The sequence below is a fragment of the Dendrobates tinctorius genome, unplaced genomic scaffold (assembly GCF_039654945.1).
Source record: "Dendrobates tinctorius isolate UK_male_01 unplaced genomic scaffold, ASM3965494v1 ptg000032l, whole genome shotgun sequence".
Classification (NCBI taxonomy): Eukaryota; Metazoa; Chordata; class Amphibia; order Anura; family Dendrobatidae; genus Dendrobates; species Dendrobates tinctorius.
The window spans coordinates 3,730,573-3,802,661 of NW_027361700.1; the positions used below are offsets into that span (position 1 = coordinate 3,730,573).

At 42.9% G+C, this 72,089-nt stretch overlaps 1 protein-coding gene across 1 annotated transcript; it reads right to left on the reverse strand.

The window, feature by feature from the left end:
• Nucleotides 1-9,706: 9,706 nt before the first annotated feature.
• On the reverse strand, nucleotides 9,707-42,689 carry NAGLU (N-acetyl-alpha-glucosaminidase). The gene is made up of 6 exons (XM_073572327.1): nucleotides 42,031-42,689; nucleotides 29,548-29,695; nucleotides 28,589-28,735; nucleotides 24,235-24,320; nucleotides 21,264-21,520; nucleotides 9,707-12,825 (listed from the first exon to the last, which is right to left on the reverse strand). The coding sequence occupies exons 1-6, from the start codon at nucleotides 42,438-42,440 to the stop codon at nucleotides 11,615-11,617; spliced, it is 2,259 nt and encodes a 752-aa protein (XP_073428428.1). The 5' UTR covers nucleotides 42,441-42,689; the 3' UTR covers nucleotides 9,707-11,614.
• Nucleotides 42,690-72,089: the final 29,400 nt, after the last annotated feature.

A 72,089-nucleotide genomic window follows, 5' to 3' on the forward strand; every position in this document is an offset into this window, starting at 1 on the left:
CTAAAATAATCCCAGAGCAGAAGAACAGCATGTAGCCTGACCTGACTGAGTATCCATCTAAATGAAGATCTGTATGTGCAGAAAAAATAAATTAATACATTAATAATTTCCATGATTATTGACATAGCTGTTTTTAAACCCTTCCTAACCATGACAATTTACTTATTTGTTCCTTCGTTATATCCTCCCACTTCCAAGAGCCATTTTTTTATGTTATTGCAGTTTGATTGCTTGTTTTTTGGGGGTCGAGTTGTAGTTTTGAATGACAACATCCATTTTCCCATATAATGTACTGAAAAATGTAAAACAAAAAAAATTACAAGTCCAGAGAACTGGTAAAAACAAATCCCAATAGAATTCTGCTAAGATTTGGAGTTTTGTTTTTAAAACATTCAGTGTGCAGTAAAAATGAGCTGGCAACATGATTTTTGGGGTCAAAAAGGCAATTCTGGCATTTCAGTTTTTCATTTTCATTGTTTAATGTACAGTTTAAATAATTTTATATTTTGATAGTCATGTCTGTAAAAATCTGATCTATGCCAAATATGTTTAGTTTTTTATTTATTTATTTTCATAGTGGGTAAAGGGGTGACACAAACATTTCTTTTTATTTCATTACTTTTTTTCTTATTTTTATTTTCTTCATTCTTCTAGTGGACTTGAACCAGCAACTACTTGTTGCAGTCTGTAAAACACTCTTAGGGCTCATAATCACATGCGAGAAACTCAGACGAGTCTCGCACGTCAATAACCGGCACTGTCGCCGGCACCGGCACTCAAATCTGAGCATTCAGCTGCATGTATTTCTATGCAGCTGAACGCTCCGATCCGAGTGTCGGCGGCAGTGCCTGGTATTGACGTGCGAGACTCGTCCGAGTTTCTCACATGTGAGTATGAGCCCTTACTGCTCTATACTCCCACACCCGACATAGGACGTAGCAGTAAGTACTATTTGGTAAGAGATTAAATAGTTGGGGTTAATTGTGAAATAAGAAGTAGAGCTGGGAATCTCTTATCTAGTTGTAAATTCATGCTAGCTAAATCCGGATAACGTTTCATGTAGAAATTTTTGACGACAGCATTTGTAGTATTGGATAGGACATGTGAAGTTGAGTACCCTTTTTTCAACAACCTGTCCAGCATGTATAAGGATAAGCATTAGAAACAAGGGCCAGCACGTGCCAGTGTCAACAAATATGGACAACTGGTAAATGGTTCAAGGTCTTGACAAGATCCGTGGTTATTCCCATTCTGAAGAAGGGAGATGCTACCGATTGTGGAAACTATTCGGCTATTGCACTCATACCTAATGCCAGCAAAATACAACTGAAGATCCTACAAAGACAGTTACAGTCTTACTTTGACAAAAAGCTGCCAGAGGAACAAGCAGGATTCAGAAAAGGCAGAAGAACAAGAGATATGATTAACATTAGACGGATAATAGAAAAGGCCAAAGAAAACAACAAGGAGATCTATTTTTGCTTCATCAATTACAACCAAACCCTTGAATGTTTTGGTCACCAGAAACTTTGGAATACCATTAAGGATATGGCGTGTGCCGAACCATCTGATCAGCCTCATTCAGAACCTTTATATCGATCAAGAAGCAACAGATTGCACGCAACAAAGCAAGGTTCAAAGTAGAGCGAGGCGTCAGACAAGACTGCACCCTGTCACCATGTCTCTACAATTTGTATTCAGAAGCTATTTTCAGGGAGGTTGGACAAGCATAGATTTAATGAAGGATTTATTAGGAAGTGTCAAGAAGGAAAGCTCAAACATTGGACTTTTACTCAGCACAAAAATAAAAAAAATAATGATTACTGCCAGGTACGACCAGGACAAATTTGAAATGGACGATGACGAGCTGAAAGTTGTAAAGGAATTCAACATACTCGGATAGATAACTCAAGATGCAGTGATGACTCCGGAATTCAGTATAATAGCTAAGGGCAAATCAACAATGAACTCATTGGACAAGGTCTTTAAATTGAGGAACATTTCACTGCTAATGAAGATGTGGTGTTTGCAGGTACGCAGGATGCAGTGACGAGTCGCGAGACAATTAGGTGCTTTCTATATTAACGTTTATAAAAATAGAGGGAATTTTCCTCAGTCCCGGCCTGATCACCAAAAGGAGTAACACGGGTTGCCCTCGCAGGGGTTCTATACAAGCACACATAAACGGGTAGAACACGACTACTTCCGGCAACAGCCGGTCACTATAGGGCCGCGGTATGGCCGACTACGAGTCCTTAATTAGAAAGTCAACTTAGCCGTCCAACAGATATATCGTGGCACTACTGCGTTGGTGCACAAAAGAAGGTTCCCACACCAGTATAGATAATGTAATATAATAAATTTTGGCACTCAACTTGTTGCAAAGTGAAGATTTTATTTGCAGTCTCAATAATTAGACGTTTCGGCTTCTGCAAACAAGCCTTCATCAGTTAGGCCTCTTTCACACTTCAGTTTTTTGCATCAGTTCTAATCCGCCAAAAAGTCAGACAAGCGGATCCGTTCTCAACTGATGTGAACGGATGGCACAGGATCCGTTTTCAGACGGATCCTGAAAATGAGGAAATTTAAAGGAACCGCTGGCCGGGAAGAGGAGAGAGAGAGAGAGAGAGAGAGAGTGAGAGAGAGATTTTTTTTTTTGTCCAGCACCCAGAAAGAATTTTGGGTTAAATGTGAGTCTGGAGGATCCGCCAGAGAAAAAAAACGTTGCAAGCTCCGTTTTGAAATCTTTGAGGATGGTGACGGACAGCAACTTTTGGTGGATCCTCAAAAAAAACGGATGCAACGGACAGCAATCCGTCACAATCCGCAATTAATGGAAGTCAATGGGGGAAAAAAACGGATCCTCAAAAGAAAATTGAGGATCCGTTTTTTTCAAAACCTGGCGGATTGTGACTGATTGTAAAAAACTGAAGTGTGAAAAAGGCCTTAGCTGCAAATCAGATACAAGTGTACAATACAAGTCAGAGGCCACATAGTGTATAGTCATTTAAGATAACATCCAGCGGATACCAAAACAAATTTACAATAGTGCAATAGTGATAGGTGGGACGGGTTGAGGTATAAGGGAATAAAGGGAAAATGGGAAAAAAAAGGGGAGGGGGGAGGAAACAATTAGGAGGAAGAAAGGAGGTATATAACCTACCCAGACTGCTCTCTTGGAAAGATTTGCAATGTATCTGTAGTGACAGAAAATATATATATATATATATGTATATATAATGATTGCGCCAAATTAATTAAAAGAGGTAAAGTGAATTAATCATTGATCTGTCACTACTCACTCAGTATCAGGACACCACTGTAATAATGGTGTAAATAGTCTGATCCGTGTTAGTGATTAATCTTGTATTTATCTTGAATAAAAAGAAAAAAAGGGGGGGTTTTAACTGTAATAAAAAGCTTCCATATAAATGCACCAAACTATTGTGATAAGTGCAAATGAAGTATTATAGATACCAACCGGTAAGAATTTGTAACTGGATTGACCGGTAATGATGTCGTAAGGAATCCTATATGAGGGGTCTATAAGTCATAAGGAGGATGAAGAAATTTCACTCAATGTACTGGAAAATTGAATAGTCAACATGCCCCCAATGAACCTACTCACTTAGTGTCAGGCTAGGAGTCGCCTGTGAGTTCATGCTCCATAGAATGACCTTTACCACGCTGTGTGATGTGGCTGTTAACAGGGATACATGGTACATGAGGGGTTAAGTACCGCTTCAAAGTACTCCTATGTATAGAGGTGTTAGGCTAAGATGGGCTTACCGTTGGTGGGTGGCGGCGTAGTATGCCTTGGAGAACGCGGTATCCACCGCTTGTGACCCGGGTGCCCATGGTTTGTAATGTGGACTTTAAATAGGCAGTGGGCGGGACTCCCCTGGACTGACTGGACCGCGTCACCGGAAGTGACGTTGCCGTCCATGTGAATGTGCAGGCAAGGTTAGAGGAATGTAGGGCGTGTTGTGGGAGGTGGCGCTGGAGTGCACGTCATCCCACTGTATGTAAACAAACGTCCGTGCTCTTTAGATTGTTGCACAGGGAGGAAGTTTGTAAGAGGTGGAAAGTGAGGGAATATGTATATGGTATTGCATTTGAGTGCATTTATGTCTGAAGAAAACGGGCAAGACGTATGATTATAGTGGAATAATTAATGTGAACAGTATGCAAATTGAGCAATCTATATTTCACTGTTTAGACCAATACTAGAGAAAAATTGTGTTGTAGTTTCCTGCGACAGAGTGAGATGGGATATCTCAATTAGTGTTCTAAATCAAGAGAGATACAATTGGATGCAAAATAGAAAATAGTATAGAAACTATAATATGTAAAAAATTAGTTTGAAGGAGGCAGGGAGGGGAAGTCCGAGGGAGGAACAAGGACAATCGGTGACAATTGCGTGTAGTTCAGAATTGACGACTCTGCAAGATTAAGACAATGCGTTAGAATCAGGCAATGATAAAATGACTTGGTGACAAAATACATTACCATATATATATTTGTTACGATCCCAAGACTATGTAACTATATAGTCACAGACCCATTATATGAAGGACAGTAAATCATAGTCTCTATTGAGGCCCTTTGGTGCTAAAGTTTGTAGTTCATGTCTTTCACCATGACCAGAGATGAACACACAGTCAGTTTTTTGGATACAAAGGTCATCAAGAGTGTGGAGGGACACTTGAGCACTGACTTATAAGTCAAAACCACAGACCGTAACAGTCTGTTACACTACAAGAGCTTACACCACCCCTCCACCAAAAGATCCATACCTGTGTCACAATTTAAGAGGGTCGAACGGATTGTCTCTGATCCGACAATCAGCAATATCAGATTGAACGAGATGCATAATAAGTTTTGCACAAGGGGCTACCCTCCAGACCTATTAGATCAAGCACGACAACCCTCGACCCGGAATCATAGTGGGGTCTCAGGACGTTTACCCTTTGTCCATACATATCATTCATATGCGCAGATCTTACATCGCTCCATACGTAGACATTGGGGCATTCTAAAGGAGGCTCATCCAGAGGTTACAGAATTCCAACAGAATTTTTTACCGTGTTACAAACGCCCCAAAAACATTAGGGACACCTTAACCAGAGCAGACATAGGCCCAGGAATGAGATCAACTACACAAAGATTCCTTTCCACACCCAAAACAGGTACTTACCCGTGCCTACATTGTAATCAGTGTAATAACGTACTAAAGGGAGATTATTTCCATCACCCCCACTCTGGGAAACGTTACCAAATCAAGGACTTCTCCACTTGCGATACATCACATGTGGTTTACCTGATTAAATGCCCTTGCGGTCTTTTATACATTGGTGAAACCACCCAGTCTATCAAGGACCGCATAAGCAAGCATAAATCCACAATCAGGTGTGGAAATACATTATTGCCTTTACCACATCATTTTATTACGGCTGGCCACACCATTCCTCAACTAAAATTTTGTGTTATTGAGCATGAGCCCTTCCCACAAAGAGGTGGCAACCGTATCCAACTCTTAAAGAGAAGAGAGGCCTTTTGGATACATGAACTACAAACTTTAGCACCAAAGGGCCTCAATAGAGACTATGATTTACTGTCCTTCATATAATGGGTCTGTGACTATATAGTCACATAGTCTTGGGATCGTAACAAATATATATATGGTAATGTGTTTTGTCACCAAGTCATGTTATCATTGCCTGATTCTAACGCATTGTCTTAATCTTGCAGAGTCGTCAATTCTGAACTACACGCAATTGTCACCGATTGTCCTTGTTCCTCCCTCGGACTTCCCCTCCCTGCCTCCTTCAAACTAATATTTTACATATTATAGTTTCTATACTATTTTCTATTTTGCATCCAATTGTATCTCTCTTGATTTAGAACACTAATTGAGATATCCCATCTCACTCTGTCGCAGGAAACTACAACACAATTTTTCTTTAGTATTGGTCTAAACAGTGAAATATAGATTGTTCAATTTGCATACTGTTCACATTAATTATTCCACTATAATCATACGTCTTGCCCGTTTTCTTCAGACATAAATGCACTCAAATGCAATACCATATACATATTCCCTCACTTTCCACCTCTTACAAACTTCCTCCCTGTGCAACAATCTAAAGAGCACGGACGTTTGTTTACATACAGTGGGATGACGTGCACTCCAGCGCCACCTCCCACAACACGCCCCTACATTCCTCTAACCTTGCCTGCACATGGACGGCAACGTCACTTCCGGTGACGCGGTCCAGTCAGTCCAGGGGAGTCCCGCCCACTGCCTATTTAAAGTCCACATTACAAACCATGGGCACCCGGGTCACAAGCGGTGGATACCGCGTTTTCCAAGGCATACTACGCCGCCACCCACCAACGGTAAGCCCATCTTAGCCTAACACCTCTATACATAGGAGTACTTTGAAGCGGTACTTAACCCCTCATGTACCATATATCTCTGTTAACAGCCACATCACACAGCGTGGTAAAGGTCATTCTATGGAGCATGAACTCACAGGCGACTCCTAGCCTGACACTAAGTGAGTAGGTTCATTGGGGGCATGTTGACTATTCAATTTTCCAGTACATTGAGTGAAATTTCTTCATCCTCCTTATGACTTACAGACCCCTCATATAGGATTCCTTACGGCATCATTACCGGTCAATCCAGTTACAAATTCTTACCGGTTGGTATCTATAATACTTCATTTGCACTTATCACAATAGTTTGGTGCATTTATATGGAAGCTTTTTATTACAGTTAAAACCCCCCCTTTTTTTCTTTTTATTATTCAAGATAAATGCAAGATTAATCACTAACACGGATCAGACTATTTACACCATTATTACAGTGGTGTCCTGATACTGAGTGAGTAGTGACAGATCAATGATTAATTCACTTTACCTCTTTTAATTAATTTGGCGCAATCATTATATATACATATATATATTTTTTTTTTTCTGTCACTACAGATACATTGCAAATCTTTCCAAGAGAGCAGTCTAGGTAGGTTATATACCTCCTTTCTTCCTCCTAATTGTTTCCTCCCCCTCCCCTTTTTTTTTCCCATTTTCCCTTTATTCCCTTATACCTCAACCCGTCCCACCTATCACTATTGCACTATTGTAAATTTGTTTTGGTATCCGCTGGATGTTATCTTAAATGACTATACATTATGTAGCCTCTGACTTGTATTGTACACTTGTATCTGATTTGCAGCTAACTGATGAAGGCTTGTTTGTAGAAGCCGAAACGTCTAATTATTGAGACTGCAAATAAAATCTTCACTTTGCAACAAGTTGAGTGCCAAAATTTATTACATTAACTTAGCCGTCCAGACGTCCCTCGCCGTTCGAGTTGGTGGTCTTTCGGCGTAGTAGTTGCTGGGCCCAGTTGCTGAAGCAGTGACGAAGTCTTCGCGCACTCCGGCGCGCTGATGACACTGGAGCCCCACAGGCTCCGGTGGAGTCCTTGGACGGTTGGGCCACAGACCCTAGCCTGGGGCAAGTGGCAGCGATGTGTGGTGGCGAATGACAGGCCACCTGCGCAGCTAATGGCTGCGACGGGGGTCCGCGGTCAGCAGAGGCCCGGCCTCTGCTGCGGACCGGAGCAGGACAGTGGTGGCCGCCGGCGGTGCTGTACTTGCCACGGCCACTGGTGAGAACAGGGTGGCTGCAGGTGGCGGGGAACAGGCCGCAGCCGCGGGCTGTGGCGACATGGCAGCTGCCGCGGGTGACCGCAGGTAGGCCGCAGCCACGGACTGAGGGGAGGCGGCAGCGACCGCGGGTTGAACTGGGGCTGCAGTGGCCGCGGGCTGGAGCGGGGCAGCAAGTCCCGGATAATCGCCTTGGTACCGTCCTTCTGGAGTCCTCGGTGAGCATTCTCCCTGGCACTGGTGAGTCGCTCTCGCTTTCAGCCGCTCCCACGGTCTCCTGCTGTCTCTGTGTCGGTCTGCTGGCTCATCGTCCTGGGAATTCCACGCCCCTTTTGTACTGGTCCCTCCCCCAGCCCATCTGTCTGTCACAATGGTCCGTCCCTGAATTCTGTCCCCCCGGGACAGTTTCCCCCGGAACCCAGATGACGGCTCCCTTGGTTCCGGCCCGGACACTCGACGGGGGCCGTTCCTCCCACACTGACACGGCTCATACATAGTTTGTTCTTTTCTGTGATAACATATGTGTGCAAAAACCTGGACAATAAAGAAACAAGACAACAGAAGAGACGACGAGTTTGAAATGTGATGCTGGAGAAGGAAGTTATCAATACCATGGATGGCAAGAAGAACAAACAAATCAATTTTGGACCAAATCAATTCAGACATGTCACTTGAAGCAAAGATCATCAAGCTACGACTTGCCTATTATGGACATATCATGTGAAGACAGCAATCACTTGAGAAGGACATCACGGTTGGAAGAATAAATGGAACAAGGTGAAGAAGACCAGCAACCCAATGGCTTAATACTATCAAGATAATCTCGCTAGCGAGATCGCTTAGTGTGACGGGGCCTTAAGCCTAGCTATAAGCTCCAGTGTACATAAGAGGTCCCAGCTCTCCTCATTTCATCATCTAGTCATCTTTACCTTTTCCCTCCCTAAACTAGATTTAGTCATATGATTAACAAAGGCCTTTAAGGAAACCTTTCCAGTTTTACAGGAATTTGTGAATTTCAGACAATGTGGGTAGTTTAATTGACCAGGCCAGGCTATGGTTTCCTTCAAAATCATCTAAGCAACAGTGGATGTAAGTTGTAACTCCATATTTAACAAGTCTGCTGAAGCGCCTTTTAGTCTAGGGCTACAAAGCAACTTTAGACAACAACCCAAAAACACTTGTGTGACTTGCATTGAAGCATATGACCACACTGGGCTGTGTGTGCATCAGAATGAAACATCGAATGTAATGATAAATTGATGGAGTCACATTGCAACTGTCGAAAATATAGTTGTGCATCAGCAAGTGGCAGACAAGTTGAACAAATGCTTTTGGTTGCTAGACCAGAGTCACTTTGTAACCCTCTTCCCTGGGGGTAAAATCACATTCAACTTGTGACTTGCAACAAAAAAATTTCATCAGAGTTCCTCTGCATGGTACATGGTGATCTTCATGTTGCTGCATGGAGTAGCCATGTAGTCCAAGCCTTATAAGAGACAATCTTTTTCAACCGCCAGGAATTAGGTTTAACTAGAACCTCTACACCCTCTGTATATGTGCTTGCTTCGTAAGGGGGTGGTATGCTTGTAACCATGAGATAATATGCTGAAAGGGCAAACCGCGTGCACTTTGTGACATGGTTGAATTTGAGGGGCCCATCAATAGGCTCAAAAGCACGTTGCATGTTTCTAAAGCTGGTCATGTATTGACTAAATATTTGGTGACTGACAGATTCTCCTTTAACCTTCATGAGCATGTATATTTTTTTTCCATGTACAGAAAAGAATAAACAATAGACTATCCCATTTGGAAATAAAATAGCAAACATCTTGAAATCCTTCTTTCCCACCTTATAACTGCTGTCAGATTACCCACACACATCGCAGCTGATTCAGCTAGAATTTCTGATTTGCGTCGGCATTCATCTAATGTCCATTCACTTTAAGAAGTATAGCTTCAAACTGTATGGAAGGAAAAGTACTTTATGGTTTTGTAAAGTAAAAGTGAACAAGTAAATACACAGACACCCATTATCAGAACAGATAGATTTTACTAAATTCAATGCCATGACAAGTTAGAGAATTCAGGTGAGATACACGTATCATGTGATTAGCTTAATCAGACTTTAAAAATTAAATTAATATCTTAAAAAACAGTATAATGTAAGAACACTATTATAGTTATAATAGTTGAAATTGAAACCGTAAAAAAAAACTTAAAACTACCAAAGTTGGACATTTAATATAGATATCAGTCAACAAAAAGGTCGAAATGGAAAAATCACACCATTTGGAAAATGTTCTGATTGCACGTGATTTGCATTATTAGGTTATGTTCCCATGTAGTGTAAACACAGCAGATTTTCCACTGTCGTATTACAGTATGAGCACTGTGAATAAGATTTAAAGGGAATATGCAGGATTTCAAACGGCAAACGCCCCAAAATAATAAAGTGGAATAATAAAGCATCCTTCTATTATACCCACATACGGTCCGATCTGATGGGCATCTCTGGTCTTCATCTAGTGCCTCCTTTCCTCTTATGATTGCCATTCTCCTTCCCGGCTTCATGTGGATGATGCATCTACTCTTATGTCATCCACATAGTGCCCCCCAATCATGTTGCTGTGCAGGCACACTTCTCTCTGCCGTGCCAAAGGAAAGTACTGTAGTGCGATTGACTGGGAAAGGCCAAAGAGCACCGATGACCGGCAAGTAAAGCAAGCGCATGTGCACTACAGTACTTTACTCTGACCTCAGTAGGGCTCAGTGATGTGCACCTGCCCAGGAGCGCGATAGGGGCCACTATGTGGATGAAGCAGGAGATGAGGACAGCGACTGCGTCGAGAGAGGAGGCGCCGGATAAAGACCGTGAGACAAAACCGCATGGCTGTAGATTATAAAGTTATTTTTGCGTTATGCAGACTGGATTGGGGACTTACATACAACATTCTTGAATACAATGTGAAAGGACATAAACATGGTGGCTGTAGTTTATATTGGTAAAATGGGAAAACCTGATGACAGGTTCCCTTTAAACAGTGTATGGTGAATATTTGGGTATTTAACTGTGGTAATATGTGGGAACTACTGATATATATTATATCAGTATTAGGTGGGTTCAGTATACTCCATTCAATATTTACATCCAGACACCACTAGAGCTAATGACAACTGATCAGTGGGGATGCCGGGTGTTGGGTACCCACTGATCTGTTATCGGATATAGATGACCTATCCTAAGGGTGTGACCAGAGAAACCCTTAAATTGTTCCTTAGTCTAGATAGAAACAGGTTTTCTGCAATCAATATGGACTTATATGTGTTAAAGGGAACATAGGAAATATTTTCCACTACAGCTACACCTCAGTTATAGTAAAATTATCAATTGATGAATCTTTTTAACTTACGAGCAAGTTGAGCCACAGTTGATATTAAAATAGTCTATTGAGGACATGACCTAGCCACATAACTTTTACCACAGTATTAGCTGTTGATGAGATAAATTTGACACTAGTGTCAAGGCTAAATAAAATTACGATATCTCTGGTCCCACCAGGGCATATACTACATAGAGCTACTAGCACTACCAGATTGCCATTGGTTGAGGGACATCGATTTAGTGTCAGTATTATAACAATAGGAATGTATGTGATTTTTTTATCAAACTAAAATCAGTGTTTTACCTGGATAGATTGGCAAAAAAAACTGTATAAGTAGAAATGCTGAAACTATAAATATTCATTTTTTTTATTAAACTGCATATTTTGAAGAGCAATGCTGATACCACAAAGGTAAATATGGGCTGAATACACATTTTATGATTGTAATCCATATTTACAACAGCAATAGAAAAAATTGATAACAGTTGAGATTGGAGTTCAAAATTTCCCTTAGAAGTTTATGTATTACGTCTTAGAATTATGGGACATTATGGTTTATTTTCCTTCATTTATTTTTCCTGCTTTTGGATAATACTTTATAAACAAGTTTTTCACAATATCTATGGTGTTCCCAGTGGGAGTTGGACTATATTGCTTCCCATTGTAGATGAATGCCTTCTCTACACTGAATACAGCCTGATTGAATTTTTCTTGGTGGAAGGGTTGACCTGTATTCAGGCTTTCAATCAGGCACCAAAGAAATAGTTTCCAGCGTTGAGAATAATAATCCTTCACTAGCCCACCAAATTGTTTGTTAGCATAGTCCAAAATGTTGCCAGTTGGACCCCAAAGAGTTATCTGGTTACGAGCATTCATGTCATAAAGCAAAGCCTCTTCTGGAGTTACTGCCATTTTACTGGCATCTTTCAACCATCTGCCAAGCAAAAACTGGGGTCGACTGGAAAGGAGATTATCAAGTTGAGGGAGAAGATCGTAAACTAACACACCACCTGCAGTCATAAGTTTTTCAAGATCTTCACTCTCATAAAATGTTTTGATGTCTATATAATATTGAGTCACCAACTGCTGCACAGCTTCTCTAGTTACATCCACGAGATCATAAAGAAATGTGCTACTCACTGACAGGGAGGGAGCAGCCAAATGCATAAATTTCCAAGCTTCAAAGAGGTAGCTTTGATTGTAGCAAACTTCTGTGTTCATTTTAAGAGATGGTCGTCGTACTAGGGGTGTGTGATTATGGTCTTTCCAATATTGGGTACAGTTGTAGACACTTCTAAGAAGAAGCTGCCATGCGGTGAGAGCATTGGGGTTCTTTTGCCCATAACGTCTGGTGGAATAACCTACGATCCACTCAGTAAGGTTAAGGGGCTTGGATCTCCAACCTATCTCATTCATCAGTTCATATATCATGTCATTCTGTTCAATCCCTTCTGGGGTCAGTCCTGTTCCAACCATGGTGGAGTCATTGAATGACATAGCCTCAAAGGGCCCAGAGTTGACAGTGTCAACATTTCCATATAAACCATGGTTGCCACCAAAATTATGCAACATGCACCAAATAAATGGTTGCCCAAAAAAAGACTTTGATGATTGATAAACAGGTGAAGTCTCTGCAAACAAGTCAAGGACAATTATTTTACCAATGGGTGCCCCATGAAGTAGTGCACGAATCTGTGCTGGCTTCCAGAACGAAGGATTGTTAACAAACAACCAGCCTTGCAATAACCAGATTGCTCCAGGATCCACTAAAGACAGATAAAAACAAAATGTTAGTTTAAGATGTAAAAAAAATGGCCACCATACACATTAGATAGCTGATGGACTAAATGATCGTTTGGCCAACAGAAATCCATTCCGACTCCCCCAGAAACATGAACAATTAGCTCAGCCAAATTTTTTATTAGTTTTCAAAGGGAAAGCAAAGAAAGCCTCTGACAGACAACTCTGACAGCAGCTTATCTCCTGAATTACAAAAGGGTCGGGAGAGTAAAAATCAAATTGCTTGACTCTTATCTTTTCTGACATCATGTGTTGGGTGAGAGTCGGGAGGTTACCATACTCATCAGACTGTTGGTGATCCCGCCAATAGCGGCGCTTTCGGCTTTAAGTGTAGTATGTATTGCATATGCTGATTGAGTAATGACAAAATAACTAATATGTAACATATGAGATATTATATAATCCTGCAATTAACAATGTGGTCAAACGCTTCTTGACCCTGGGCTTAAAGCAAGGCAGATTTCTCTTTACTGAACCAATGACAGCACCGAATAGTACACTTAATTTTGTCAAGAAAATTAACTTTGCCTAGAAAATTAACCTTTAGGGACAGAATCAAGCAGTTTTTACCAGAATTCTAGCATAAAACCACTTGAAATATTACAACATTTTTGTGCAAGTCCAGGTCGAAAGGGTCCATCCACTGGTTCCAAGCCAAGAAAGTGCTCCAGCTGTCATCACTAAAGCCTTCATCACTGTTCCTCATAGATGTTGATTGAATGCCTTTCAGTCTGGAGACATTGAAGTCAGTGCAGTGCCGGTAAAGTAAAGTAACATGCAGGAGGAAGCTTTGGGCAGAGTTAATTGACAACATCCATGGCACTTACTTTGCTTAGAACCACACACTAGTCAGTGGGCAAGTGATTGAGAAACTGTTTCTATATATCATTTTAAACAAATATTTTTGGAAGTAAAATAAAATCCATTCTTCATCCGAAGTTTTGCTAATGGGTCTTTTTGTTGTTGTGTTGTTTTAGAACTGGGAAGGACCAGTGAAGTGGTGATCTATCTATTGACTCTGGATTTTAAAGACATTGTGCTGGTCCTCAGGTGTGAGTGTGAACTATCAAGATCAAATGGTGAAAAAGTTCTCACATTGAGCATACCTGTATGAAATATGACTGTTTTCTGTCTGCTCAACTTCACGGGATTTGCAGCAGGGAGGACTTTAAAGGGAACCGGTTATATTAAAAAAATGGTATCTGATGGTAATGGTAAACCAGGGGAAGAGTCTTGAGGAGATCATTTGCATATTCCCAGTGCCTTCTGGGATAAGTGAAGAGTCTCCGCGAGCTCAACGATCACTGGGTTTTGGCGGTTGCAGCTGAAAAGAGGAAATCGGAAAACCAGGGGAAGAGTCTTGAGGAGATCATTTGCATATTCCCAGTGCCTTCTGGGATAAGTGAAGAGTCTCCGCGAGCTCAACGATCACTGGGTTTTGGCGGTTGCAGCTGAAAAGAGGAAATCGGAAAACCAGGGGAAGAGTCTTGAGGAGATCATTTGCATATTCCCAGTGCCTTCTGGGATAAGTGAAGAGTCTCCGCGAGCTCAACGATCACTGGGTTTTGGCGGTTGCAGCTGAAAAGAGGAAATCGGAAAACCAGGGGAAGAGTCTTGAGGAGATCATTTGCATATTCCCAGTGCCTTCTGGGATAAGTGAAGAGTCTCCGCGAGCTCAACGATCACTGGGTTTTGGCGGTTGCAGCTGAAAAGAGGAAATCGGAAAACCAGGGGAAGAGTCTTGAGGAGATCATTTGCATATTCCCAGTGCCTTCTGGGATAAGTGAAGAGTCTCCGCGAGCTCAACGATCACTGGGTTTTGGCGGTTGCAGCTGAAAAGAGGAAATCGGAAAACCAGGGGAAGAGTCTTGAGGAGATCATTTGCATATTCCCAGTGCCTTCTGGGATAAGTGAAGAGTCTCCGCGAGCTCAACGATCACTGGGTTTTGGCGGTTGCAGCTGAAAAGAGGAAATCGGAAAACCAGGGGAAGAGTCTTGAGGAGATCATTTGCATATTCCCAGTGCCTTCTGGGATAAGTGAAGAGTCTCCGCGAGCTCAACGATCACTGGGTTTTGGCGGTTGCAGCTGAAAAGAGGAAATCGGAAAACCAGGGGAAGAGTCTTGAGGAGATCATTTGCATATTCCCAGTGCCTTCTGGGATAAGTGAAGAGTCTCCGCGAGCTCAACGATCACTGGGTTTTGGCGGTTGCAGCTGAAAAGAGGAAATCGGAAAACCAGGGGAAGAGTCTTGAGGAGATCATTTGCATATTCCCAGTGCCTTCTGGGATAAGTGAAGAGTCTCCGCGAGCTCAACGATCACTGGGTTTTGGCGGTTGCAGCTGAAAAGAGGAAATCGGAAAACCAGGGGAAGAGTCTTGAGGAGATCATTTGCATATTCCCAGTGCCTTCTGGGATAAGTGAAGAGTCTCCGCGAGCTCAACGATCACTGGGTTTTGGCGGTTGCAGCTGAAAAGAGGAAATCGGAAAACCAGGGGAAGAGTCTTGAGGAGATCATTTGCATATTCCCAGTGCCTTCTGGGATAAGTGAAGAGTCTCCGCGAGCTCAACGATCACTGGGTTTTGGCGGTTGCAGCTGAAAAGAGGAAATCGGAAAACCAGGGGAAGAGTCTTGAGGAGATCATTTGCATATTCCCAGTGCCTTCTGGGATAAGTGAAGAGTCTCCGCGAGCTCAACGATCACTGGGTTTTGGCGGTTGCAGCTGAAAAGAGGAAATCGGAAAACCAGGGGAAGAGTCTTGAGGAGATCATTTGCATATTCCCAGTGCCTTCTGGGATAAGTGAAGAGTCTCCGCGAGCTCAACGATCACTGGGTTTTGGCGGTTGCAGCTGAAAAGAGGAAATCGGAAAACCAGGGGAAGAGTCTTGAGGAGATCATTTGCATATTCCCAGTGCCTTCTGGGATAAGTGAAGAGTCTCCGCGAGCTCAACGATCACTGGGTTTTGGCGGTTGCAGCTGAAAAGAGGAAATCGGAAAACCAGGGGAAGAGTCTTGAGGAGATCATTTGCATATTCCCAGTGCCTTCTGGGATAAGTGAAGAGTCTCCGCGAGCTCAACGATCACTGGGTTTTGGCGGTTGCAGCTGAAAAGAGGAAATCGGAAAACCAGGGGAAGAGTCTTGAGGAGATCATTTGCATATTCCCAGTGCCTTCTGGGATAAGTGAAGAGTCTCCGCGAGCTCAACGATCACTGGGTTTTGGCGGTTGCAGCTGAAAAGAGGAAATCGGAAAACCAGGGGAAGAGTCTTGAGGAGATCATTTGCATATTCCCAGTGCCTTCTGGGATAAGTGAAGAGTCTCCGCGAGCTCAACGATCACTGGGTTTTGGCGGTTGCAGCTGAAAAGAGGAAATCGGAAAACCAGGGGAAGAGTCTTGAGGAGATCATTTGCATATTCCCAGTGCCTTCTGGGATAAGTGAAGAGTCTCCGCGAGCTCAACGATCACTGGGTTTTGGCGGTTGCAGCTGAAAAGAGGAAATCGGAAAACCAGGGGAAGAGTCTTGAGGAGATCATTTGCATATTCCCAGTGCCTTCTGGGATAAGTGAAGAGTCTCCGCGAGCTCAACGATCACTGGGTTTTGGCGGTTGCAGCTGAAAAGAGGAAATCGGAAAAACCGCGCGCCTATCGGCGCGCGAAATTTGGCTCATCTTTCATCGTTTTTAAGAAATCTCAATATGGAAGAGGCCAGGAGCCATTTGGTGAGCTGCATTTCTTGCTACATGTTCACAGATTTACCAGTGGAAAAGCCAAACTTCACATGCCACAAATGCAAGCTTGTGTCCCTGTTGGAGGAAAAGTTGCAAAATCTCGAAGAGAGGTTAGCTACGTTGAAGATCATTAAGGAAGGTGAAGAGTTCTTGGACAGAGCAGAATTATCTCTTCATGTTACAGAAAGAGAAGAAATTCGAAGTGCACCTGAAGAAACAGAGGAATGGAGACATGTGACCCAGAGAAGCAGGAGGATCAGGAGGCAGTCAGCACCCATACTGCTCAGAAACCAGTACCAGGCTCTCACGCAGGAAAACGATGAAGAAATACATCAGGATAAGACTTTACCCACAAACAACAACCTTGTACGCCCTCAGAGTCCTCCTGGATGGAGAAAGAAAAATGTTGTGAAGAAGAAACGGAGAGTGGTGGTCATGGGGGATTCCCTGCTGAGAGGAACAGAGGCCGCTATCTGCAGACCGGATATAACTACAAGAGAAATGTGCTGTCTTCCAGGTGCAAAAATTAAAGATGTGTCTGACAGGATATCAGGACTCTTCAGACCTACAGATGACTACCCATTCCTGCTACTACATGTGGGGACAAATGACACCGCAAGAAACGACCTGGAAACCATCTGCAGAGACTTTGAAGACTTAGGCAAGAAAGTGAAAGAACTGGGAGCGCAGGTGGTCTTCTCTTCCATCCTCCCAGTGGATGGCCATGGAACAAGGAGGTGGAATAAGATTCTGCAGGTGAACAACTGGCTACGTCGATGGTGCCGTCAGCAACGATTTGGATTTCTGGATCACGGAGTGAACTACTTATACGATGGACTACTTGCTAGAGATGGGGTGCACCTTACGAAGACTGGAAAGCATGTATTTGGAAGTCGCCTTGCTACACTTGTAAGGAGAGCTTTAAACTAGAACAACATGGGAAGGGAAGCAAAAGACCAGAAAAAGCCATACACCTGACAAATGCTATTGAGAACTCTGCTATTAGAAGTGGAAAGGAAGAACAAAGACGAAAGAATCTAATTAATAAAAATATTGGAGAAAGAGAAACCAATCACAAACTAAAATGTTTCTATACTAATGCACAAAGCATGGGCAACAAACAAGGAGAATTGGAACTACTAACACAGGAACAGAAATATGATGTAATTGGAATCACTGAAACTTGGTGGGACAATACACATGATTGGAATACAAGACTAGAAGGATACAACTTATTTGCAAGAAACAGACTTGATAAACGAGGAGGGGGTGTCGCATTGTATGTTCGAAACGCGTATATCTGCACAGAGATTGAAGCTTCAGAGACTGGGAGTTCTGTGGAAACTGTTTGGGTAAGAATACAAGGACAGAACAATGGAAAGGACACCATTGTAGGCATTTACTACAGGCCGCCTGTGCAAGCCGAAGATATAGATGAACTCTTTATGCATCAGATGGCCAAGTTCTCCAAAAAATATGACTTAGTTGTCATGGGAGATTTCAACTATCCAGACATTTGTTGGGAATCTCTCTCGGGCAAAACTAACAGGTCAAGGAAATTCTTATCCTCTCTTGCTGACAACTTTATCTTCCAAAAGGTAAGGGAGAAAACAAGGGGAACTGCTACCTTGGATCTAATCCTTATAAACAGGGAGGAAATGGTTGAGGAGGTAAAAGTGGCTGGGACCCTAGGAGGTAGCGACCATGCTATTTTAGAATTTTGGATTACTAGAGGTGGAAGACCTGTGAAGACTCAGACATCAAGGTTAGATTTCAGAAAGGCAGATTTTAAGGGATTCAGAAAGAGAATTGGAGGGATCCAATGGCTGGATATCCTTAAAGACAAAAATGTCCAGGAAGGATGGGAAATCTTGAAAAATGAAATTCTCAAAGCACAGTTGTTAACAATTCCGAAAAGAGGGAAGAATAGGAAGCATTTAAGGAAACCAGGATGGATGAACACAGAACTTAAGCACATGCTAAAAAGGAAGAAAAAAATGTTTATAAAATGGAAAGAGGGAGGCATATCTAAAGAAGAATATAATGCTGTCTGCAGAACCTGCAGGGCACAAATCAGATTAGCTAAAGCTGAAAATGAACTGAGGCTTGCAAGAGATGTCAAAAGCAATAATAAAGGATTTTGGGGATATGTCAAAAGTAAAAGAAAAGTCAAAGATGCTATAGGATTTTTACAGGATGAAAATGATGAAATGGTAAGACAGGATGTTGAGAAGGCTGAACTTTTAAATTCCTATTTTGCATCTGTTTTCTCTCAGAAAGGAAATGCAACATCAACTGTTATTCACTGTCCTATTAAGGGAATAGAAGAATCCAGGATATCTATAAACAGAAAGATAGTGAGGAAACACTTAGCTAACCTAAATGAATTCAAATCTCCAGGTCCAGATGAATTACACCCCAGAGTACTGAAGGAGATAGCAGAAGAAATTTTTGAACCCCTCTCCATAATCTTTGAAAATTCTTGGAGAACAGGAGAAGTGCCAGAAGACTGGAGAAGAGCAAATGTTGTTCCTATCTTCAAAAAGGGGAAGAAGGTGGACCCAGGCAACTATAGGCCGGTGAGTCTGACTTCTATACCAGGAAAGATCTTTGAACAAATTATTAAACAACATGTATGTCAATACCTGGATAAGAATGAAGTGATTAAACAGAGTCAGCATGGGTTTCTAACTAATAAGTCATGTCAGACTAACTTAATTTCCTTCTATGACGGTATCACTGATTGGGTGGATCAAGGAAATGCTGTAGATATAGTATATCTTGACTTCAGCAAAGCATTTGACAAAGTCTCTCATACAATCCTTATTGAAAAAATGACTAAGTATGGAATGGACAAGGCAACTGTTAGGTGGATTCATAACTGGCTTAGTGATCGGACCCAAAGAGTGGTCGTAAATGGCTGCACATCCAGTTGGAAGAATGTCTCAAGTGGGGTACCACAGGGCTCTGTCCTGGGCCCTGTATTGTTCAACATCTTTATCAACGATTTAGATGAAGGAATTGAGGGTAAACTGATTAAATTTGCTGATGACACAAAGCTAGGAGGGATAGCTAATACTAGAGAAGAGAGAGAGAGGATTCAAAAAGATTTAAATAAACTGGAGAAGTGGGCAGCAACTAACAGAATGGTTTTTAACAGGGAGAAATGCAAAGTACTACATCTGGGCAATAAAAATGAAAAAAGCATATATAGAATGGGAGGAATAGGGCTAAGTGACAGCACATGTGAAAAAGACTTGGGTATACTAATAGATCACAGACTGAATATGAGTCAACAGTGTGATGCAGCAGCAAAAAAGGCAAATGCAATTCTAGGATGTATTAACAGAAGCATACAGTCTAGATCACGTGAAGTCATTATTTCCCTCTACTCCTCTTTGGTCAGACCTCATCTGGAATATTGTGTCCAGTTTTGGGCACCACATTTTAAAAAAGACATCAACAAGCTGGAGCAAGTTCAGAAAAGAGCGACCAGAATGGTGACCGGTCTGCAAACCCTGTCTTATGAGGAAAGGTTGCAGGATTTGGGAATGTTTAGTTTGCAAAAGAGAAGACTGAGAGGAGACTTAATAGCTGTCTACAAATATCTAAAGGGCTGTCACATTGTAGAAGGATCAACTTTATTCTCATTTGCACAAGGAAAGACTAGAAGCAATGGGATGAAACTGAATGGGAAGAGACACAGATTAGATATTAGAAAAAACTTTTTGACAGTTAGAGTGATCAATGAGTGGAACAGGCTGCCACGAGAAGTGGTGAGTTCTCCTTCAATGGAAGTCTTCAAACAGAGGCTGGACAGACATCTGACTGGGATGATTTAGCGAATCCTGCTTTGAGCAGGGGGTTGGACCAGATGGCCCAGGAGGTCCCTTCCAACTCGACGATTCTATGATTCTATGATTTCCAGGTAGGATGTTATATAGAGGAGGATCTGATCAGATTGATATACATTTTAGTGGAAAAATATTCAATGAAACTTGATTTATTAATTGAATTCGGGTGTTTGTATACATATGAATCCAGGGGGGTGGTCTTATTCACTGATTGACACTCTTCCCTGTAAGACTGTCAATCACTAGCAGGATTGTCCACTGGACTCATATGTATACAAACAACAGCAATTTCAATGAATAAAGCTTCGCCTTCTTTATGCCATACTAGTCATAGTTCAGATTGCATGTACAACATGACAGGTTCCTTTGAATGTGAAGTGTTTTTTTTTCTGTAGTGAGGTTTTATCTGTATTTACTAAATGTGCAAAAAAAATATCCAGTTTTTCCCATCTCATAAATGTAGCAACTTAAAACGGTTATGTACGTTAACTAGATTGGTCCTAGTAGATGAAATCTAAAATAACAGGCTCCCCTGGTGCAGAAAAGGGGTTGTATATGCTTGTAATATTGCTGACCTATCCTAAGGATTGGTCATCAATGTCATATCGGTGGGTGTCCAACACCAGCACCACCACTAATTAGATATTGTCAGCTCCAGCTTTTAAGTGGAAAATAACTGACTGCGCAGGGTGCTGTCTGTAAGACCCCTACAAAATACTAATGATCTATCCTAAGGAAAACCCCTTTAGTATCTTTAATTCCTGAGTAGTACATAAGATAAAAAATAATGAATAATTTACTAATTAGTAGGCTAAACTCATACCATTAACCATGGACTTAAAGATGGAACTACTGATTGCAGACAAATAGGCTGGATCAGAAGAGGTTGGCGTCATCTCGTTGAACGTATCTGCATTATAAATATGGTCAGTTCCAAATTCCCGAATTATCTCAGTCATAAAGAGCCCTCCAATCTTCTGGAAAAGGGGATCCTCCGGGTCTAGTAAATAACTGCACGAGTATGTACAGTTGAAGTTGCTCCATCCACCAAGTCTTGTTACATTGATTTTAGGAAATATTCTGGAAAAACAAGAAAAGTAAAATAAGGAAATTGAACTTTGACCACCCTTTCTATAGTTTTTAATGCCTTAAAGCCCCCGTTACACATAGCGATATCGCTAGCAATATCTCTGTAACATCACCGATTTTGTGACGTAGCAGCGATATTGCTAGCGATATCGCTATGTCTGATACTTACCTCCGACCGGCTCCCCCGCTGGTTATCGCTGATCGCGCGAGAAGGTCCTGGATCATTTCTCGTCGGGCGCTTCCTGCTGGGCTTCCTGTGGTGCCTGTGTGGCAGCTCACTAGCGACCACTTAGCAATGGACCAGCGATCCATATCGTTGTCGGGATCGCTGGTGCATCGCTAAGTGTAACGGTACCCTAAATGTGCGAAAATGAGAAACAGGACAGAAAGTTAACCTGAACTCAGGATTGGAATAAGATGACATAGCTTCTATAGGTGGAATTTCTCAGTGTTTAGAGCATGTCAAAACCAGGTATGGCACTGGAAGATGAATGGACTATTGGGACTTATCCCCATCACAGAGCAGAGAGAGAGACTGGATAACAATACAGTTGTGGCCCAAAGTATTGACACCCCTGCAATTATGTCAGATAATACTCAGTTTCTTCCTGTAAATGATTGCAAACACAAATTCTTTGGTATTATATCTTCATTTAATTTGTCTTAAAAGAAAAAGCAAAAAAGAGAATGAAGCAAAAAGCAAAACATTGATCATTTAATATAAAACTCTACAAATGGGCCAGACAAAAGTATTGGCACCCTCAGCCTAATACTTGGTTGCACAACCTTTAGCCAAAATAACTGCAACCAACCGCTTCCGGTAACCATCAATGAGTTTCTTACAATGCTCTGCTGGAATTTTAGACCATTCTTCTTTGGCAAACTGCTCCAGGTCCCTGATATTTGAAGGGTGCCTTCTCCAAACTGCCATTTTTAGATCTCTCCACATGTGTTCTATGGGATTCAGGTCTGGACTCATTGCTGGCCACCTTAGAAGTCTCCAGTGCTTTCTCTCAAACCATTTTCTAGTGCTTTTTGAAGTGTGTTTTGGGTCATTGTCCTGCTGGAAGACCCATGACCTCTGAGGGAGACCCAGCTTTCTCACACTGGGCCCTACATTATGCTGCAAAATTTGTTGGTAGTCTTCAGACTTCATAATGCCATGCACACGATCAAGCAGTCCAGTGCCAGAGGCAGCAAAGCAACCCCAAAACATCAGGGAACCTTCGCCATGTTTGACTGTAGGGACCGTGTTTTTTTCTTTGAATGCCTCTTTTTTCTCTTGTAAACTCTATGTTGATGCCTTTGCCCAAAAAGCTCTACTTTTGTCTCATCTGATCAGAGAACATTCTTCCAAAACATTTTAGGCTTTTTCAGGTAAGTTTTGGCAAACTCCAGCCTGACTTTTTTATGTCTCGGGGTAAGAAGTGGGGTCTTCCTGGGTCTCCTACCATACAGTCCCTTTTCATTCAGACGCCGACGGATAGTACGGGTCGACACTGTTGGACCCTCGACTGCAGGGCAGCTTGAACTTGTTTGGATGTTAGTCGAGGTTCTTTATCCAACATCCGCACAATCTTGCGTTGAAATCTCTTGTCAATTTTTCTTTTCCGTCCACATCTAGGGAGGTTAGCCACAGTGCCATGGGCTTTAAACTTCTTGATGACACTGTGCACGGTAGACACAGGAACATTCAGGTCTTTGGAGATGGACTTGTAGCCTTGAGATTGCTCATGCTTCCTCACAATTTGGTTTCTCAAGTCCTCAGACAGTTCTTTGGTCTTCTGGTCTTCTTTCTTTTCTCCATGCTCAATGTGGTACACACAAGGACACAGGACAGAGGTTGAGTCAGCTTTAATCCATGTCAACTGGCTGCAAGTGTGATTTATTTATTGCCAACACCTGTTAGGTGCCACAGGTAAGTTACAGGTGCTGTTAATTACACAAATTAGAGAAGCATCACATGATTTTTCGAACAGTGCCAATACTTTTGTCCACCCTCTTTTTTATGTTTGGTGTGGAATTATATCCAATTTGGCTTTAGGACAATTCTTTTTGTGTTTTTTCATTTAAGACAAATTAAATGAAGATAATAATACCAAAGAATTTGTGTTTGCAATCATTTTCAGGAAGAAACTGAGTATTATCTGACAAAATTGCAAGGGTATCAATACTTTTGGTCACAACTGTATATCCAAGTCTTCCCTTTGTAACATGTCAAAAATCCATTAGGTACCTCAACTATCTTACCAGTCAGTCTTAAAAAGTTTGTATGGCAACATTTGACGGTCATACTCGCCATTATTAAATGGGTTGTCCCCTTTGGGGACTTTTTTTACTTAAATGCATGTTTTTAGAACATAAAATCATTTTTTACAATCAGGACAGTCTAATAGGAGAGTTTATAACTCTTGTATTTGTCTTTTTCTGAACTCTTCTCAACAGATTTACAACCACAGACCACATCAAAGTTCAACGTGCAGCAAAAATAAGAGCCGGTAAAAACAAAACGGCTGAAAATATTTAATGAAGCCCAATTGCAAAAATGAATTTATCCCAAATATATGCATTCTAGTTAAAGAAAAAGTCCTCAAAAGTGGACAACACCTTTAATTCTATACGTTACTTTATCATGTAATTTCGCCATATCTGTTATTTTAGAGCAGTATAGAATACACACAACTCCACAATAAGTAATGTATTACCTTAGAAGACCTTGTGGGATATGTCCAGCAAATGCAGGCAGCACCGTGATCATTCCGAGAGATCTCATCCGCTCTACAATTTTGTTCTAAAATTAAACATGAAATAAATGCATTTATCATCAGGTTTACGTAAGCTTGAAGGGTTATCAAAACCAGATACAGTTGGGTCGCCCTCCCAGGGCAGTGGGGTACTCGGTACCGGGCCAGTATCAGCGGGACGTGTCACAGCGGCGGTGACCCGGACCGTGGCCCTGGGCGCCCAAGTAATAGGAAGATGTGAAAGGTGGAATGTAGTTAAATGAATAGTTCGTGACGCCACCTGTGGTGCTCGGCAAGGGAGGTGTTAAGCTGATGCTGCATGCAGATCCGCTGGGACTGATGGTGTGGTGCAGCAATGATGTTATAGCCCTCCACAGGCAGGGCTGTTGTCCCAGGGCAGGATAGGTGAAGAGACACCTAGATGGTGTAGTGTTTGGCGCAGGGGATGTAGCAGTGCCAGGTGGACGGACGCAGGAAGGAATGGAGGAGGTGGACGGACGCAGGAAGGAATGGAGGACACCATGGCATGTAGTTCCAAACCTTTACTCACAGTCTGTAGTGCCCGCTTCTGTGCCATGTCCTCCGGGTCAGGGACTCAGTCAACCTCCAGGCAAGATGGAATGCTCCCTTCCACACTCCGCCAACTTATGTGCCTTTTCAGAACGTCTCCTCTATAGCACCTTTAAGTGTGAAGATCTCCTAGTACTGAGTTACACTGGAGTTCCTCCTGACAGATGTTCCCAAGAACTCTACTTGTACGGCAGACAGCTATAGCCTGCTTCGGGGACTCTCTACTCCTGAGTCCCGGCTCTCTATCCGTGTTGCTGTTGTGCCCCAAGTCTTAGATGGGAGTAGTGCATTTACAGCCCACTACTCCACCGGTGTCTGCTGCAGAACCATTAGTGTCCATACAACTTCGGGGACCGGGCCCCGGCCTTGCGCTTAGAACTTCTAGGCAGGGTTCTTCCTCTAACCCACGTCCTCTGTGTTCCCTTTTACTCCTACGTTCCGTACTTGTCGTTCTCTCCTATAGAAGCTCAGGCTTCAGTTCAATGTCTTTCTCCTTTCCTTTCCCGTGCCAGCTGGCTCAGATCACTGAGGCAGCTGCAGCACTCCTTCCTCCATCCCTCTTCCAGGGATCCCCACTCCTCTCCGAGTGGCTTCCTCTCTCAGACTCCCCGTCTGACTGACCTGTAATCCTAAACCATCCCGCTCTTTTATGTATTCTCAACGCCACCCACCTCCCAGCACATCTAGTGTTCCAAGCAGGGAACCACCAAAGGTGCTCTGCTACTTTCTATGCAAGGAGCCGCAATGTGGTTTTGCTGAACTACTCTATTGTGTGGGGTGCGAGTATTGGAGCGTGGTCAGGAGACTCCAACTTACCTGGATGGTGGGGCACCACACCTTAGGAGAAGGTGCAGTACCTCTGTGGCGACTGAGCCTCAGAGGCGCCACACAGTCATGGCATATAGTTAGGGCAAGTGACGTCATTACTTTATGATCAGTGAGATCTGTCTGGTGTGACCATATCCCTAGTGCTGCTATGCACAAAAACAACAAGGACAAGACTTTAACTCCTTAAGGACCAGGGGTATTTCTGTTTTTGCATTTTCATTTTTTGCTCCCCTTCTTCCCAGAGACATAACTTTGTTATTTTTCCATCATTAGGGCCATGTGAGGGCTTGTTTTTTTGCGGGATGATTTGTACTTTTGAACAGCAACATTGATTTTACCATATATTGTACTGGAAAACAGGAAAAAAAATCAAAGTGCGGTGAAATTGCAAAAAGGTGCAATTCCACAATTGTTTCTGGATTTTTTTTTCTACCACGTTCACCAAATGCTAAACTTGACCTGCCATTATGATTCTCCAGGTAATTATGAGTTTGTAGACCCCAAACATGTCTAGGCTCTTTTGTATTTATGTGGTGAAAAAAAATCCAAAGTTTGTAAAAAAAAAAAATATATCGCCATATTCCGAGGCCTGTAGCGTCTCCATTTTTCAGGATCTGGAGCTGAGTGAGGGCTTATTTTTTGCGTGCGGATCTAACGTTTTTCTTGATACCATTTTGATGCAGATATGATCTTTTTATTGCATTTTATTGTATTTTATTGCAATGTTGCAGCGACCAAAAATACTTAATTTTGGTGTTTTGATTTTTTTCTCGCTACGCCGTTTGCTGATCAGGTTAATTCTCTTTATATATTGATAGATCAGGCGATTCTAAATGCGGCAATACCAAATGTATATTTTTAAATTGTTTTATTTTGAATGGGGAGAAAGGGGGGTGACTTGAACTTTTATATATTTTTCCATTTTTAAAAACTTTTTTTTTCTTTTCACTTGCTTCAGTAGTCTCCATGGGAGACTAGAAGCTGCGATTATCCGATCACTTGTGCTACATAGAGCAAAGCTGCAGCCCTGCTCTATGTAGCAGAAATGCTCACTTGCTATGAGTGCCAACCTCTGGACGGTGCTCATAGCGATCTGGCAATGACAACCACAGGGGTCTCCTGCAGCGAAGAACAGGATTAATGAGTTTGACAGCGGCATTTAACATGTTTCCATCCGTGGCTATATCTAGACACGTTCCTAGAAGAGAACATGTCAGTAGACTCATGCTACCCAGACCACAGGGAGCAGGCACCAGGGCTGAAGTCAGGTACATTTGTTTTTGAAATGAGGAACAAAAGGAAGGGACCTGTCAATCATCTAGAACATTGCAGAGGGAAGCCGGCTGGGGGTGCCGTTGGACTAGTCAGGTCCATTTCTATAGTCCCCACATGATAGTCTTCAAACTGTGTTTTCTCTGAAACACTTAAGAGTTTCAAACAAAGCATACCAAGATGCAATCAGGCAGCCACGCACCGATTCCTGCTACCCACAGTTTGGGCGGCAAGAATCGAACAACAGGTTCCCTTTAAATAAAATGAATGAGTTAGGGTACCGTTACACTAAGCAACGCACCACCGATCCCGACATCGATACGACCTGTAAGGATCACTGGTGCGTCGCTAAGAGGTCGCTAGTAAGCTGTCAAACAGTCAAATTTACCCAACGACGCAGCAACAATCTCGGCGGGATCACTGGTGCGTCGCTTAGGGCCCCGTCACACATAGCGACTCACCAGCGATCCCGACAACGATATCAATGTGTCAGGATCGCTGGTGAATCGCTACATGATCGCCGGTGAGCTGTCAAACAGACAGCTTCACCAGCGATCAGCACAGCGACACCGAGCGCACGGCGTCGCTGTGTTCATTAGTTACCAGCGCGCTGATGCAGGGAGCTGGTAACTAATGTACACATTGGGTATCTAAGGGATGCATGTCCCTTTGATACCCGGTGTGTACGTTAGTTACCAGCAGATCGCTGGTCTCCCGCCTGTCACACGCAGCGATGCGTGCTGGCCAGCAGGAGACCAGCGACCAAAGAAAAGTCCAGAGGTTTCCCAGAACAATCAGCGATACCGACAGGGGGGCCGGTCGCTGATCGCTGTTGTGTCACAAAACTTGTGACTCAGCAGCGATCTCGCTAGTGAGATTGCTATGTGTGACGGGGCCATTAGTGTCAAACTCCCGTCTGCGTCCATGAATTCTGAGTCGCTAACGAGGTCGCTCGTTGGTTTCAGACACAGCGATGCATGCTGGCCAGCGGGACACCAGCGATCAAAAAATGGTCCAGGACATTCAAGTACGATCAGCGGCATCACAGCGGGGGCCCGGTTGCTGCTAAGTGTCACACATAACGAGATCGCTGGCGAGGTCGCTGTTGCATCGCAAAATCGGTGACACATCAGCGATCTCGCTTAGTGTGAAGTACCCCTTAATCAGGCCGTTATGCTCCAGCCACCCAGCTTCTTTAAGGGATCAGACAAACAGTCTGATGTATATGGGGGTGGTGAGTGTCAATAGGTGATTGTCACTGAAGATAATTGTCAGGAAGTGTAAATTTTACCACTTGGCCTTTGTTATTCTGCACTCTCCTTTAACAACACATGAATGTTAAGGAGTGAATGGATGGAGTCTGGAGAGATAGTCCACAGTTCTATTAATTCACAATTCTATTAAAGGAAATTTTACATTATTTCTTTTATTGCCTGTTATCACATTGCATCTCGTAACCTAACAGTTCCTACCAAATCCTCTATAATATTAATTTTGTTAGTATATAAAATATGGAAATAGATTAACATTGCATTTCAACAAATTTCTATTCATAATAAGCCAGTTTAATAAAAGTCTACAACACTGATCTTCAGCTTTTGATTTTCCCCATTTCTTGGTATGTCACAGCACACAGATTATCTACCTGCAGGAAGAGCTGATTCTCCATCCATTTGGAGGACAGCGGGCCACCCCAAGTGTGAATATTTCCCATCCGACCCCAGGCAAGAAATGCAGGACCTGTGAAAAAGTCATCAATCTCCGACTGGTTTAATCCCAAAGTCAAAAATACCTAAAATTAGGGAAAAAACATACCTAAGAATAACAGGTCAAATGGTCAAATAATTATCAGGCTCAATTGCTTTGCCATAGCTTGTTATATGGACAATTCATAGATAATGGACATTGGGCCAAAAAATGTATCAGTATATAGCCTCCTAATGGGAGCAATTAATAAATCAGAAATCTAAATAATACATGGAGCTACCAACACTTCTCAAAGTATTGTATACAGTGTGTAAGGTCTTTTGGGAGGCATTTCTATGTGAATAAAAAAAAAATGCTCGTATCTCATATCATATCCCACACATGAGCAAACGCCTGGAGACCATCTGCTCTGTTGCAGTGTCCTAGGGTTTTCCATAAAATCGAGCAGCCTCAAAGCAGTAAAAAAAAAAAGTAGTAAAACATTTTATCTCAGCTAAATTAGACAGTGATGAAAATATGTAACACATGTGTCTTGATCAAGAATAATGTACCGGTCATCAATCAGGAATCGGTAGTACCTACTGTACATACAATTCATATATAATCATGTAGTGCCCCCTAGTGGTAAATAATGGAGCTGTGTGTAACTTTGAAAAATCGCATAATGGCTTTGTGGTGCCTTAGGTTATTTATTTTACTCTGAATCTGAAATATTGGAAGTTACGGCAAGCAGTGTATATACATACACACACATATACTGTATATATGTATACATACACACATTAGATATATATATATATACATACAAACACACAAACATGTATATACACACAGAACACAGTATATTTATATATATAATCTTTTCTCAGCATTTGTTATCAGGATAGTTGGTTTTACCCGTTGCCATATGGCCTCCTGGCCTGTAAATGCGAGAGGCATGTTGATTCCATTCAGCGCCATCCAGTCTATTTCCTTCTCCCATCTAGCCCAGTCCCACCAGACAAATGAATAACTTGAGGTGCAGACATTTTGATAGTAGCGAAACCTTATTTAAAAAGAGAGAAAGGAAAAAAAGAGGAAAGTCTGTCAGACAAACATGATATGATTTCCGCACAGTGGAAACAGCCAGTATAGATCTGCGAGGCAGCCATGTATCGGTCAGTTCAATTTGGGGGAATTAGGATCCATGCACAAGGCAACGCTGATCTTATAGCCCTTGTATGGCAGCACACAGTTCAATACTACAGAGCCATGTCCAGTCTGTATGTTGCCATATGATACCTCCATGAGGCATTATATGCCATCATAGCATTTTTCCTGAGGTTTTTTTCTTCGTCACACTGTGGCTGGACATTAACGACAATGTGCTTTTTTTCCTAAGACAATGGCTACATGGAAAAACAGGTTACTCTGGGCCGTGGAGGGGAGAAGAAATGAAGGCGAGTCAGCCACACGTTTGCATGGTACTTTATATTTCAGTCAGTTGGGTATCATAGAAACTATTGTTTATCTAGTGATCAGTGGGGTTTATAAGAAGTAAGGGTAATAACCATATCAACACAAATGATAACTGGAGCTTCTACACACTGGCCTCATTAGCCTTGCCTTCATGTAGAACTGCAGCCATAAATCTAATTTAGGCTGGGGTGATGTGGTGACTTTGGCCATGACACAGGTCCTGAGCCCAAACATCACTGTATGCCACTGCTACATTACAGCGTAATAAAAGTGAATGGGGGTTACATTGCAACACAGAAGTTACCGTGACAAGCAAGTCGGAAGTATTTGGAATAAGTTTAAATTTTGCAACTTATTTTCCACAGTACCTTATGGGTCAAAATGCAACTCCATTAACTTGTCCTATGCAGCTACAGCATATAGCAGTGGAATACAGTCATGGCCAAAAGTTTAGAGAATGACACAAATATTATATTTTCACATGATCTGCTGGCCTCTGGTTTTTATGTGTGTTTGTCAGATGTTTTTATCACCTACAGAAATATAATTGCAATCATATTATGAGTAACAAAAGGTTATATTGACAGTTAGAATGAGTTAATGCAGCAAGTCAATATTTGCAGTGTTGACCCTTCTTCTTCAGGACCTCAGCAATTCTCCCTGGCATGCTCTCAATCAACTTCTGGATCAAATCCTGACTGATAGCAGTCCATTCTTGCAAAATCAATGCTTTTATTTTGTCTGAATTTGAAGGTTTTTGTTTGTCCACCCGTCTCTTGATGATTGACCACAAGTTCTCAATGGGATTAAGATCTGGGGAGTTTCCAGGCCATGGTCCCAAAATCTCTATGTTTTGTTCCCTGAGCCATTTAGTTATCACCTTTGCTTTATGGCAAGGTGCTCCATCATGTTGAAAAAGGCATTGTTGATCGCCAAACTGCTCTTGGACGGTTGGGAGAAGTTGCTCTTGGAGGACATTCTGGTACCATTCTTTATTCATGGCTGTGTTTTTAGGCAAGACTGAGAGAGAGCCCATTCCCTTGGCTGAGAAGCCACCCCACACATGAATGGTTTCAGGATGCTTGACAGTTGGCATGATACGAGACTGGTGGTAGCGCTCACCTGGTCTTCTCCGAATAAGCCGTTTTCCAGATGTCCCAAACAATTGAAAAGGGGATTCTTCAGAGAAAATGACTTTACCCCAGTCCTCAGCAGTCCACTCCCTGTACCTCTTGCATAATATCAGTCTGTCCATGAAGTTTTTTCTGGAGAGAAGTGGCTTCTTTGCTGCCCTCCTTGAGACCAGGCCTTGCTCCAAGAGTCTCCACCTCACAGGGCGTGCAGATGCACTCACACCTGCCTGCTGCCATTCCTGAGCAAGCTCTGCACTGCTGGTAGCCCGATCCCGCAGCTGAAACACTTTTAAGAGACGGTCCTGGCGTTTGCTGGTCTTTCTTGGGCGCCCTGTAGCCTTTTTGGCAACAAGGGAACCTCTCTCCTTGAAGTTCTTGATGATGCAATAGATTGTTGACTGAGGTGCAATCTTTCTAGCTGCGATATTCTTCCCTGTTAGGCCATTTTTGTGCAGTGCAATGATGACTGCACGTGTTTCTTTAGAGATAACCATGGTTAACAGAAGAGAAACAATGATGCCAAGCACCAGCCTCCTTTTAAAGTGTCCAGTGGTGTCATTCTTACTTAATCATGACAGATTGATCTCCAGCCATGTCCTCATCAACACCCACACCTGTGTTAATGGAGCAATCACTGAAACGATGTTAGCTGGTCCTTTTAAGGCAGGGCTGCAATGATGTTGAAATGTGTTTTGGGGGATAAAGTTCATTTTCTAGGCAAATATTGACTTTGCAAGTAATTGCTGTTAAGCTGATCACTCGTTATAACATTCTGGAGTATATGCAAATTGCCATTAGAAAAAATGAAGCAGTAGACTTTGTAAAAAATTAATATTTATGTCATTCTCTAAACTTTTGGCCATGACTGTACAGCGATCTTTGGCCAGGTTACCTGTGTCACAGCAAAAGTCAACATGCACCCCCAGCCTGAAGTTTGCAGAAAACCATGTATGTGCTGCACAAACATCCTTATTCACACATAAGAATAGGAATTTAATTTGCAGAACTTTCTGCAACAATAATGTGGTGCCTCACATTATTTGAATAGAACAGGTGCACACACGTGACACATGTGTATGCAGCAAAGCCATTGGAGATTTCATAGCAAAGTCCCTGCAAACTCACTGCTAAATCTGCCTGTGAATCCTGTGGCTTTTACCAGGGCTGCCACAAGGAATATCAGGGTCCCATACTGGCAAGATGGCTCTACCCCAGCCCAGCTTCCTCCCCTCGAACCTTCCACAGTCCTGCCTCCCACTCTTGGAAAAACTCCACTTCTGCACCCCATCCTCACCAATCACATTAACAGTTCCCATCAAACACCAGATCACATACATAGCCAGCAGCATTTGTGTTGACCAAAAGATTTGTTAAGCCTGCCACCACGACGTCAAGGTAGACTCTTTTGGCAGGGTCCTACTCTACTCTAACCTATTAAATATTTCTTAAAATCTATAGTATTTTTTTGAGGCATATTTTTAATTTATTTTTATTTAAGATAATATGTCACATACAAGTTTTAAGCAATTTTAAAGCTGATTGTGTTATTTTTTTTAATAATCTGTATTTCTGATTGCAGATTATTGTATTGTTTTCTGTACATTTATGGAAGCTGCTCTCTTGCCTGTTTGGAGATATGGGCATTGGACATATCATACTGAAATTTTATAGGGCAGCAGAAATAATGTAAGACATACAGCTAAGGCAGGTTTCACACCAGCTTTCTTTTTTTTACATCCGTACGGGGATGGCAAAAAAGATTGAAAGAACAAGTGGAGGTGCCGTTGTTCAGCTCCTCTATGCAGCAAAGTCTTCATTTTGACAGCCCCCAAAAAAGCTGCATGCACCGATTTTCGGGCTGTCAAAAAGACAAGCCCTGGACGGAATTGTCAGCCATCACTGTTAGTGAATGGCTGGCGATTCCTCTTTTCACACTAGCGCTAAACAAATGATCCAGCACTGGCTTCTGCTATACAAGCCAGCGCTGGATCATAGGGCTAGTGTGAAACGAGCCTTATCTGAGCTGAGTTGAATTGCAAGAAGTCCAGCCGTGTTGGTTTTCTTATAACTGCCACAGCAATCCTATTCATTTCTACAAGTTCCGCGCGACATACTGGCTGAAACTTGGCAATACTGGCACCGCCACCAGTGTCACCAGAGGCCTAACAGAATTTAGAGAGCTTTTTAGGCATATGCTTTACAGCAGTCACATGGGCCATACACACAATGGACTGATGGGAACACAACTCAATTGCATGTGATCCGAGTGATCTGTACAAAGGTCTGCAGATACTCTTTAACAATCACCTATTGTGAATTGTGGAGCCTGTGCTATCTATACATAATGCTGATAACTCTCATTCTAATCTTATATGTAATGATATCAGATAAGTGCATCAAACTGATTTGTAATTTGCACAGACCAAGAAGTGGTGCCAATTATTAATTGTACAAAAGCCAGTGTGAAAATTCCATACATTTATGTAATTTATTTATATGGATACTGACATGCAAGGCTGTTCGTTCCAAACTTCTGCTGGAAGATCCGCCATGTGAACTGCCCCTAATTATCCCATATGCATATGTTGTGGAAAGAATGTAGACAGGCAGCAGTCAGTAGGGTTGAAAGTAGTAGTATTTAGTAGTTTGCAGGTAGGCAGCACTAAGAGACAGCCTCCAACTTCACTCTGCATGAGCTGGTAGAGGGTCACAAGAAGAGTAGAGGGTGGGTGGGCAGTCGGATGGGCAAGTGGGCAAGCGTGAGCACATCATCATTTTCGGGACTTAACTCTTGCATATGTAACAAGGGGGCATGGGGTGGAAGTCATGGGCGCCCCGACCCCTTGCACATGAAAAGACAAAGTCCCAGCCCTGTGGCACAGTCAGTTACCTCCAGCACACAGTTTCTCTCCATACTGGAACGGCATCCTCTGGATGCACCACATGTCACACTTTGGTTCCAACAGTGGCAAACTTGTAATAAAGATGAGATAAAGGAGATGACACTTCCTGTGCTTTCCCATCCAGATCTGCAGCGTCGCCAGCTCCCATCTGGTTCCTGGAAACAAACAGTCCTTTGTTGGGCACACACAGTTTCAGTGCCCATTCCCACTACCCGACTGTCTTTGGCAGCACTTTCTCCCCTCCAGGGGTATATTATGCTCTTGATGATGCAGAGTGTTCTGCCCTGGTATATATGTCCCTGATCCTAATATATGTTCCCATCCTAGTATATAAATATATATGTCCTTCATCCTGGTATATATGACCTAAATCTTTGTATATATGTTACCCATCCTGAAAATACAAAATATATTAAATTTATTAAATATATTCATGAATATTATTACATCATAAAAATTTATATTGTATAATTTATATTATATTCAATAGTTTTTATATAGCCTATATACCCACAAATGGACCTGAGGAAGCCCAAGTGAAACGTGCGTTGGGGCTGCATGGTGTGACCTGTTACGTGGATCTATTTGGGTGAGATTTTTTCCTTAGCACTAGATTATTAGTTCAGGTCCATTTGTGGGTATATAGGCTATAGTGGCAACATGTTGTGTTTTTTAATTTACCCCATATGGTCTCTGATGATGAATTTTTCTAATTGTATCTAGTAACTTGGATTACTTATAAAAACTATTGAATTATATTATCTCAATATCCCTGATCCAGATACTTATGTAACTGTGTCATATCTTATGTTCTATGTCTTTTATATTGTTACTTTGTCTATACAACATACATTTTTATGATGTAATAATATTCATGAATATATTTAATAAATTTAATATATTTTATATTTGAAGGTGTTTTTTACTCCTTGTGGTTCTTTTTTTGTTTGCAATGTATTATTGGAGTATACCTTTTTATTGATTTTATTTTTAGTATTAATTTTAACCTTTTTTTCTGGAATTTTTATTCATGTTACTCATCCTGGTATATATGTGCCTTATCCTGGGCCCAATCCTGGTTTATTTGTCCTGTATCCTGGGCCCTATTCTGGTATATATGTCCCATAGGCTGGTTTCACACGTCGGGATATTTCCGGTACCGGAAAAACTTGTAGTGGTGGCAAGTGGAGCAATAATTGTGGGGTTGATGTCACCTTTCTTTTGTCTGGTGACATCAAGCCCACGGCTTAGTAATGGAGAAGCGTCTATAAGACACCTATCCATTACTAATCCTATAGTTACATGTTAAATAAAGACACAACCAGAATAAAGTCTTTTATTTGAAATAAAACTAAGCACAGTTTTCCATTTTTATTATTACGCCTAATCCCAGCGAAACCCTCAATGTCCTGTAGTAAAAAATAAAATAATAAAACAAGACCTGCTGGAGGTCAAGAAGTAGTGGCTAACCCTTCTAGATACCCCATTATTACAATGGACTGGTTAAATTAATGTGCATATCATATTTGGACATATTTTTTATTGTGTAGGCTCTGAAGGTTTACAGCCATTTTCAGTGGGGCGGATACAGACATAAAAGGGGTCCCTGTGCAGCAACAGTATATGGGCCCTTTGGAGACCAATATCTCATCATAATGCACTCATTTTTGTTTCTGCGACAGGAGGTGTTTGCTTTGCCTCTTTGGCCCACATGCAACTGCAAAAGTTGCGTCGATTTCTGTCCCTGCATCTTCAAGACTCTGGAGTAGCAGAGAAATGGCTATTCAAGCATTAGTGCAGAGCTGCTGAGCCAATGGCCAAAGTGACTGACTGTACGGCTAGGGCGAAACAGTGATGGGTATCACAATATTAATTCTCAGACAAGTAGTACACAAATCGCAATTTGTATGCAACTTGCATGGAAGTATATGGCATGTATGTCGCATGCAACTTGCAACGGAAAATCCAACACATTTGAAAATATTTGTGACTCGGTCCCAGGTCGCAAAGTGACACAGTGATTTCATGTAGCTCTAGACCACGGATGTCAAATGCAAAATACAAAAAGGGCCAAAATTAAAACGTTTGGACAAAGTCGTTTGCCAACCTTAATATTTATTAAAAAAATTGAGGACATTTTTCCTTATCAAATAAAAAGATAAACTTTTTCATGTAGAATCATGCTTAAAGGGGTTGTCCCATGAAGAAAGTCCCATGAAGAAATTTATAGATCTTAGAATAAAATATTGGAATAATATATTATGTAAGAGCGGTAAAAAGCATATAGCCAAATGGCCTAATTTAAATATGTAATGAAGAATAAAGAACCTTAAATACAGATGATAAAGTATGATGCAAACAAAAGTAATCACAAAAACTGTATGATACCCCCAAAGTGAAGACCTCCATAGTACCCGCCACATGCATGGTATGATTCTACTGTAACCCGCCCATGACAAAGAATGGTGACCCCATCATAGTATGATTCCCCAACCGTAGTACCCAGACAGCCCTCCATACAGTGTAATGGCCACAAAAAGTGCTCCATTCAGTGTAATTGGCCACACATAGTCTTCCATACAGTGTAATGAGGCCCTGCCTTGCCATCCATAAAGTATAACGGCCCCAGATAGTGCCTCATACAACATAATGGCCACAAAAAGTATTCTATACAGTATAATGGCCTCACATAGTGCTCCGTAATAAATAAATACTCACCTCTGCCTGTTTCCCAGCTGCTCAGGTGTCTTCAGATCCTTGGTACATCTCGGTACAGAGGGCGCATTGTAATGACATAATCTTGGGAAAGATTTTCCAGCTCACCGCTTCTGCATCTTGTTAGTGCCTGGAGCACGGACCCACTGTGTCAGGGCGTGAGGAATCCAAATGAAATAGAATGTCCAGCTCAATAGCGTTGTGAAAAGCACTCCCTTAACTGATTAAGGGAGCTTGGTCTCCAGAAACGCCTCAATCTGACTGCTTGTAACCTGTCATGCTGATGTTTTATCCTTTCTATGGAATGTGTCCGTGGTGAATAAAACTTTGCTTTTCACTACGCTGTAGAGCTGGACATTCTATTTAATTTGAATGACATAATCTTACCCGCTGCTCTGAGACTTCAGACAAAGAGGGGGAATGATGGGAGACAGAGCATAATAATAATAATAATAATAATAAATTTTATTTTTATAGCGCCGACATATTCCGCAGCACTTTAAATTTCAGAGGGAATTTGTACAGACAATAGACATTACAGCATAACAATAATCACATACAGTAGATTATAACAAATACCAAGAGGAATGAGGGCCCTGCTCGCAAGCTTACAGTCTATGAGGAAAGAGGGAGACACGAAAGGTGGGTGGTAACAGTTGCCCTGATTGTATGGACCAGCCATAATGTTAAGTGTGTGACAGTACAGACAGAGGGCTAATGGATTCATACAGCATGTGGGAAAATGATGCGGGAAATCTGGTTATGGTAAAACTTTTGGCTGTGCCACACAGGGATAGATTAGGTTAATGTGTTGAGGCGATAGGTGTTGAGAGCATCAGCTGACATTCCCACCCCCATCATTACTTTCAACTGTATCAGCATCTACTGTACCTATATAGTTGCAAGTGTGATGCAGGGTGTAAGTGTAATGCCGGGAGAGAGACCCCCACCTGGAGTTGAGAGCCAAATATACAGTAATCCGAAGACCTACCTGTGTGTTGGAGGCCAAATATGCTCACCCTGTGGGCCAGATTTGGCCTGCTGGCTAAAGTTTAACACATGTGCCCTAGACCAAGTCAGATCAATATAACATTGAAGAAGGAATCTATGATCCCAGACCACCATAGATTTAGTGTTGATTTATAGGTTTGAAATCATAAAAGTGAACTGATATGCAGATAAGTTTCAACCCAGTACTCAACTTTTTTAATTATGTTTTATAGGCATCGACAACTGCTTATCTGAAAACCCAAGGCATCCAAAGACATTGGAGTATGGGCGGTTTTGTATGTGCATAAAATGATATAACCATAGTAAAAAAAATACTTTTTTGGTTATTTCCTTTTTTAACATAAGCCATATGTCCACAAGTTTGCTTTTCATTAGATGTAACACTATGGGGACATTCTTTACCTCCACTCAATGCCATATATAACATCTGCAGTAAATGACCCCACGGAATCTTAATTCCTAATTTAAAAGAAGAATGAGTATGCTTTGATACACTTTGGAGTTCACTTGGGGCAATAGTTGACCTCAGGGGTTGCTGATGTAAGTCATAACCCATCTCCCTGGTCCATCAAATGCCATGTTAGAGATCAGGCTTTGATGTTCTCCCTGTGAGCTATTAATGACGTCGAAGGGGGGCTGCTAAACTTGATTAAAATGTTTTATTGATCTCATGGACTGCTGGACAGCTCTCACTACTCTGCTATTATTATTGGTAAGAGATGTTATTTTATGGGAAACAAGTATTTGCTAAAATTAATTCCTATGTAGCTGATGACGCATGTGGTTATCTGTACAAGAATAGCACCAGGACACTAGTTCTCATGATCGTGGGAACAAAAATTTAGTCCCTACCTATATTAGCCTAATTCAGATGCAATGAGTACAACACCCTTTTAAGAAGCAGCAAACTTGGATATATGTAACGCAAAAATATTAGCTGACAAATAAATTCTAACATATGAAGAAGTAACATGCATATGACTGCCTGCATTATCACGTGCAGAAAGAAGAAGGAAGTCATGTGTCCTCGTGGAATGATTCGAAAGAAGAAAAAAAAAGTAGTAAAAACCAGTTTCTGGTCCATGTACAGTAAATGTTGGAAATCAAAATGTTACAAGGGTCACTTGACTTGGCTATCAAAAATTATCTTCTTAAACATGTATATCAGAAGAATTAGGATACATCTATACAATGACACACACAAACTCACCCTGTACAAATAAACGTGTGAAAATCAGAGGATAGGAGATGTGGGTGTTGTGACCAAATTCTGTGAAATCTGGCTCTGCTTACTTCTACATCAAGACATGAGCTGGGCACAGGGTCGGACTGGCCATCTGGCAATTCTGGCAAATACCAGAAGGGACTGTTTTGGTTGTGGGCCGCCTTGTCTGCTACGTTGTTAACAGAATCGGTGTTCTCAAGACACCCATACAGAGTTCTGACGGAGCACAAAGTTGCTGCCTCCATCACTTACCCTAGCAGACCACGGGTATCATTAGAAATATTGGTCTTGTAGTAAATCTTGCTTTCCTCCATCTGGGGTAATATTAGTAATACTGTATATCCCATCTGGTGTTTGGGGACAGGGACGGCATGGGCCTGTGTGATTTCAAATGTCAGGGCTGAATTTCAGCCACAGTCCGTACCTCGCAGGGCAAGTTATATTACATCTACAAATATCTTCTGGCTTGTGTGCTCGAGAGGCAGGAATCACGCATGCGTGCTATTCTAATGGATATGTTATAAATAATGTTCCTGTGCTGAGATAATCTTATAATATGCTCCTGTATAATGGAAGTGTCTGACCGTGCAGGAACATATCAGATATATCACAGCTCCTATGCAAGGGTAGAAGCAAATGAGAGAATGCAGCCTTTACAACACAGGATCATAGCCGATTCTTTCCGTGAGGTAAAACAGGCACAGAAATGTTTTTCCTTACAGAAACCTGCATGCGATCCCATGCTGTCCTGTCTGTATACTCTCTTTTGCTTCCTCCCCTGCCCAGGAGCTGTAGAATGACCAGACCATGTTCCTGTATGGTCAGACACGATCATTACGCAGTACACAGCAGGGGGACTTTTATAAGATTATTTCAGCACAGGGATATATTCTAATACATCCAGTAGTGGTACTTATTTTTATTCCAAGATCTATTGATTAAGATTAGTGATGATTGAGTATACTCATTGCTCGGGTGTCCTCGGAGTATTTTGGCGTGCTCGGAGATTTAGTTTTCATTGTCTCAGCTGCATGATTTGCGGCTGCTAAACAGCCTGAATACATGTGGGGATTACCTAACAAACAGGCCTTCCCCACATGTACTCAGCTTGTCCAGCAGTCGCAAATCATGCAGATGAGACGACGAAACCTAAATCACTGAGCACGCCAAAATACTCGGAGGACACCCGAGCATGCTCGGAAAACCCGAGCTACGAGTATATTCGTTCTTCACTAATTAAGATGTATTTTTGTATTGGAAAACCCCTTTAATTTAAGGATTGCTATATATTGTATGGTCTGTTATTTCATATTTCCTATTTTTTACCTAAATGGATAAAACATCTTTCACTTTGAACTTTTATATATGGCATTAAGCCATTGTATAGCCATACAGGCTCCATGAGGTGTCATTGTGGAGATTTTCTCCCCTCGAAACAAGGCCACAATGTTATCTTCATCAGAAGTTTATAAACAAAAATGCTGTAAATTTGATAGAAAAAACGGATCAAGAGCATATGAAGGGGAAATAAATCCCCCATGCTTATTTAGGTGTCATATTACAGTTCAACTCTAGCGGGGTTTTGAATTTTATTTCCCCATTCAGTCTTCTGACATTTCCAGCGCTGATCCTGTCCTGCATCACGTGACCGCAGCTCCTTTTTGCTGGTTCACACTGAGTCTTATAGACATACCGTAATATCCATATACATTACCCAATCCCAAACCCTGATCAGCTATACGTGTTTGCTGATGGAGTTGTTTAATACACTGGCGGATACAGACAGAAAAGGGCCCCTGTGCAAGAACAATATATGGGCCCTTTGCAGTCCGATAGCTCATCATAATGCACAATAATGCTGTTTTAGAGGTGTAAATGGGCCACCTTACCTCTTGGGCCCTGTGCGGCTGCACAGATTGCATCAATTATATGTTTGCCCCTGGTTTAATACCCTGTTTACCTAGACAGACTGTTCCTTAAGGTACTGTCACACTAAGCGATATCGCTAGCAATATCGCTATAACTTGTGACGTTATAGCCATATTGCTAGCGATATCGCTGTGTCTGATACTTACCTACGACCGGCTCCCCCGCTGGTTATCGCTGATCGCGCGAGAACGTTCAGGACCGCTTCTCGTCGTCAGCTTCCTACGGCTCTTCCTGTGGAGAGACGAGCGACGAGCGTGGAGCCGGGCGGGAGGACGCAGGATCGCCTCGTCTGACAGGTAAGTAGTGACCCCCGACCCCTGCGATGTCGCTGGTGAGATCTGCCTGTGTGGCAGCTCACTAGCGACCACCTAGCGATGCACCAGCGATCCTGACCGCATCATATCGCTGGTCGGGATCGCTGGTACATCGCTAAGTGTGACAGTACCCTTAGATGTGCGATACGTAATAAATGGTTCCGTGCAGGTAGGCTGCCATTATTCTCCTCAGCATGAGTCCAGTTTAGAGAACGATTATCTTTTTTGAAGCACCAATGATTATTTCACCCGAGGAATACTCAAAACACTTGTTCATCAGTTGAAACAATCTTGTGCTACACAAACAAGCATTTTGGTCTTTTGTCAGAAGATTATCAGCCATTTAGACTGCACAATTATGAAATATGCGTCCATAGGAACTGATTTACAATGCTGTAGTGGAACTAGACCTTTACATTGAGAAAGTGATTTCCGCTGCACACAGAAATGCTATGTGAGCCGGCTAGTCACTCACGATTGCGGTCACATGATCCACGAGAGGACGGGAGTAGTGTGGGAAGCATCAGAAGACCGAGACCGGTAAGTATTTTAATGGACACACAAAATACACATTACTGTCCACTAATGGATGGGAGAAAAAAGTGGAGCCAAAATATGGAGATTGCGATACACCATAATCTGGCATTGTCCCATTTTTTGCCTACCTATTGCTTCGTGTTTATATTTCTTACCTATTAGGCGTTTTCACAGTGATGGGTGAAGGCACTCTAGGCAAAGGTGATGGGACTTGCAGCTGGACTCCTGACCATGAAATGTGGCAGTCGCAGAAAGTTTTCAAGTAGCTGTAGAATCCTGTGGCGGCCGCTACCCCACTGCTGCCCACAACAGCCACTTTCTCAGCACCCACAGAGCTTAGCTGGTAGGTTTCCAGACCATCATTTCCAGCCAAGGATCTGTTCACTGTGATCACAAACTCATCAGCCCGGTCGCCAATCAACCGATGAAGGAGATCTTGAACGGCTGCTGTCTGTACTTCATCCCTGTACTGTGGCTTAAGGTGGGATAAAGTCTGGAAAACTTTTCCTGAAACCACCAGACCAAGAGAGGACAGGAGTATCAAAGCCAAATCCGATACGTTCATCTTTGTGTTTGGGATCAAATGCTCATTGAAGACTCTTGGTCAATATTGTCCACCTCAAATGTGCAAGAGTTCTTCCTTAAATCCTGGATTCTTCATCCATTTCATCTACAACTTGAAGGTATTTGCATGTAAACTGAATTGTAAGAATTTGTGTTCTCCAAAGAGTTAATAGTTCTGAGCAATTACAAGTGTGGATCAGTGTTGAGACTTTTCCCAGACTGGGACAAGATGCATCTGCATTACAGATCAGCTGAGGGAGACTTTTACATTTCCTGAATGTGGTTACATGAGACCTAGCGCCTCATTGGCCTCATGCAGTATGGCACTATTGGAGGACTGTCAGATGCTGGAGGATTGGCTACTGCGGAGATATGATTGGTTCATAAAGTGTATCATTAGGCGAGGGCGAAGGTTTGAACAGGCTGTAGGGACAACAATGCACACGTCTGCTTCTAGTTAGTTGCAGGAAATTGCCTGGAGAGAGGTTTTGCAATCCTTTATGCTTAATGGAGGTAGTAACTAATCCAGACTGTCCTAGTTCGGAGTCACTACACCGCGCCATGGTCTATACAGCACAGTGGAAATAGAGGGTGGGGTTTAGATTCATTCTTCAGGTATATTCACATAAACGTTGAAAACAAGCTACACACAGACAGCAATCTGACAAACAATAATCAATGTGTTTGCTCACATGAAGATTCTTCTGCATGGGTCAACTTTCTGCAAAAGATTGCAGCAGCGTTAGTCCACTCCATTTAGCATTAGGCTTAGGTCACCCCACTGAAAATATCAGTCTGATTATGCTAATCACTCTTTGATTAGAGTTTGATCATGATTTTGTGATCGAATTTTCTCGGATAAGGAGAAGATGGAAATAATAATTTCTCCATTCTGTCAGTCCGTGATCATTGAACGGGACTCTGATGTCATCCGAATGCCGTTCAATTTTTATTTTTTGCCATGGACTCATATACTTGCATGGCTGAGTGCGAGCCGAATATCTGATGTAAACCGTGCATGCTGCAATTTTTTTTTCACCTTGGACAGATTCATCCCAGGAAAAAAATGGACATGTGCACGGCCCCATAAAATTACATTGGTCCAAGTGCAATCCGTTGTTGCCGGATCGCACTCGAACTGAAAATACTGTTGTTTACATGAGCCCTTAGGGTATGTGCACACGTTGCAGATTTGCCTGTGGCATTTTCTGCACAGAATCTGCATCTCTTGGCAGAAAACGCAGGTAAAAATCCACACGTTTTTGATGCGGATTCCCAAGAGGATTTGTATGAGTTTTTGTATGCTAAATGAAGATCTATTATTTAACAAAAAAAAAGAGTTGTGATGTCATTTCTTTGTCCAACCTCTTATTTTGCATACCCCATTGAAGAATAATGTTTACACACACAGATAGATAGACTAGATATATCTATAGATAGATAGATCTATAGATAGATAGATAGATAATCGATAGATAGATCTATAGATAGATAGATAATCGATAGATAGATCTATAGATAGATAGATCTATAGATCAATAGATAGATCTATTAATCTATCTATAGATATATACAGTTGTGGCCAAAAGTATTGACACCCCTGCAAGTCTGTCAGATAATACTCAGTTTCTTCCTCAAAATGATTGCAAAGACAAATTCTTTGGTATTATTATCTTCATTTAATTTGTCTTAAATGAAAAAACACAAAAGAGAATGAAGCATAAAGCAAAACATTGATCATTTCACACAAAACTCCAAAAATGGGCCAGACAAAAGTATTGGCACCCTCAGCCTAATACTTGGTTGCACAACCTTTAGCCAAAATAACTGCGACCAACCGCTTCCGGTAACCATCAGTGAGTTTCTTACAATGCTCTGCTGGAATTTTAGACCATTCTTCTTTGGCAAACTGCTCCAGGTCCCTGATATTTGAAGGGTGCCTTCTCCAAACTGCCATTTTTAGATCTCTCCACAGGTGTTCTATGGGATTCAGGTCTGGACTCATTGCTGGCCACCTTAGAAGTCTCCAGTGCTTTCTTTCAAATAATTTTCTAGTGCTTTTTGAAGTGTGTTTTGGGTCATTGTCCTGCTGGAAGACCCATGACCTCTGAGGGAGACCCAGCTTTCTCACACTGGGCCCTACATTATGCTGCAAAATTTGTTGGTAGTCTTCTGACTTCATAATGCCATGCACACGGTCAACTATAAAAAAAAGGGGGAGACAGAAGCGCACAATAGGGTCTTATCCAATGATATAAACGTTTCACAGATATGGATCCACTCACCTGGTTCAGTTGTGTGGAACACAACAACCATAAGCACAAATGGGTAGGATCCGATGAACTACAGCAATCAGCCGGTCACTAGAATTGCATATATAGGAAGGAGAGAAGTCCGGCTTTCAGGATCGCGCTGTTCCACTTTGCTCCTGAGGAAGTGTACACGAAACGCGTAGAGTTTATGGAATAAAAAGAAAGTTATAATCACTGCTTGGTCCTTGGATTAACTCCTTGTGAACTTTGGACTGGAACAGCGCGATCCTGAAAGCCGGACTTCTCTCCTTCCTATATATGCACACGGTCAAGCAGTCCAGTGCCAGAGGCAGCAAAGCAACCCCAAAACATCAGGGAACCTCCGCCATGTTTGACTGTAGGGACCGTGTTCTTTTCTTTTAATGCCTCTTTTTTTCTCCTGTAAACTCTATGTTGATGCCTTTGCCCAAAAAGCTCTACTTTTGTCTCATCTGACCAGAGAACATTCTTCCAAAACGTTTTAGGCTTTTTCAGGTAAGTTTTGGCAAACTCCAGCCTGGCTTTTTTATGTCTCAGGGTAAGAAGTGGGGTCTTCCTGGGTCTCCTACCATACAGTCCCTATTCATTCAGACGCCGACGGACAGTACGGGTTGACACTGTTGTACCCTCGGACTGCAGGGCAGCTTGAACTTGTTTGGATGTTAGTCGAGGTTCTTTATCCAACATCCGCAGAATCTTGCATTGAAATCTCTTGTCAATTTTTCTTTTCCGCCTGCATCTAGGGAGGTTAGCCACAGTGCCTTGGGCTTTAAATTTTTGGTGACACTGTGCACGGTAGACACAGGAGCATTCAGGTCTTTGGAGATGGACTTGTAGCCTTGAGATTGCTCATGCTTCCTCACAATTTGGTTTCTCAAGTCCTCAGACAGTTCTTTGGTCTTCTTTCTTTCCTCCATGCTCAATGTGGTACACACAAGGACACAGGACAGAGGTTGAGTCAACTTTAATCCATGTCAACTGGCTGCAAGTGTGATTTAGTTATTGCCAAGACCTGTTAGGTGCCACAGGTAAATTACAGGTGCTGTTAATTACACAAATTAGAGAAGCATCACATGATTTTTCGAACAGTGCCAATACTTTTGTCCACCCTCTTTTTTATGTTTGATGTGGAATTATATCCAATTTGGCTTTAGGACAATTCTTTTTGTGTTTTTTCATTTAAGACAAATTAAATGAAGATAATAATACCAAAGAATTTGTGTTTGCAATCATTTTCAGGAAGAAACTGAGTATTATCTGACAGAATTGCAGGGGTGTCAATACTTTTGGCCACAACTGTATATCTATACATATATATATCTATCCATAGATACATCTATCTATAGATATATCTATCCATAGATATATCAATCTATCTGTCTAGCTATCTATCTATCCCATATCTATCTATCTATCTATCTATCTATCTATCTATCCACAGATATATCTATAGATAGATGTATGGATAGATATACAGGGTGGGCCATTTATATGGATACATCTAAATAAAATGGGAATGGTTGGTGATATCAACTTCCTGTTTGTGGCACATTAGAATATGGGAGGGGGAAAACTTTTCAAGATGGGTGGTGACCAAAGCGGCCATTTTGAAGTCGGCCATTTTGGATTTCTATAGATAGATAGATATGTAATACCAAGGCCAATGTTTATTAATGAACAATATGTTTAATTTTGAAAAAAAGGGCAAAAAAATGGCATAGGCCCTGCGCAATTTTCTGCACCAGAGAGCGAAAGCCGATGAGTGAGGGCAGATATTCATAGACTAGGATGGGACCATGGTTATTGCCCCCCTGACTACAAACATCTGCCCCCAGCTGCAACAGAAATGGTGCATCTCTAAGATGCACCAATTCCGGCACTTGGCCTATCTCTTCCCACTGCCGTTTAGCAGTGGCATATGGGGTAATATTTGTGGGGTTGATGTCACCTTAGCATTGTAAGGTGACATCAAGCCCAGTACATAATAGAGAGGCATCAATAAGACTCCTATCCATTACTAATTCTATAGTTGTTAAGGGTTTAATAAAAGACACAGCCAGAAAAAAGTCTTTTCATTAAATAAAACACTACACAGTTTTGACATATTTATTAGAGGCCTAATCCATGCAACTCCCTCGATCTACTAAAAAATAAATTAATAAACAAACAAATACTCCCTGTTCCTACGTGGTCCATTTAATAATGAGTGTTCAATGACTATCTCCCCTGTAGAACAGTGACATCGGGTGATGTCACTGCTCTACAGGGCCTCCCACAAGTTCATCCTCTCACTTTACGGCAATGCTAGGTGAGAGAAAGAACTTAGAGTTAGGGTTAGGGGACCTCTCTCCTGGCGGTGGAGGGATACAACATGGAGGATTACCTCCGTCTGTCAGTTCATTGTGGGAGCCCCTGTAGAGCACTGACATCACCCGATGTCAGTGTTCTACACGGGAGATTATCGTGGGACACTCGTTATTAACTGGACTATGAAGGAAAGGTAATGTATAGGTTGGTTTATTATTTATTTTTTTACAGGAGATCGAGGGCTTCGGGGACTAGGTGATTGGTGAGTATGTACTCTATGTTTTATGTTGTATGTACTGTCTGTAATATATGTTATATGTATGTACTGTATGTTTTTTTGTTTTTTTTTTACTACTGAACAGATGCATTGTCTGATGGGACTACTTTCCCATCATCAGCAATGCTATCACTGTGAGGGTATGTGCACACGCTGCGGATTGGGGTGCGGATTTGGCCGCGCGGATTGTGTAAAATCTGCAGGTAAATCTGCAGGTCAAAAGACTTGCGGTTTTACCTGCGGATTAGCCTGCGGTTTTGCCCTGCGGTTTTTCATCTCCACAATGGAGGAGATGGCAAACTGCAGCGGAATCCACAGAAAGAATTGACATGTCAATTCTTTCTGCGGTTTAGAAATCGCAGGAAAACCGGGCGGAAAAATCCGCACCGTCTGCACTGCGGTTTTTAATATCCATAGGATATCATGGTACTGTACACCACAGCAAGAACTGCTGCGGATCCGCAGCGGCCAAATTCACTGCGGAACCGCAGCAGAATCCGCAGCGTGTGCACACACCCTGAGCATTGATAACCGGATGGGAGCAGTAGTCACATCAGACTATGGCTGCTTACACAGACCCGCACACACACAGGGACACACGCACACACAGACACGCACACACAGACCCGCACAGACCCGCACACACACATACACGCAGTGCCCCGCACACAGACAAACACATAGTCTCCGCCCACACTCCGCCTACACACTTCCCTCCTTACAATCTGCACCCACATCGGCAGCAAATCCACAGATTTTTTTTACATCTGTGGTTTTGTGCGGATGTGCCTGACTCAATAGAAGATAATGGGTGCAGAAATGCTGCAGATCTGCAAAAAGAATTGACATGCATGTGTACACCAACTCGAATTTCCCATTCACTAACATTGGCTGTGCACTACATTGCGGATTTGATGCAAATCCGTGCTGCCAAAAATGCTTCGGATCTGCATCTAAATCCGCAACGTGTGCACACAGCCTTAGGCTAGTTTCACACTAGCGTTTTCTGCCAGCAGCGCACGCCGCCGCTAAGCCCCGCCCCCTGCCTGCCCCCTCCAGTCATCTCTGCCTAGTATCGCATACAGCTGCATGCGATCTGCACACCCTATCTTTAGCATAGGGTGCACAGAACGTGCGCTGACCGTGCGCTAGTAGAATTTAGCGTGCGCTGCGCCCTTTTGACGGTGCGCGCCGAACGCACCATGTTGCATTTTGGTGCGCTCGGAGCACAGTCAAAAGGGCGCAGCGCACGCTAAATTCTACTGGCGCACGGTCTGCGCACCCTATGCTAAAGATAGGGTATGCAGATCGCATGCAGCCGTGTGCGATACTAGGCGGAGATGACCGGAGGGCGCAGGGATTAGTGGCGGCGTGCGCTGCTGACAAAAAACGCTAGTGTGAAACTAGCCTTAGACTTGCCTATATATTTTAATAGGTGTCTAGAAAAAATAGATACCATACAGACCCCATTCTTGTGCCATTCATTTTTAATGGATCCAATTAAATTACTAACATAGCAAGGCGTGTGTGTATGTTATGTGTGTATGTATATATATATATATATATATATATATATATATACATACACTAGAAATGGGCCCAATGCTATTGCAGGGGGAGTGCGGTGAATTCAAATCCCGCGCGGCACCGCTCATTGGCTCAGCCAGCAGGGGATTTGAATCCCGCTCCGCTCATTGGCTGAGCACCCCGCCGGCTGAGCCAATGAGTGGCACAGGATTCAAACCCACCTGCTGACTGAGCCAATGAGCAGTGTCGTGCTGGATTTGAATCCCCGCTAAGCCTCTGCCGGCGAATGGCTCAGCCAATGAGCAGAGTCGAGCGGCTTTGGCGGGGGATTCAAATCCTGCACGGCAACGCTCATTGGCTCAGCCAGCGGGCAGTTCAATAAATGAGCGGCGCCGCGCGGCTTTGGCGAGGGATTTGAATTCGTCCACCATATCGGAATACCCATAACTTGGGTGTTCCAATATGGCGGTCGGCGTAGTTCCAATACGAGCAGAAGAATATTTAGAATTGAGAGTTCTCAGTGGTGGATACCTTTTAATGGCTAACTGAAAAGACAGTAACAAATTGCAAGCTTTCGAGACTAGTCTTGAAAGCATTTATTGTGCATTTATTGAAGATGTAACGACAGCCATCTCCCTGACCGCTCCTTCAGTGTTTTGTTCTCTGGCTCCACGTCATCTCCTCTTCCTCTCGCTGTCGGGGTACCTCAGGGCTCAGTCCTTGGCCCCCTTCTCTTCTCTCTCTACACGGCCCCAATTGGACAGACCATCAACAGATTTGGCTTTCAGTACCATCTTTATGCTGATGACACACAACTATATAAGTCATCCCACGACCTTACCCCCGCTGTACTACAGAACGCCAGTGACTGTCTGCATGCAGTCTCCAACATCATGTCCGCTCTCTATCTGAAACTCAACCTCTCCAAAACGGAACTTCTTCTGCTCCCGCCGTCTACTAACCTCCCTAAATCTGACATTTCCCTCTCCGTGGGTGGCACCATAATAACACCCTCGCAGCAGGCGCGCTGTCTGGGTGTTATGTTTGACACCAATCTCTCCTTCACATCCCATATACAATCTCTTGCCCGCTCTTGCCACTTACACCTAAAGATTATCTCTAGAATCCGCCCTTTTCTCACCATGAAAGCAACAAAAACCCTCAATGTAGCATTGATCCACTCCCGCCTGGACTACTGCAACGCTCTATTAATTGGCCTCCCTGTTACTCGACTATCCCCTCTCCACTCCATACTTAATGCAGCAGCCAGGGTCATCCATCTGGCTAATCGGTACTCGGACACATCTACTCTTAGCCAGTCCTTACATTGGCTGCCCATTCATTATAGGATCCAATTCAAAGTACTTGTTCTCACCCACAAAGCTCTCCACAGCGCGGCACCCCCCTACATCTACTCCCTAATTTCTGTCTATCGGCCTAACTGACCGCTGAGCTCTGCAAACGACATTCGACTAACCTCTGCATTAATCCGTACCTCCCACTCCTGACTCCAAGACTTCTCCTGCGCTGCGCCAATCCTCTGGAATGCTCTACCATAAGAAATTAGGACTATCCACAATTTGCATAGTTTCAGGCACTCCCTCAAAACACATTTGTTCAGAGCAGCCTATCACGTTCACTAATCACAGCCATTCTATGTGTAAGTGTGCATGTGTAGCCCATTCACTATCTCCATCCATCCCTCACTCCCTCAAGATGGCTGGACCATCATTCTAAATACACCATTGTAAATACACACCTGTACTTTGTATCTCCCCCACCTCATTGTACATTGTAAGCTCTCACGAGCAGGGTCGCCTTATTTTGCTTTAATTGTTGTATCTGTATATTTTTAATAAATCCATTTCTTGGTGTGCCTTTAGGAGGCGGTTTTAACTATTTTTATGTATTACCGCATTTTATTATTTTTAATTTGTATTTATTTTTATGCATATTAATTAAATTTCATATGGGTATTCAATCAATTTTGTGTACATTGTTTTTTATTAATTATTTTTTTATTAATTATTTTTTATCTAATTTTTTCAGATCTTGATATTTATTGCTGTATTCTGAAATTATATGAATTTTGGCAGCCATGATGACTCTGTTTCTACGGATCATAATGAAGATTATTTGTTCATATTCTTTATATACCATTGTCATTGTTGTATTATTATTATTAATAATTTTTTTGGATTATTTTTCTGACTATGACATTTGTATACTCATTATGGCACTTATATATGGTATGTATATTATATCTGTATAGTAGGCTATCATTTCATAATTACTTATTATCTCATACTTTTTATCTGGTTATTTTCAATTATATACTGATGCATGTAGCCCTCTCATTTTCAGACAGCGGCTGCTTCTGGATGGGTAGCGGTACGCGGTTGTGGCAGTAGTAGCAACAACTAGTTTGTTGGTGGGTGGCATGACATGTCTAATCTGGTCTCCTCCTCACCTCCTGCACCACCCGCGTCATTCAGCACGTCCCGCCCACTAAGCTCTGACGCTCCTGTTACTAGGGATGCTTCCTTTATATCACCTGACTCTGAGTCATTTCACTTCCGCTCATGCGCTGTTCAACCACATGAGATGTGGTCTGTCATTCAGTCATAGCTGTCAGGAACACCGCACTGCACTTGCTCACTGAGCCAGTGCGCGTGTCCTGAATAAGACAAACTGTGCTCAGAGATACCTGTGGAGCGGGCAGCAGCAGAGAAGGTGCATGCTTCAGACTAACAGGACCTGAAGCACGTGACTGCTGGGGGCGTGGCCTAGACCTCAGAGAGCTAGGAGCTGCAGGAAAATTCCTAGCAGGGTAACGACGGGACCAAGTTACCAAGGGGCATAGACAGGGACGTAAACAGATCAGGCCGGGGTCAAAGCATGAGATAGCATGACAAAACCAGGGTTTAGACAGAACGGATAGTCATGACGTAGCCAATGAGTCATACACGGATAGAGCTGCAAAGTACAAAAGGGGCGAGCAAAGAATAGTCGGGTCACAGACAATGAGTCATACACAGAGAGGTTAGCGCAGTACAGAATCAACAGGCAAACTCACAACGGAAGACAGAACTGGGTCAGAACCATATAGCAAGCTAGAAGACAATGCACAGGCACACAGGGGTCAACACACTTGGCCAAAGGCAAAAGTATAACTGACAGGGATTGGAGTTTCTCAGGGCTATAAGAAGCTCTCGCAGAACCAAAGAAAGGCCACAATAATTAACCCCAGGCGTGCAGGTCAAAGCCTGCACTGAGCTCAAGACATTAACCCCTGATGTGCAGGTCAAAGCCTGCACTGGGATCATGACAGTTCCCCCTCTCAACGGGGGGCCTCTGGACCCCCAGGCTTCCCCGGGTATTTGGCATGGAAAGTCCGAACCAGGTGATCTGCATGTACAGAGTGAGCAGAGACCCATGAGTGATCCTCCGGTTCATATACCTTCCAGTGGACCAGGTACTGCAAAGAGCGGCGCACCCTCCGAGAGTCCACAATATGTCCAACCTCATACTCCACGTGACCCTCCACCAACACTGGAGGAACAACAGACTTGGAGTCCTCCTTGACAGACCCCACGGGTTTCAACAGAGATTTATGGAACACATTGGATATCTTTAAAGAGGCAGGGAGACGCAACCTATATGCCACTGGGTTGACTATCAACATAATCTCGTACGGACCAATGAACTTTGGTCCCAACTTAGCTGATGGTACCTTCAAGTTGATGTTACGTGTGGAAAGCCAAACCTTCTCCCCCACCTGAAACATGGGTCCCGGCGCTCTCTTTTTGTCAGCAAAATATTTGTACCTCCCCTGGGCCCTGGAGATATTATGCTGGACTTCAGCCCAGAGGTTTTTTAACTGTTGGACGGACCCCTCTGCCCCTAGACAACCGGAATCCACCCGTGAAAACTCCCTAAAATGAGGATTAAACCCATAATTGATTAGGAATGGGGACATGTTGGTGGACTGACTCACCCGGTTGTTAAAAGCGAATTCCGCCAACGGTAACACATCACACCAATCCTCCTGTCTGGCAGAGGTCAGACACCTGAGAATTTGTTACAGGGATTCATTGATGCGTTCCGTCTGAACATTACTCTCTGGGTGATATGCCGACGAGAAGGAGAGTGAGATGCCCAATTTCAAACAGAATGCCCTCCAAAATTTGGCCACAAACTGCACACCTCTGTCAGACACCACATTCAGGGGTTACCCCATGCAATCGGACCACATGCTGCACAAACAACCTTGACAATGTTTCTGCTGAGGGTAATGCTGCCAAGGGAATGAAATGGGCCTGCTTTGAAAACCTATCCACCACCACCCAGATCACGATATTGCCCCTGGAAGGTGGAAGGCTGGTAGTAAAGTCCATGGAGAGATGAGTCCATGGATGGCCTATCAGGAACCGGTAAAGGTATGAGTTCCCCAGCCGGCCGGTTATGCGAGCTTTTGGAACGGGCACACACATCACAAGCAGAAATGAATTTTTTGACATCGGACCTCAGTGAAGGCCACCAAAAACACCTGGCTACTGCTTTTCTAGTGGCCGTGATACCAGGCTGAGCACTCAGCCTAGACTCATGAAACTCCTGCAGAAGTCTAGGCCGCAATAACTCTGGAACAAACAATTTATCCCCTGGCCTGGTTGCCGGAGCTAGGGACTGATCCCCTAAAATTTCTTGTTCCAACTCTGATGAGACCCCCGCCACTACCACCCCTGGGGGAAGAATGGAGGACGGCGGCTCGGGAGGAGACACCGGGTCAAAACTTCTGGACAGGGCATCCGCTTTAACATTTTTGGACCCCGGTCGAAAAGTAATGGAGAATTGAAATCGTGAAAAAAAAGTGACCAACGGGCTTTTCTAGGAGTAAGCCTCTTAGCAGATTCAAGGTATGCCAAATTTTTGTGATCCGTGATAACAGTGATAGCCGCCCCTTCCAAAAAGTGCCTCCTTTCCTCGAATGCCAGCTTGACCGCAAGAAGTTCTCTATTGCCTACATCATAGTTTCTCTCGGCTGAAGAGAACTTCTTGGAGAAGAAAGCACAGGGTTTGAGATTAGTAAGGGTGGCCGGACCCTTGGACAGCACAGCTCCCACCCCCACTTCAGAAGCATCCATCTCCACAATGAATGGTTTGGACGGGTCTGATTGGACCAACAGCGGGGCGGACGTGAAACATTTCTTAAGAGCTGAGAAGGACTCCTTAGGGAGTACAGACCAATTTTTTACATCAGCCCCCTTCCGGGTGAGATCCGTGAGTGGTTTAACCACTTGTGAGAAACCTTTAATGAATCTCCGGTAATAGTTTGCAAATCCTAAAAAGCGCTGGAGCCCATTGAGATCTCGAGGCTGAACCCAGTCAGTGATCGCCAGCACCTTCTTAGGATCCATATGAAACCCCTCACAGGACACAATCAGCCCCAAAAAAGACAGTTCCTGTACGAAAAACGAACACTTTTCCAATTTAGCAAACAAGTGGTTCTCCCTGAGTCTCTGGAGAACTGTCTGTAGATGTTGCAAGTGAGACTGACTGTCCGGGGAATACACCAAAATGTCATCTAAATAAATGATAACAAAACGGCCTATCAGGTCAGAAAACACAACATTGATAAAATTCTGTAAAATAGCGGGTGTATTAGTTAACCCAAACGGCATTACCAGGTTTTCAAAGAGTCTTTCTGATGTGAGGAATGCAGTTTTCCACTCGTCCCCTTCCCGAACCCTTATCAGATTGTAGGCCCCCCGGAGATCTAACTTGGAGAACCATTGGACCCCAGATAAGTGGTTACATAAGTCTGGGATGAGGGGAAGCGGGTAAGTGTTCCTAACCGTTATCTTGTTAAGTTCCCGAAAGTCGAGGCACGGCCGCAAACCACCATCTTTCTTCTTCACAAAGAAGAATCCTGCTGCCACGGGTGACACAGAAGGCCTGATATGCCCTTTGCAGAGACTCTCAGCTATGTACTCCTTCATGGCTTGGCGCTCAGGCCCAGACAAATTGAACAATCGAGCCTTAGGTAGCTTGGCTCCGGGTACTAAATCAATGGCACAATTGTAGGGTCTATGTGGTGGCAGCGCTTCAGCCTCACTTTCGGAAAACACATCTTCGAAATCTTTCAGGTACTCCAGAACACCTTCCAGACCGACAGACGACACAGATACGGTTTTAACAGAGTTAACAAGAGGCCCCAGGTTACAACATTTATCTTTGCATCACCATTGAGTGATCTCCCCCGTCACCCAATCAATGGTAGGATTATGGCGTTGTAGCCAAGGCATCCCAAGTACCAGTCCTGCAGGCAAGTTATCTAACACAAGACAAGTTAATTTTTCCACATGAATGGGACCCACTTTCAGAGAAAAAAGCTCGGACCTGAAAGAGATACCGTCCCGGGTAAGAGAGGACGAGTTAATTGCCACAAGTTTAACAGGATCCTGTAGCCTGACTGTCCCTATCTTATTAAGAGTCATAATCCGGGCATCAATCAGGTTAACAGCAGAGCCACAGTCAACAAAGGCAGTAGTCTGAACAGGACCATCACCAAGTTCCAGTTCAACCTGAAGCATACTTTTTGCAAGTGAGGAAAAAGGTACCTGAAGGTCTGGGTAGCCTCCTCGACTACTACCCAGACCTAGTCGTTTCCCGCCATCTTGGAGGATGACAGACAGGAGGGGCAGTCCTTCTTCCAATGTCCAGATTCCCCACAATAGAAGCACGACTGCTCCTCCCACAGGTGACAGTGCTCACCTCCATAGCCACAGGAGGAGTCCGGGTCTCTCCTCCACCGGAGAATAATGATGTTTTGAGTTGCATAACCCCTCTTGCCCGCAGTCTGTGATCTATACGAACCGCTTGGGTCATGGCATCCTCCAGGGAGTCAGGTGGAGGATGGAGTGCCAGGGCATCCTTCTGACATTCACACAGGCCTCTACGGAACAACCCCCGAAGGGCGGCATCACTCCAAGAAATCTCAGCTGCCCAACGCCTAAATTCAGAACAGAACCATTCGGCCGAGTGCTTCCCCTGACAGACACTCATCACCTTGTCCTCAGCCAAACGCATTCTAGACCGGCTTATCGTACATATGCCCTAAGGCCTCAAAAAATGCATCCACAGTCATTCTCTCCAGGGCAGAAGAGGAAAGAGAAAATGCCCAGGCTTGCGGGGCCCCTCTAAGCAGGGACATAACCACCCCCACCCTCTGTTTCTCATCCCCAGAGGAGCGGGGTCTCAAGAAGAAAAAGAGCTTACAACCCTCCTTAAATGCTTTAAATTCATTTTTGTTACCAGCAAACGTATCTGGCAATTTAACCGGAGATTCGGGTGGGACTAAAATGACATCTCTATTCCCCATCTGCTGAAAACCTGCGGAAAGCGCCCCCTGAACCGAGTCCTCAACCTGCCATTGGGACTGGGCCAGAGCTTGGTGTTCCAAACTTAGCTTCTACAGCGACTGAGTCAAGCATTTCACCTGCTCAGATAAAGCATGCATTGGGTCCATGCTGCAGAAGTGAGGAGAAAAAAAAAGTTTACGTTCAGGTATAATGTCAGGAACACCGCACTGCACTTTCTCACTGAGCCAGTGCGCGTGTCCTGAGTAAGACAAACTGTGCTCAGAGATACCTGTGGAGCGGGCAGCAGCAGAGAAGGTGCGTGCTTCAGACCAACAGGACCTGAAGCACGTGACTGCTGGGGGCGTGGCCTAGACCTCAGAGAGCTAGGAGCTGCAGGAAACTCCTAGCAGGATAACGACGGGACCAAGTTACCAAGGGGCATAGACAGGGACATAAACAGATTAGGCCGGGGTCAAAGCATGAGATAGCATGACAAAGCCAAGGGTTTAGACAGAACGGATAGTCAGGACGTAGCCAATGAGTTATATATGGATATAGCTGCAAAGTACAAAAGGGGCGAGCAAAGAATAGTCGGGTCACAGGCAATGAGTCATACACAGAGAGGTTAGTGCAGTACAGAATCAACAGGCAAACTCACAACGGAAGACAGAACCAGGTCAGAACCATATAGCAAGCTAGAAGACAATGCACAGGCATACAGGAGTCAACACACTCGGCCAAAGGCAAAAGTATAACTGACAGGGATTGGAGTTTCTCAGGGCTATAAGAAGCTCTCGCAGAACCAAAGAGAGGCCACAATAATTAACCCCAGGCATACAGGTCAAAGCCTGCACTGAGCTCAAGACATTAACCCCTGACATGCAGGTCAAAACCTGCACTGGGATCATGACAATAGCAGACTTCATCCTGACATGAGCACTGGTTTGAATTACGCTGATGACGCTGCATCTTTTAATTGGATGGCTGTAACACACCTTCTGTCCTGCGATTGGTTATCAATTATATATATACTCACCTCTCTCTTTGTGTCGCCACACCCTGACGAAGTCTACGTGCCGAAATGCTGCGTTGGGTGGGCGCTTTCCAGGAGACCAGGTGGACACCATACTTGTAAGTTATTGAATTTCATTATGATTTTATAATTCCCACGTACCCTATATGTCTTTCCTGGTCATTTAATTACTTTGTGTGGACATAGTGACATCTAGTGGTGCCTTCATCTTATAACACTCTATTGTTATTACCTTTGCTAATAGCTCTGTTTTCTGGCACTTTCAGCACAGGCTGGTATATATATTTTTTTGCACTTGTTGCACTTTATTAGATATAATAATTTTGTACATTTTTATATTTTTGATCATATATTTTTATATGCACCTTTTTATATGCACATATTTTTTGTCACATGCTCTTTATATACAGTTAATGAACTTTGATATGCACATTATATGTTATACACTTGCTGTATATAAATTGGTTCTGTCACTACGTATACGTTTTAGCAATGCTCTATATTGATATTGCCACATTTATTCTACACTCCTGCTCAATAGTGCCCCATTTTTTCATAATATACAGATTAAAATTATGTATTCTTAGTCATTTTTATGAATTGTGACTGTAGTCTACTATTTTTTTAAACTTGATATATTTACATTATTAATAAAAATTTACAATTTTATACATTGGACTTTTAGTTGGATTTTTCTTTTTGGTGTGTACACCTATACTTTGTATCTCCCCCACCTCATTGTAGATTGTAAGCTCTCACGAGCAGGGTCGTCTTATTTTACTTTAATTACTGTATTCTTAACGTTGTTACTTATGACTTATGTTTTGAAACTGTTAAACTGTAAAGCACTGCGGAATATGTTGGTGCAATATAAATAAAGATTATTATTATTATTATTATTATTATTATTGTCTCCCCAGTGCCTTTACCTGACATGCAGCCCCATATCATCAATGACTGTGGAAATTTGCATGCTCTCTTCAGGCAGTCATCTTTATAAATCTCATTGGAACGGCACCAAAGAAAAGTTCCAGCATCATCACCTTGCCCAATGCAGATTCGCGATTCATCACTGAATATGACTTCCATCCAGTCATCCACAGTCCACGATTGCTTTTCCTTAGCCCATTGTAACCTTGTTTTTTTCTGTTTAATTGTTAATGATGGCTTTCATTTAGCTTTTCTGTATGTAAATCCCATTTCCTTTAGGCGGGTTCTTACAGTTCGGTCACAGACGTTGATTCCTCAGTTTCCTCCCATTTGTTCCTCATTTGTTTTGTTGTGCATTTCCTGTTTTGGAAACATATTGCTTTTAGTTTCCGGTCTTGATGCTTTGATGTCTTCCTTGGTCTACCAGTATGTTTGCATTTAACCCCTTTCTGCCATATGACGTACTATTCCGTCTATGTGCCCTGGGACTTAATCCCCATGGACGGGATAGTACGTCATAGTCGATCAGCGGCGCCCATGGGGGGAGCGCCGCTGATCGCGGCCGGGTGTCAGCTGATTATCACAGGTGACACCTGGCACTATGTGCCAGGGGTGGTCACAGGCCGCTCCAGACAAATTAACCCCTGGCACACTGCGATCAAACATGATTGCAGTGTACCGGGGCACAGGGAAGAATCGCGCAGGGAGGGGGCTCCCTACGTGCTTCCCTGAGACCCTCGGAACAGTGGAATGTGCTTGCGCTGTTCCGAGGGCCTCCTCCCTGCAGGCCCCCGGATCAAATATGGCCGCAGGGGCCTTCGGGGTCCTGCAGGGAGGCGGCTTTCTCAGTGCCTGCTGAAAGCAGGCGCTTAGAGCCTTCTCAGTGCCTGTCAAATCGCTGATCTGACACAGTGCACTGCAAAGTGTCAGATCAGCGATCTGACACTTCACAGTGATGTCCCCACCTGGGACAATATAATAAAGGTAAAAAAAAAACATGTGTAAAAATAATTTTTAAAAATATCCTAAATAATAAATAATAATAAAAAGATTCCTTAATAAATTGTTTTTTTTGGAAATAAAAAAAAAATAAAAATACACATATTTAGTATAGCCGCATCCGTAACTACCCGCCCTATAAAACTGTCTCGCTAGTTAACCCCTTTAGTGAACCCCTTCAGAAAAAAGGCAAAAACCAATGCTTCATCATCATACCGCCGATCAAAAAGTGCAATAACATGCAATCAAAAAGACGAATATAAATAAACATGGTACCGCTGAAAACGTCATCATGTCCCGCAAAAAAACGAGCCACCATACAGCGTCATCTGCGAAAAAAAAAAAAAGTTATAGCTCGCAGAATAAAGCAATGCAAAAATAATTATTTTTTATATAAAATTGTTTTTATTGTATAAAAGCGCCAAAACATAAAAAATATAAATGAGGTATCGCTGTAATCGTACTGACCTGAAGAATAAAACTGCTTTATCAATTTTACAACACGCAGAATGGTGTAAACGCACCCCCCCAAAAGAAATTCATGAAATGCTGGTTTTTGTTCATTCTGCCTCCCAAAAATTGGAATAAAAAGCAATCAAAAATGTCATGTGCCCGAAAATGGTACCAATAAAAATGTCAACTCATCCCGCAAAAAATAAGACCTCACATGATTCTGTGGGCCAATATATGGAAAAATTATAGCTCTTGAAATATGGTGATGCAAAAACTATTTTTACAATAAAAAGCGTCTTTTAGCGTCAGCTGCCAAACATAAAAACCCGCTATAAATAGTAAATCAAACCCCCCCTTTATCACCCCTTTAGTTAGGGAAAAATAATAAAATGAAAAAAAAATGTATCTATTTCCATTTTCCCGTTAGGGTTAGGGTTAGGACTAGGGCTAGGGTTAGGGGTGTCCTAGGGTTAGGGCTAAGGTTAGGGTTAGGGTTGGGATTATGGCTAGGGGTGTGTCAAGGTTAGGGCTAGGGTTAGGCTTGGGATTAGGGTTAGGGGTGCGTCAGGATTAGGGCTATGGTTAGGGGTGTGTTGGGGTTAGGGTTGGAGTTAGAATTGGGGGATTTCCACTGTTTGGGCACATCAGGGGCTCTCCAAACGCGACATGGCGTCTGATCTCAATTCCAGCCAATTCTGCGTTGAAAAAGTCAAACTGTGCTCCTTCCCTTCCAAACTCTGCCATGCGCCCAAACACAGTGGCTTACCCTCACATATGGGGTATCAGCCTACTCAGGACAAATTGGACAACAACTTTTTGGGTCCAATTTCTCCTGATACCCTTGGGAAAATAATTGAGGGCAAAAATATCATTTTTGTGAAAAAAATAAGATTTTTTCATTTTTATGGCTCAATGTTACAAACTTCTGTGAAGCACTTGGGGGTTCAAAGTGCTCACCACACATCTAGATAAGTTCCTTGGGGAGTCTAGTTTCCAAAATGGGGTCACTTGTGGGGGATTTCCTCTGTATTTGCACATCAGGGGCTCCCAAAACGCGACATGACTCCCGCAGACCATTCCATCAAAGTCTGCATTCCAAAACGTCACTAATTCCCTTCCGAGCCCCAATGTGTGCCCACACAGTAGTTTTCTCCCACATATGGGGTATCAGCGTACTCAGGACAAATTGGACAACAACTTTTGGGGTCAAATTTTTCCTGTTACCCTTGGAAAAATAAAAAAATTGTGGACTAAAAGATCATGTTTGCGGAAAAAATATTATTTTTTTTAGTTTCATGCCCCGGCGTTATAAACCTCTGTAAAGCACTTGGGGGTTGAAAGTGCTCACCACACATCTAGATAAGTTTCTTGGGGGGTCTATTTTTCAAAATGGGGTCACTTGGGGGGGGTTTCCACTGTTCAGGCATATAAGGGGCTCTCCAAATATGACATTCCAGACAATTTTATGCTGAAAAAGGTCAAACAGCGCTCATTCCCTTCCGAGCTCTGCAATGTGCCCAAACAGCAGTTTACTCCCACATATGGGGTATCAGCGTACTCAGGACAAATTGTACAATAACCTTTGGTGTCCTGTTTCCCTTGGGAAAATTAAAATTGGGGGTGAAAAGATCATTTTTGTGGAAAAAATATGATTTTTTTTAATTTTACGGCTGTACGTTATAAACTTCTGTGAAAACCAGGGGAAGAGTCTTGAGGAGATCATTTGCATATTCCCAGTGCCTTCTGGGATAAGTGAAGAGTCTCCGCGAGCTCAACGATCACTGGGTTTTGGCCGTTGCAGCTGAAAAGAGGAAATCGGAAAACCAGGGGAAGAGTCTTGAGGAGATCATTTGCATATTCCCAGTGCCTTCTGGGATAAGTGAAGAGTCTCCGCGAGCTCAACGATCACTGGGTTTTGGCCGTTGCAGCTGAAAAGAGGAAATCGGAAAAATTTGGGCTCATCTTTCATCGTTTTTAAGAAATCTCAAGATGGAAGAGGCCAGGAGCCATTTGGTGAGCTGCATTTCTTGCTACATGTTCACAGACTTACCAGTGGAAAAGCCAAACTTCACATGCCACAAATGCAAGCTTGTGTCCCTGTTGGAGGAAAAGTTGCAAAATCTCGAAGAGAGGTTAGCTACGTTGAAGATCATTAAGGAAGGTGAAGAGTTCTTGGACAGAGCAGAATTATCTCTTCATGTTACAGAAAGAGAAGAAATTCGAAGTGCACCTGAAGAAACAGAGGAATGGAGACATGTGACCCAGAGAAGCAGGAGGATCAGGAGGCAGTCAGCACCCATACTGCTCAGAAACCAGTACCAGGCTCTCACGCAGGAAAACAATGAAGAAATACATCAGGATAAGACTTTGCCAACAAGCAGCAACCTTGTACGCCTTCAGAGTCCTCCTGGATGGAGAAAGAAAAATGTTGTGAAGAAGAAACGGAGAGTGGTGGTCATGGGGGATTCCCTGTTGAGAGGAACTGAGGCCGCTATCTGCAGACCGGATATAACTTCAAGAGAAATGTGTTGTCTTCCAGGTGCAAAAATTAAAGATGTGTCTGACAGGATATCAGGACTCTTCAGACCTACAGATGACTACCCATTCCTGCTACTACATGTGGGGACAAATGACACTGCAAGAAACGACCTGGAAACCATCTGCAGAGACTTTGAAGACTTAGGCAAGAAAGTGAAAGAACTGGGAGCGCAGGTGGTCTTCTCTTCCATCCTCCCAGTGGATGGCCATGGAACAAGGAGGTGGAATAAGATTCTACAGGTGAACAACTGGCTACGTCGATGGTGCCGTCAGCAACGATTTGGATTTCTGGATCACGGAGTGAACTACTTATACGATGGACTACTTGCTAGAGATGGGGTGCACCTTACGAAGACTGGTAAGCATGTATTTGGAAGTCGCCTTGCTACACTTGTAAGGAGAGCTTTAAACTAGAACAACATGGGAAGGGAAGCAAAAGACCAGAAAAAGCCATACACCTGACAAATGCTATTGAGAACTCTGCTATTAGAAGTGGAAAGGAAGAACAAAGACGAAAGAATCTAATTAATAAAAATATTGGAGAAAGAGAAACCAATCACAAACTAAAATGTTTCTATACTAATGCACAAAGCATGGGCAACAAACAAGGAGAATTGGAACTACTAACACAGGAAAAGAAATATGATGTCATTGGAATCACTGAAACTTGGTGGGACAATACACATGATTGGAATACAAGACTAGAAGGATACAACTTATTTGCAAGAAACAGACTTGATAAACGAGGAGGGGGTGTCGCATTGTATGTTAGAAACGCGTATATCTGCACAGAGATTGAAGCTTCAGAGACTGGGAGTTCTGTGGAAACTGTTTGGGTAAGAATACAAGGACAGAACAATGGAAAGGACACCATTGTAGGCATTTACTACAGGCCGCCTGTGCAAGCTGAAGCTATGGATGAACTCTTTATGCATCAAATGGCCAAGTTCTCCAAAAAATATGACATAGTTGTCATGGGAGATTTCAACTATCCAGACATTTGTTGGGAATCTCTCTCAGGCAAAACTAACAGGTCAAGGAAATTCTTATCCTCTCTTGCTGACAACTTTATCTTCCAAAAGGTAAGGGAGAAAACAAGGGGAACTGCTACCTTGGATCTAATCCTTATAAACAGGGAGGAAATGGTTGAGGAGGTAAAAGTGGCTGGGACCCTAGGAGGTAGCGACCATGCTATTTTAGAATTTTGGATAACTAGAGGCGGAAGACCTGTGAAGACTCAGACGTCAAGGTTAGATTTCAGAAAGGCAGATTTTAAGGGATTCAGAAAGAGAATTGGAGGGATCCAATGGCTGGACATCCTTAAAGACAAAAATGTCCAGGAAGGATGGGAAATCTTGAAAAATGAAATTCTCAAAGCACAGTTGTTAACAATTCCGAAAAGAGGGAAGAATAGGAAGCAGTTAAGGAAACCAGGATGGATGAACACAGAACTTAAGCACATGCTAAAAAGGAAGAAAAAAATGTTTATAAAATGGAAAGAGGGAGGCATATCTAAAGAAGAATATAATGCTGTCTGCAGAACCTGCAGGGCACAAATCAGATTAGCTAAAGCTGAAAATGAATTGAGGCTTGCAAGAGATGTCAAAAGCAATAATAAAGGATTTTGGGGATATGTCAAAAGTAAAAGAAAAGTCAAAGATGCTATAGGATTTTTACAGGATGAAAATGATGAAATGGTAAGACAGGATGTTGAGAAGGCTGAACTTTTAAATTCCTATTTTGCATCTGTTTTCTCTCAGAAACGAAATGTAACATCAACTGTTATTCACTGTCCTATTAAGGGAATAGAAGAATCCAGGATATCTATAAACAGAAAGATAGTGAGGAAACACTTAGCTAGCCTAAATGAATTCAAGTCTCCAGGTCCAGATGAATTACACCCCAGAGTACTGAAGGAGATAGCAGAAGAAATTTTTGAACCCCTCTCTATAATCTTTGAAAATTCTTGGAGAACAGGAGAAGTGCCAGAAGACTGGAGAAGAGCAAATGTTGTTCCTATCTTCAAAAAGGGGAAGAAGGTGGACCCAGGCAACTATAGGCCGGTGAGTCTGACTTCTATACCAGGAAAGATCTTTGAACAAATTATTAAACAACATGTATGTCAATACCTGGATAAGAATGAAGTGATTAAACAGAGTCAGCATGGGTTTGTAACTAATAAGTCATGTCAGACTAACTTAATTTCCTTCTATGACGGTATCACTGATTGGGTGGATCAAGGAAATGCTGTAGATATAGTATATCTTGACTTCAGCAAAGCATTTGACAAAGTCTCTCATACAATCCTTATTGAAAAAATTATTAAGTATGGAATGGACAAGGCAACTGTTAGGTGGATTCATAACTGGCTTAGTGATCGGACCCAAAGAGTGGTCGTAAATGGCTGCACATCCAGTTGGAAGAATGTCTCAAGTGGGGTACCACAGGGCTCTGTCCTGGGCCCTGTATTGTTCAACATCTTTATCAACGATTTAGATGAAGGAATTGAGGGTAAACTGATTAAATTTGCTGATGACACAAAGCTAGGAGGGATAGCTAATACTAGAGAAGAGAGAGAGAGGATTCAAAAAGATTTAAATAAACTGGAGAAGTGGGCAGCAACTAACAGAATGGTTTTTAACAGGGAGAAATGCAAAGTACTACATCTGGGCAATAAAAATGGAAAAAGCATATATAGAATGGGAGGAATAGGGCTAAGTGACAGCACATGTGAAAAAGACTTGGGTATACTAATAGATCACAGACTGAATATGAGTCAACAGTGTGATGCAGCAGCAAAAAAGGCAAATGCAATTCTAGGATGTATTAACAGAAGCATACAGTCTAGATCACGTGAAGTCATTATTTCCCTCTACTCCTCTTTGGTCAGACCTCATCTGGAATATTGTGTCCAGTTTTGGGCACCACATTTTAAAAAAGACATCAACAAACTGGAGCAAGTTCAGAAAAGAGCGACCAGAATGGTGACCGGTCTGCAAACCCTGTCTTATGAGGAAAGGTTGCAGGATTTGGGAATGTTTAGTTTGCAAAAGAGAAGACTGAGAGGAGACTTAATAGCTGTCTACAAATATCTAAAGGGCTGTCACATTGTAGAAGGATCAACTTTATTCTCATTTGCGCAAGGAAAGACTAGAAGCAATGGGATGAAACTGAATGGGAGGAGACACAGATTAGATATTAGAAAAAACTTTTTGACAGTTAGAGTGATCAATGAGTGGAACAGGCTGCCACGAGAAGTGGTGAGTTCTCCTTCAATGGAAGTCTTCAAACAGAGGCTGGACAGACATCTGACTGGGATGATTTAGCGAATCCTGCTTTGAGCAGGGGGTTGGACCAGATGGCCCAGGAGGTCCCTTCCAACTCTACGATTCTATGATTCTATGATTCTATGATTCTAAGCCCTTGGGGGTTCAAAGTTCTCACTACACATCTAGAAAAGCTCCTTGGGGGGTATAGTTTCCAAAATGTGGTCACTTGTGGGGGGGTTTCCACTGTTTAGGCACATCAGAGGTTCTCCAAACGCGACATGGCGTCTGATCACAATTCCAGCCAATTTTGCGTTGAAAAAGTCAAACGGCGCTTCTTCCTTTCCGAGCTATGCCCCCAAATATCAGGTATAAGCGTACTCAGGACAAATTGTGCAATAACTTTTGCAGTCCAATTTCTCCTGTTACCCTTGGTAAAATAAAAAAAAATTGGACCTGAAGTAATTTTTTTGTGAAAAAGTTAAATGTTTATTGTTTTTTAAACATTCAAAAAATTCCTGTGAAGCACCTGAAGGGTTATTAAACTTCTTGAATGTGGTTTTGAGCACCTTGAGAGGTGCAGTTTTTAGAATGGTGTCACTTTTGGGTATTTTCTGTCATATAGACCCCTCAAAGTGACTTCAAATGTGATGTGGTCCCTAAAAAAATGGTGTTGTAAAAATGAGAAATCGCTGGTCAACTTTTAACCCTTATAACTTCCTAACAAAAAAAATTTGTTTCCAAAATTGTGCTGATGTAAAGTAAACATGTGGGAAATGTTACTTATTAAGTTTTTTGTGTGCCATATCTCTGTGATTTAAGGGCATAAAAATTCAAAGTAGGAAAATTTTCAAATTTTCAAATTTTTGCCCAATTTCCGTTTTTTTTCACAAATTAATGCAAGTTATATGAATGAAATTTTACCACTAACATGAAGTACAATATGTCACGAGAAAACAATGTCAGAATCACCGAGATCCATGGAAGCTTTCCGGAGTTATTATGTCATAAAGGGACAGTGGTCAGAATTGTAAAAATTGGCCCGGTGATTTACGTGCAAACCACCCTCAGGGGTAAAGGGGTTAATAACCTTCCCATGTTGTGTGTATTTGGTCCAGATTTTAGACACAGCTGACTGTGAACAACCAACATCTTTTGCAACATTGCATGATGATTTACCCTCTTTTAAGAGTTTGATAATCCTCTCCTTTGTTTCAATTGACATCTCTTGCGTTGAGGTGTGATCACTCCTTTTTAGATGCAGACTAACGAGCAGATCTAATTTTATGCAGGTGTTAGTTTTGGGAATGAAAATTTACAGGGTGATTCCATAATTTTTTCCCTCAGAATTGAGTGATTCCATAATTTTTCCCCTATGCTTGCGGTCCGGCACCTCCCATCTTGTAGCGGTGACGTCCTTTACTTGGCTTCCCGTCGCCGCTCCGGCGCAGGTGCACTGCTCTGCCCTATTGAGGGCAGGGCAGAGTCCTGCAGTGCGCAGGCGCCGGACCTCTCTGACGTTTCCTGGCGCCTGCGGACTGCAGGACTCTGCTCTGCCCTCAACAGTGCGCCTGCGCCGGAGCAGTGATGGGAAGCCAGGAAGAGGACGTCACCGCTACAAGATGGGAGGGCCGCGACACCCATTGGACCAAGACTGGACCTGGACCGTCCCTGGGTGAGTATAATATAACTCGTTTTTCTTATCTTTCAGGTTACATCGGGGGCTTATCTACAGCATTACAGAATACTGTAGATAAGCCCCTGATGGCGGTGGGTGCAGCTGATAGGGCTAAAAATAGGTGACAGATTCCCTTTAAATATATATATTGGACATACAGATGAAAATTCATCTTTTTTCTGGATGAAAAATGGACGATTTTTCATACGCTAATGGGAACTTAGCCTTCAAGTGTTATATTCATTTTAAATCTGTTTTAGCAATGCTAGCAGCAAAGGTATAACAAAAATTGCAGCTGCGTACACAGAGGGTCCTGAGAACAGTCCTAGCTTGATATACTGATACTGTGAGCAGAGTCTGTACAGTGGAACATGGAGTCCTTACTCTTTTGTAAAGTCACAGGACTGGGACCCAAGGCTACATTCCCACTGAGTAATTAGTGTGTTTTTATTTACCTAAGTAAATTAGGTTACTTGTTTTTTTTTTTCATTGAATTTTTTTACATGCTTTTTTGATATGTCATATTTTAACCCCTTAGGTCTCTTTCACACATCAGGTTTTCGCCGTCAGGCGCGATCCGGCGCTTTTGACAGAAACCGGATCCGGCGAAATGCAATGCCGGATCCGGTTTCCCCCCCATTGACTTGCATTTGCGCCGGATCGCGCCGGATGGCCATGCGTTTCATCCGGTTTTCGCCGGATCCGGCAATGTGTCGCGATCCGGCGTCTGGAAAAAACGGCTACTGTAACGTTTTTTGTCTCCGGCGAAAAAGCCGGACACGCCGGATCCGGCGCGTCCGGCTTTTTCACACAATGAAAGCCTATGAGCGCCGCAATGCGCCGGATCCGGTTTTTTGGTCTGAGCATGCTCAGTAGCTCTGCCCACAGGAGATATATAAAAGCAAGACAATGGGACCCTCAGCCACACCCAACATGCCACCCAAGCCAAGAACCAGGAACAGGAGAAGGCAGCAGACATCTGCAGCAGCAGCACCATCAGCACCACCCCAAATGGAGCAGCAAATGGAACATGCTGAGGAGGGGAGTCCAGCAGCAGATGAGAGACGGTAATTATCAAATCCCCCATTCCTCCAAACTAGGGCCATGGAATATCAAGATATTCATTGGCCCTTTGTTTCTCTTTATTCAACAGCCGCCAAAGAGATGCAGCAGCAGCAGCAGCAGAAATGGCATCACTGGCAGCAGCAACAGCAGCAGCAATACCCACAGCCATGGAGTCTGGCCATCAACAGGACAGCACATCGTCAGCGTTTGACGGTAAGTTTTTATTTCCAAAATCCATCATCTCTGTAATATATGTCTATTCATTGCCTTTTATTTCAAAACAGGAATCACAAGATGAAGAGGAGCTCCCAGAAGAAGAAGGAAGGGGTGGACAGACACCTGGAGTGGGCTCACAATTGGTAAGTTTTTTGCATCAAACGCAGAAACACAACATCACACTACACACAACACATAGAAAACAATGTTCTGCAGACCACACACAGCAAACAAATGCCTACATCCAAAGACATAACATTTTTTGTTTTCTTCTCTAGTCTTCCCAATCTGGTGCTCGGCCAAGAGGTCCTCGCAGTGCCTCCCAGGGTCGTCGGCGACAGCAACGCGGCGGTCACCAGCGTGTAAGTATAAATATTTTTGCTTTGTTTTTTTGCACTTTTTATTTCATTTCTTTTGTGGAGGCTAATGTTATTTTTGTCTTTTTCTTTAACAGCCTTCACAGCGTGCTCCCGACTCTGACGGTGAGGATGGAGGACTCGATGTGGACCACCTCATCGATCTCGTCAGACAAAGGGAGCTGCTCTGGAATATGGCTGACCGCCGCCACGCTGACCTTATCGTTACCCGACGACTCTGGGAGGAAATCTGTTCGCTCCTTGTGGGCCGCTGGGAGGACCTCGATGTTCGGGCCCAGATTAAAGAGCGTAAGTATATACAGTACCGGTTGCTTGATGTAAACCAGTGTTTCCCGAACTCCAGTCCTCGTGGTCCCCACGGATCATGTGTTCAGGATTTCTATTTACTATGGAAATCCTGAAAACATGACCCCTGGGGACCATGAGGACTGGAGTTTGTGAAACACTGATGTTGTATACTAACCACTCCTTTCTCGTTTCAGGGAACAGAATTGTGAATCGGTGGCGGTCTGTGAGGGATCGTTTCAAGAAGGAGTTCAATAAAGAGATGCGGGCCCCGAGTGGATCTGGAGGACGCAGGAGCAAGTACAAGTACGCACAAGCCCTGTCGTTCCTCCGGGAAACAATGCTCACCAGAAGGTAAATATTACACACCACATGTGAAAAAAAATGTTAGATGTAACTTTTTTTTTTCAGCCAGGGCCATACCATGTCAGTATTTTAATTGTTTTTTTTTCTCTTTATTCCACAGCACGGTGAGCAGCACTCGGGAGCCTGCACGATTGGACCCTTCTGAGGCGATCCCTGAGGAGACCGGCACCGAGGGACACTTCGACCGCCCCGGTACATCTGCACCTTCCCAGCCTTCCCACACATTCGACCCATCTGTCCCATCCACCAGCACAGGAGCATCGTGATCGTGGCCGCCTACATTACATGAAGCTGCTGGTGAGGAGATCGCTTTCCCTTTACCCCACCCTTCTGCCCCTGCCACCTCTAGTACACCTGCGGGTACTGGGCGGCAGCGGCAGAGGGGTCAGGAAAAGAGTTATGCGCAAGAGTTCTTGCATCTGAATGCATCTTTCCAGAACTGTCTAAAAGTCTTGTCAGAGCAAATCTCCGCAGGCTTTCAGCAGATCAACTCCAGCATTCTGGAGGTGAAGACACTTCTGCAAACCATGCATTCAGAAGCAAGATCTTCGCCAAACCACACCTTTTTCAGGTCTGTTGTGGAGCGCATGGCAACACTATCTCCTACCCAGCAGATGCATGTAATGCATTCGTGCCACGGTGCTCTACAGCAGGTTACCTCCCAACCTCCACCTCCCACCACTGTAGTTCCTCCACCTACACCCCCTCCAGCCACTTTCCATCCTCCCCCTCCTATTACATCTGCACCCCCTCCAGCCACTTTCCATCCTCCCCCTCCTATTACATCTGCACCCCCTCCAGCCACTTTCCATCCTCCCCCTCCTATTACATCTGCACCCCCTCCAGCCACTTTCCATCCTCCCCCTCCTATTACATACCAGCAACCTCACCAGTACCAGCAACCTCCCCAGTACCAGACATCTCCCCACTTCCAGCAACCTGCCCCGTACCAAACTCCTTCCCCGTACCAAACTCCTTCCCCGTACCAAACTCCTTCCCCATACAACTTTCCATCAACATCATCTGCTCCTACAGTCCCTGCCCAACCCTCCACTCCACCGCCCACCACCTCTTCTGCCTCCAACATGTCCACCCATTCTGTAGCTTTTTCCACACCTTCACCTCTAACTGTTCCTTCCCCACCACGATCCCAGTCCTCTCTCCACACACCCAGTGTCGAAGTGTCCCGCAGCCCCTCCAGCAGTATTTCCACCCCACACTACACAGATTTGTAATGTGTGTTTTTTAATAAAAATGCCCATTGGGTTTAAAACCTTTATTAAAAAAGTTTTTTGCACTTTAAAAACATTTTACAAAAAAAAAAATTTTTAAATAAAAGTTAAATTATCGTTTCACAATGGTTGTCTGTCTTTTCTTTCTGCGGCGAACTATGTTTAAAAAAAAGGTTAAATACAGGGTATTTCAAACGTAAAAAGGTATTCAAAACCAGGTATATAACTGTGGGTAAATTTTAGCTTTTTGCCACAGTTGTGTTCCTGGTTGTGTTTGAAGCAAAGTATTTCACCTAAAAAGTTGTGTTTATTGTTGGTGATTTCCTAACAATGTACACAACTTTTGTTAAAAGGTGAAATACTTTGCATAAAACACAACCAGGTACACACCTGTGGCCTAAAGCTAAAAATAGTAAGACCATGACAAGATAGCCAACTTTGGTTGGCAAAGGAATATACTGTTGGTCCAGAAGGTACACAAGTTTGGTTAGGGCACAAATCTTTCACACTCTGTCATCCTGCCAGTGTACTCTGCCTTGAGGGGCCACAAGGGTCAATTTTAAAAACCGGATCCGGCGTAATCCGTCGAAAAACGGATAGAAAAACGGATGAACCGGATGAGACGGATCCGGTTTTGTCTGTCAAGAACAAGACGGATCCGGCAGAAAACCGGATCCGGCACATCAGGTTTTACAAAACATTTGCCGGATCCGGCATTCCGGCACGACGCCGGATCGCGCCTGACGCCGAAAACCTGATGTGTGAAAGTAGCCTTAGTGACAGTGCTGTTTTGCAGCTTAATGACCAGGCCAATTTTTACAATTCTGACCACTGTCTTTTTATGAGGTTATAATTCTGGAACGCTTTAATGGATCCCGCTGATTCTGAGATCGTTTTTTCGTGACATATTGTACTTCATGTTAGTGGTAAAATTTCTTCAATATGACTTGTATTTATTTATGAAAAAAATGGAAATATGGCAAATTTTTAAAAAATTTTGCAATTTTCATACTGTTAATTTTTATGCCCTTAAATCAGAGAGATATGTCATATAAAATACTTAAAAAATAACATTTCCCACATGTCTACTTTACAGCAGCAATTTTGGAAACAAAAATTTTTTTTGTTAGGAAGTTATAAGGGTTATAAGTTGACCAGTGATTTCTAATTTTTACAACAAAATTTACAAAACCATTTTTTTGTGGGACCACATCACATTTAAAGTCACTTTGAGGGGTGTACATGACAGAAAATATCCAAAAGTGACACCATTCTAAAAACTGCACCCCTCAAGGTGCTCAAAACCACATTCAAGAAGTTTATTGACCCTTTACGTGCTTCACATGAACTGAAGCAATGTGGAAGGAAAAAATCAACATTTAACTTTTTTTTTACAAACATTTTACTTCAGAACCATTTTTTTTATTTTCTCAAGTCTAAAAAAAGAAA

Coding starts and splice junctions, on each gene's coding strand:
- NAGLU (XM_073572327.1), bottom strand. CDS start 42,440: ATGAACGTATCGGATTTGGCTTTGATACTCCTGTCCTCTCTTGGTCTG. Junction 29,696..42,030: donor ACTGTGAAAACGCCTAATAG/GTAAGAAATATA, acceptor TTTTTAAATAAG/GTTTCGCTACTATCAAAATG. Junction 12,826..21,263: donor CTTTAAGTCCATGGTTAATG/GTATGAGTTTAG, acceptor ATCTGTCTTTAG/TGGATCCTGGAGCAATCTGG.